Consider the following 72,089-nt stretch of genomic DNA (forward strand, 5'->3'; position numbering starts at 1 on the left):
CCGCCTTCCACGAAGGCAGAACTCCGCATCCAACGGTGGATCACATCACTATCAGGAAAGGACAGACATACTCCAGGTACTCTGAACACGAAGTACACGAGTAAACAATATCATTAAATGTATGTAGTCACTAAAGCAGTGGTAAAGGACCAAAATGTTTCTAGAGAAAACCAATGTAAGAAAACGGATTGGAGACAGTGATAAAAAGCACTTTGGGCAGTGGGTATATTTTGAAGGATGGTGGAATTCATTTTGACAGGCAGGAAACAGTAAAAAAAAAAAATGAGTCAGTATTTCTAGCTAAACTAACAATATTTGTGCCGTTAGGTTTGCATACTTCACATTAAACATCCTATTCACTAGCGCTGAATTCAGAATGTGATCTGGATAGGTTTTAAAGAGCTTATAGTTGCCATAATATGACTATAGCAACGACCCTAATGTTGAAAATCACCATACATAGAAAACCTATGAAATTGCTTTAACCTACGAGAAGCATTACTGACATACTGAAGGTACTGAATTCTATAAAACTGTTGGATTTCACTCTGAAGGACAAAATCTTGAGACATGAAGTTTAGACCAGAATGCTAATCCTCATTTGCTTTCTTGGGAGATTTGTCCACTGTGCATAGTTCTGCTATTTAAGGCAAAGCGCCCCTGTCACTTTATTAACAGCAGAAGATTCAATTTTGAGGAGGGGGTGGTGGAGGGGCAGGCGGCATAGAAAACGGGGGTATTCCAGGAACACCCATACCCATCATAGTGACAAAGTTGGAGGGATCCATGGGAGGAGGCGGAGGTGGTGGTGGAGCATAGAGAAGCCCAGAGGATCCAGGAGGAGGTGGTGGTGGTGGAGGTGGAGCACTTGGAGGTAAAGGTGGCTGGACACCAGGAGGAGGAGGAACAAGGGAGGCACTCGATTGGATGGCATTGTTAGATGAGGCGGTGGCAGCACTTTGTTGCTGCTGCCAAGGAGGAAGAGAGGAACCAGAGGTGGTGGTTTGAGAGCCTAAATAGGAAAAAAATAAATAAAATAGGAATGAATATGTTATATGGATGAATCAAGAACAATGGACCACATCATTTGGGCAATTTATATTCCAAAACAACTGAATCTTCCCTTGATACAGATCTATGCATAAAGGAAAAGTGCCATCATTTTATCCAGTGTGCAAGTTACCTCTTTACACTATTAAAATTGATAGGCAATGGTCCATAAATAATTGTAATTTATCGCATTTTTAGCTTTATAAGACGCAAAAAATATTTGGAACCAAATTGCTTTGGTAGATCTTAAAACCAATGGAGATCTGTGGGTGACACTGTTATTGGGGTGGGGGTGATGCACTTATGGGGAGGGGTTATTAGTGGACAATGTACCATTATTGGGGGTGGATGACACACTGTTAGGTGACAATGTCCATATTCAGAAAGGCATATTCAGTAAATGCTGCTGAGTTTATCTTCACGAATATAGGTTAAATAAATTGAATGGCTGACGAGACCAGCCTTTTAGCCATTACTTACTTTGCTGCCAAGGTAGGGGAGCCCCTGGTTGGGGTGGTGCACCTGTAGATTGTTGCTGCTGCCAAGGATGCAAAGATGGTGCGGATGGTGGAGGTGGTGGCGGTGCAGGACCACTAGGTGGTGGTGGGGGCGGAGGAGGCATCAAACCCATAGGGTGAGAGTGCATGAGACCTGCAGGGGAACAGAAATTAAATGAACATGGAAAGAGTTTTGGCTCAGGTCTTTTAACTACTAGCCAATTGCTTACCCATTGGATGAGGACCAGGTGGATGTGCTCCTGGATGAGGCTGCATCCAGTGATGGTGATGTCCTGCAGGATTAGGCTGTAGAGGAGGACCGTTTCCTGCATTACCCATTGGATGAGGGAAGGAATGAGGAGCACCATGCATGGATGGGAATGGTCGATCGTTTGCCATCCAAGGCGGCCGGTTCTGAAAAGCCAAAATGACAAATGACATCAATTGGGATAGGATAAGCCATAAGATAATTGGGTGGGGGTCATGTGCCATCTCCATATGAAATGAACAGTGTGCTGTTGGACCGCCCACCGGGCTAATCTGCATATGTGATACAAGTTTGTTTTTCTGGCAACTAGCTCTGTTAAAGGGAGTTTGTCACGTCATTTACGCCTAACAGCATTGCTCCACAGTAGATTGCAAACACGTTCTAAAATACCTGTGTGTACTTTGTGTCCTCATTTCATGTCCAGGAAAAGGGATTGTATTCTGCTGAAAAACGGTTACCAAGTGCCCAGACGGATGGGGTTTGCTTTGATTTGGGCACTTTGAACAGGAGGACCTGGGGAGTTGCTTTCCAGCAGAATAAAAGTGCTTTTCTTGGACATGGACTAAAGACACAACAGGTACACAGTACAGTCATGTTTGTGTGTGCAATCTTCTGTTATACAGGGGAAAATTACACCACATGACAGACTCCCTTTAATAGCCACAGTACGTTTCCAAATATCTTTAAAAGAACATTGAAGCCAAACAAGGTCTGCAGTAGAATACAAATAATGTAAAAAAAATACCTACCAATCCTTGTCAGCTGCAACAGTGCCCATGTCCCTACTTCACTCCATCTACTGCTGACATCCAAACATGGCAGGATATGGGCGCTGAGGGCTGCAGAGATGACCCACCTCAGCCAGAGCCTGCTGGAATAATCCCAACCAGTGGAAGGAGAGCAGCAGGGACCTGAGCACCGTTGGATTGGCAGCATATCAGTGATAAAGAATATAATATATTTTTTTTAACACATCCTCTGTATCCCACTGCAAGCCTTTTTCTAGGTCATAACAGATCACTGGGGGACATCTATTTTCTTCACTGTGCAGTGCCAACAATATAGGGGTTGATGTTACAGGGGAAAACTGGGCTCTACTGTGAGAATAGTCATTGACACAGCGGATCTGGTTCTGCCAAGACCAAGCACCTCTATGTCAGGACCAATGAGGTCATAGGGATTGCTCTATTCACCATCTAGCACTGGGCGCTATACAGCCTGTAAATGAAGGCTGGTATTAACAGCTTCAAGCTTCTCCTCAGGGTCTCTGGCTGTCTGACAGGGATAAAACCTGCTGTCAGCAGACAGTCAGGACCATACCTGTCCCCCAAGACACTACTTTTTTTATACTTCCATTGACAGTTGTTTGAATGATTACTTTGTGGGATGCTTTGCATTTCCTAATGACACCATTTAATGTTCAGTATGTGTGTTCTGCGATCACTCAAAAACAACCATAGATTTTAACGAAACTTGGCATACACATCCCTTGCTACCTGGAAATAAATCTTGTGGGGGTCTCGGCTCTCTAGGACGTACCGTTCTGGAGATATTCCCAAAAAATTACCTCCATTAGCCAATGCAAGTCTGGAAGTCTCTCTTCATATCCCAACAGCCATACACACGGCCACATGTCCCTTATCTGCCACATACACAGTTTTAGGGTCCATTCACATGTCAGTAGTGTATTGCGGATCTGCAATACACCAGGCCAGCACCCCTATTAGAAATGCCTATTCTTGTCCGCTAGTCCACAAGGTGTGCTGTCCGCATCATTCCCGTTGAGAAGGAATGGGTCCGGATCTGATCCTCAGAATTGCTTAACGGATGCGGACCCATTCTACAGACGTATGAATGGACCCTTACTCCAGGGATCACAACCCAGCTATTTTTCTTCACTGCTGTAGGTCAGCTTTAGGCTAGGGCTACACGACGACAATAAGTTGCATGACACACAGGGCACAACTACACTGCTACATGTGTCGCGCCACATTGATGTTGCACCAATGTCACGCAGCAATTTTTATAATGATAGTCTATGGCAGGGATCAGCAACCTTCAGCCCTCCAACTGCTGTGAAACTACCACTCCCAACATGCAAACTTCCTTGGCTGTTCTTGTAAGTGAAAGGAGGAGGGAATGGAAGTGAAGTAGGATTCTGTGAGTTGGATTGGATGGATTTTTTTGCGACTGTCGTGTCGCAGTAGGTCACATGTTGCAGTGCGACACCGTAACCCATCATTATAAAAATTGTTCAGACAAAATGTTGTGCGACAGGTCGTCGTGTAGTTCTAGCATTAAAGGGGCGGGCACTGTGGAGGTCACTGTTAAGGGGGCAGGGGCCACTATTTAAGGGGAAACTGCTGTGGAGGTCACTGTTAAGGGGGGCGAGCCCCTGAGGCGGTCACTGTCAAGGGACTAGGGTGCTGTGAAACTCAACGTTAAAGGGGCGTGTTGCTGTGAAGGTCAAAGTTAAGGGGATGGACTGCTGTGGAGGTCCCAATTTAAAGTGGCGGGGCACTGGGGGGTGGGGGCTGTGGAGTTCACTGTTAAAGGGGTGGGGTGCTGTACAGGTCACTGTTATGGGGGATACTGTCGATACACAAACATTAAATGAAATAGATTATATATACCCGTGCGATATATATATATATTCTGCTAGTAATTTTTTTTTTTTTTTAAAAACTGCAATTCCACCATTGTCCTTTAGCTTTTGTTTTTATGCCTTTCACTATGTGAACCTTTATTCTGCGGTTCACAGCAATCACAAATTTCTAGTGTGCCGTTTTAAGATTGTTAGAAAAAATTAACCCATTAGGGACAATTTGTTCATCATTCATTTTTTTTTTTCCTTCCTGTTTTTGAAGAGCCACAATTTTCACATTTTCTGTTCACAAAGGCAGATAGGAGCTCGTATTATGTGGGAGAAGTTGTATGTTTAATGGCACTCTTTCGTTTACCATAGCATGCATTGAAAAAAACTAAAAAAATTTGCCTATGCCTTTGTTTTACTACTTCAAAAAAAAAACCTTGAACAATAAAAATGTATTCTTTTCCATAATTCCAGCTACAGAGCTGTGTCAGGGCTTGCGTTTTGAAAGCTCAACTGCAGTTTTATTTCTACCATTTTGGGGTACATATGACATTTTTAATCAATATTCAATAGGCGAAGCGATTTGTCATTTAGATTTTTTCCCCCAATTAAAAATGGCGTTCACCATGTAAGATAAAAACTTAAATTTAAATAGCTCAGCGAGATCTATTATAAATATTTTTATAAGATTATGAAAGATGGGTCATTTACCTTTTTAATTTTTTAATCCTTAACCCCTTAAGGACACATGACGTACCGGTACGGCATGTTTCCCGAGTCCTTAAGGACACATGACGTACCGGTACGTCATGGCTTTAAATAGCGATGCCGGCGCCGCGGGGGTTAATCGGAACGGGATGCCGGCTGAAATCATTCAGCCGGCATCCTGTAACAATGCAGGGGGGGGGTCATTTGACCCCCCCCCCCCGCATCGATGATCGCAGAAAACCACAGGTCAATTCAGACCTGCGGTTTGCTGCGCTTTTTGCAGTTTCTGCCGCGGGGATCAGAAACTTTAGAGTGCCTAAAATCAATATAGTTGATGCGATGTCAGCCGTTTAACCCTTTCCATACAGCGGTCCGTACGGACCGCTGTATGGAAAAGGTTAACAGTAAGAGGGAGCTCCCTCCCTCTCCGATCGGGGGGCTGCTGTGCCTTTGCAGCCCCCCGATGGAGAGGGAGAGAGCCCCCCGAAGCCCCGTCCTCACCCTTCCCCGTCTGCGAAGTTCTGACCATAACTGAGCAGACGGGGAAGGTTCCCATGGCAACAGGACGCCTGCTCAGGCGTCCTGCTGTCCATGGTGCTGAACAGATCTGTGCTGAAAGCATAGATCTGTTCAGTGTAAGTAAAATACAGTACAGAAACCTATATAGGTTCTGTACTGTATTTTACAGACATCAGACCCACTGGATCTTCAAGAACCAAGTGGGTCTGGGTCAAAAAATAAAAAGAATAAGTGAAAAAAGTTAAGATAAAAAAAAAACATTTATCACTGAATAAAAATAAAAAAAATAAAATAAACTACACATATTAGGTATCGCCGCGTCCGTAACGACCTGATCTATAAAACGGCCATGTTACTTTCCCCGCACAGTGAACGCCATAAAAATAAAAAAATAAAAACTATGAGAAAATTGAAATTTTGCCCACCTTACTTCCCCAAAAAGGTAATAAAAGTGATCAAAAAAGTCGCATGTACGCCAAAATAGTACCAATCAAACCGTCATCTCATCCCGCAAAAAATGAGACCCTACTCAAGATAATCGCCCAAAAACTGAAAAAACTATGGCTCTTAGACTATGGAAACACTAAAACATCATTTTTTTTGTTTCAAAAATAAAATCATTGTGTAAAACCTACATAAATAAAAATAAAGTATACATATTAGGTATTGCCGCGTCCGTATCGACCGGCTCTATATAAATATCACATGACCTAACCCCTCAGGTGACCACCGTAAAAAAAAAAAAAACTGTAAAAAAAGCTATTTTTTGCCATCTTACGTCACAAAAAGTGTAATAGCAAGCGAACAAAAAGTCATATGCACCCCAAAATAGTGCCAAACTGTCATCTCATCCCGCAAAAAATTAGACCCTACTCAAGAAAATCGCCCAAAAACTGAAAAAACTATGGCTCTCAGACTATGGAGACACTAAACAATTTTTTGGTTTTAAAAATGAAGTTATTGTATAAAACTTACATAAATAAAAAAAAATTGTATACATATTAGGTATCGCTGCGTCCGTGACAACCTGCTCTATAAAATTACCACATGATCTAACCTGTCAGATGAATGTTGTAAATAACAAAAAAAAACGTGCCAAAAAAGCTATTTCTTGTTACCTTGCCGCACAAAAAGTGTAATATAGAGCAACCAAAAATCATATCTACCCTGAACTAGTACCAACAATACTGCCACCCTATTCCGTACTTTCTAAAATGGGGTCACTTTTTGGGAGTTTCTACTCTAGGGGTGCATCAGGGGGGCTTCAAATGGGACATGGTGTCAAAAAAACCAGTCCAGCAAAATCTGCCTTCCAAAAACCGTATGGCATTCCTTTCCTTCTGCGCCCTGCCGTGTGCCCGTACAGTGGTTTACGACCACATATGGGGTGTTTCTGTAAACTACAGAATCAGGGCCATAAATAATGAGTTTTGTTTGGCTGTTAACCCTTGCTTTGTAACTGGAAAAAAAATATTAAAATGGAAAATCTGACAAAAAAGTGAAATTTTGAAATTGTATCTCTATTTTCCATTAAATCTTGTGCAACACCTAAAGGGTTAACAAAGTTTGTAAAATCAGTTTTGAATACCTTGAGGGGTGTAGTTTCTTAGATGGGGTCACTTTTATGGAGTTTCTACTCTAGGGGTGCATTAGGGGGGCTTCAAATGGGACATGGTGTCAAAAAAACTGTCCAGCAAAATCTGGCTTCCAAAAACCATACGGCGCACCTTTCACTCTACGCCCCGCTGTGTGGCCGTACAGTAGTTTACGGCCACATATGGGGTGTTTCTGTAAACGGCAGAGTCAGGGCAATAAAGATAGTCTTGTTTGGCTGTTAACCCTTGCTTTGTTAGTGGAAAAAATGGGTTAAAATGGAAAATTAGGCAAAAAAATGAAATTCTCAAATTTCATCCCCATTTGCCAATAACTCTTGTGCAACACCTAAAGGGTTAACGGAGTTTGTAAAATCAGTTTTGAATACCTTGAGGGGTGTAGTTTATAGAATGGGGTCATTTTTGGGCGGTTTCTATTATGTAAGCCTCGCAAAGTGACTTCAGAGCTGTAGTGGTCCCTAAAAATTGGGTTTTTGTAAATTTCTGAAAAATGTCAAGATTTGCTTCTAAACTTCTAAGCCTTGTAACATCCCCAAAAAATAAAATATCATTCCCAAAATAATTCAAACATGAAGTAGACATATGGGGAATGTTAAGTCATCACAATTTTTGGGGGTATTACTATGTATTACAGAAGTAGAGAAACTGAAACTTTGAAATTTGCAAATTTTTCCAAATTCTTGGTAAATTAGGTATTTTATTATGCAAAAAAAAATTTTTGGACTTTATTTTACCAGTGTCATGAAGTACAATATGTGACGAAAAAACAATCTCAGAATGGCCTGTATAAGTAAAAGCGTTTTAAAGTTATCAGCACTTAAAGTGACACTGGTCAGATTTGCAAAAGATGGCCTGGTCCTTAAGGTGAAAATGAGCCTGGTCCTTAAGGGGTTAAAAACCTTTTTTTCCTAATATTTTTAGTAAGTGATCATTCTTACATACAATAATTTTAGATTTTTTTTAGACAACTTCGGGAAGTTTAACTGAAGCCAAATTAAGTGTGCACATGTGTGACAAGGAGCACAAATGGGCTCAATGCCCCACCTTCCACTTCATACCAATAATGTCTACATACCACAGGTGGCTGGCTTGCAGTTATGGCAGCTGGCCTTGGACTTCCTTGAATAGTAGTATGTGTCGGAGCAGTTGCTGACCCCATAGAAGAAGGGACCGGTGCTTCTCCAAGTTCTGCCATAAGGGAAAGGTATTCTTTATCCATCCTTGCCTTATCTTGTGCTGACTGGGGCTCTCCAGGTCGCACTGTCACACTAGGCAACAATGTAAATTTATTAAATAAGCGCAGAAAGGTTATATCAAATTTTCAACATTATCAATAGATAAGTGCTCATTTTATATTTAAAATTTCACCTTGTAAATTTGCAGTCGGAAGCAATATGTCCAGCCCCTCCACATTTGGTACATAGGGTGGTATTGGTAATGCTTCTAGTTTCTGTATTTTGCCAGGGTCGCAGAATCCTACAAATAGAAACACTTAGTATAGAACATAAAAATAGAGAAGTTAAGAATTAAATAGAAGAAAAACAAACCTGTTGTCATCCTCGCGCAAAGTACCATTAAGACGTGCCAGCTCTCGCAGCTGCATTTTGCGGAGATCATTCTGATCTTCTGGTGTTTCAATTCCCTGTTTGAGAATATTACGAATCTACAGAGAAAGGCAACAAACAGCAAAACTTAACCCTTAAGAACGCAAGTGCACTGAGGAGTATTTCAATGCAGTTAACTATAGATTATCACTGACTTGAGGATACCTTTCAAAGTCAACTACACGGTTTATATTGTACAATACGGGAACTACAAGTATAACAAGACCACCACCTGACGCCTCATAGGCAGCGGGCTACATTAGTGCCTGAAGTCTGGGCTATTTCCAAGTTATTTTATAAGGGTATTACCACATGCACCCACAACCAGAATAAATCTGGTTGACGTCTTTCACCTCCTTTGCTATCACAATATAGAACACATTTGGTTCATTAAAGGGGTTCTGTGCTATTTCCTACTGGAGCTAGGGCTGGGCGATATGGCCTAAAATCTATATCGAGATATAATTTGAAGCATGTGCAATATAACGTTATTTTGCAATATATTTTCTTCTCCATATATACAAATTACATGGCCATCATCATCCATGTCCCCCAGCCAGCACCATCAGCCCCATGCCATTGCCACCATCATGTCCCCCAGCCAGCGCCATAAGCCCCATGCCATAGCCATCCACCCCCCCGGTAGATTCTGGCCCCTGCTTGGCTGATTTAGTCCACAAGAGACGGGTTGTGTCTTCTTCCCAACAGACACTGGGAGGGACCTGACTTCAGACAGCACACCGACGATATGTGAACGCAAGGCCCTGCAGCGCAGTGCAGAGTCGGGAGGCCATGGAGCAGAGAGTGAGAAGCTTCTTCAATTCACTATTGCTCCATGGTCATCTATCACGATATGGTGCTATAACAAATCTATATTGTTGGCTGAATTAATGAAGTTAATATCGTTTATATCGCCTACCCCTAACTGGAGCGGCTTATTTCCTGCAATATGACATTACAGGCAAGCAATTCCATCATGATGTCACTGCTGCACGAGCATGCTCCCAAAGCTTCCAATAGAAGTTTCAATGGCAGCATCGGCTGTGTAGGACCTTTGTGTGTTCCCACAACCTCAACCACCAGAGGAAGGCTCTGAAGAGGATGCCACACAAGTGTGGTCACCACTGTAAGACTGCAGTGGTGGCAATAACCCCTGACAACAAGCTATAAACACAGGGCGAAGAGGGAGATTTAATAAGAAAAGGAGGCAATTATGAAAAATGCATTTAATGGGAAAAGCACCTTACTTGCACACAGAGGTCCCAATAACGCCTGTACAAGCGTCTGGCGCTTGTTTAGGCCATTTTACTCCCTGGAAAAAGTCTAAAGCGTACCTATAAGCCTTAGATCTTTTTTTTTGTCTGGTCTTTCAACATAATCTGCAACAGAGGCTCCAAACATCGCCTCCAACGCAGATGTGAGCAAGTGCAGGCCTATGTATTTTAACTACCACAACTTTCGGACTTAGAGTAAAAAAATAAAATTGTCAGGAGTATTTTTACTCTTCTGGAAAAAACTAGTGCGACCTCTGCTTGCACACAACCCAGTAAAACAATGACAATATAGGAAAACTCAATGCATTGAAGTGTAAATAATCCATAAGAACATAAGCATATAAGGCATGTTATAAAACGGTTTACAGTACAAATTCTGTCAGTTAGAAATGCCAGCACACTTCTGATGACAGCACACTGTATTGAACTCAAAGTCATAAGTCAAGGAATGATGTACTGACATCTAGTGGCCAAAAACAGCTAAACTACAAATTCTCCATTGAGAACATTGGTGAAGACATGTCTATGACTTCAAAAATAGGTTTTACTCTATCACTGTGTACCACAAGTTCCCCCCCCCCATTACAATCCTGTATAGGTGAGCTACAGCCATGTAAGCACTGTATATGGCCGTGTGGAGGTGACAGACTCCCTTTAAATTTGTATGAGTAATTTGTAAAGGAGGCTTGCTTCTTCATAAACGGCCATGAACGACATTCAACAATTTCACTTTGGCCAACATTTACCTGATCTACGGCTTTCTTGACATTCTCCATTGTATTGGCGGTTACCAATGCATGGAGTGGCTCATCTTCCCCTGGAAGCATCTGCCCGTCTTTGCGTCCCACTTTGCCTTCTTTCACTGAACCTTTGCCACGGATCATTATCTTGGCATTACACTCTTTTTCAATATTTTTCAGTGTATTACCCCTAAATTAAACAGAACAGGCAATGACTCCACAAATACAAACAAAAATACAGCAGTAACTCCTCTACATAGAACATTTTATACCTGGGACCAATAAGTAAACCGACAAAATTAATCTCAGGGTATTCATCCTGTGGGATCATAACTTTGTCACTCACACGAGTAGCAGGTGGTCTGGAAAAGAAAAGAAAGTAACAATTAAAACAGACCAGACAAAAGATGGACAAGATGTTACATTAAGGCTGCATGGAAGGGAAATCTTACGGATATCCCTACACTGCCAGGACTCCACTGGCACAGGTCTCATCTTGCCAATTGTCTGCCACTACTGTTTGGCTGCTGCTCCAGTCTCTGCTCCTCTGCACTTGCTGGTCTTGGGCTCAACATGCCAGAATTGGCTTATGGTGCATTTACACAGCCGAGAATCAGACAGATTATCGGAAACCTTTCCTGACAATCAGGCCATGTAAATGTGCCACCGATCACCCACTGAACAAGTGAAACGCTCATTCATCAGGTGATCCTGACAGTGAAGATCACTGAATTTACATGCAGCAGTCTCCTTGACTGAACGAGCAGCCGACATTTGGGAAGGAACACTTGCTTCGACAATCAGTCTCAGTCGACTGGTGTAAATCCAGCTTTAGACTGCTCATACACTGAGCTAGGTGGTAACCCACCTCAGTGATTTTCTTAGCGTGCAGTCCAAGCATGCGACCAGCAAGCGGACAAGAGCAGAGACCAATGCTACAGCTGAACAGCAGCGGCAGGGCATTGGTAAAACGAGTAAAGACTTTTTTTACCCACTCCAACTTAGTGATCATTAAAATTATTCCACCCTCCACATGTAATTAACCCTAATGTACATACTTATAATCAGCTGGAGGTTTGAAGTCTGGGTTCAAGCCAACCATCTCTGTGATAAGGTTATGGCGCTCCTCCTCCAGCTTTTTACGTGTCCTGAACTCTCTGGTGTTAAGACGCTTCCCTTCGCTGTTATAGATGGGTTCAGGAGATGGGGACCTGCACGGAGGGATAATAAACAGTATAAAGAACAAGTAACAAAATATAAAAAAAAAAAACTATTCTTAATGCATAGGTATATACATTTCCAGTATTACATATGGCTGCTATATTCATCATTACAATGCTACTTGAACATGAGTTGTTAGCAGTGCCATCTGTGGCACCCTAGCAGGAGACATTTATGGGCTAAGAGATTAAAAGTAAAAAAATCTTGTTAACATTAGACTACTTGATATCCCATGAATATAAACTAGTAGTAGTGAAAGAAAACACATGGCTAAGGATCCTAAAGGGAACTTGTAATCACATATGAAAGCATTAAACTTCCGCCAAAATTTCATGCACAAAATGTCACTGTAAAATGGCACTGGTTACGGCAGCAGCGTCCCAGCTGAAGTGAATGGGAGCCGCTGTACAATGGTAGCTGAGTAGTTCCGGCACCAGAGCTACTCAAACAGCTAACTGAATTACACATGCACCAATGCAGGAAATTTCAGAGTGACATCTTCATAACCCTATACAACTCCATGGCGGTAGTTTAAAGGCACCATATGAGATTGCTTCCCTTTAAAACTGATTAAGTGTATTTTACATTTTGGTGCCAATATTTGACGGCTGTAAGCATCAAACCAAAATTTCTTCCACTGCTGCACATAGTCCACTGAAAATGACAACACACTTTAATAAATCCTAGTCCGATGCTCCAACTATTACTGCAATCTCTACCTTCCAGCTTAACGTGGCATGTGCACATTGAGATCTCCAGTTTAAAAAGTGGGTAGAGACATTTGAGAAGGTAAGGAAACTGGCAGACTTCTTCATAAGGTCTTACCCATGCCTCTTCCATAATGAAGATATACCTTCATATTTATAAAGATGGAAAGTAATCGACAAAATATATTTCCATGGAAAAGGTTATAAGTAGATGATCCCATTGCCCCTGCTAGACTCACATCATGTTCAGACAGTGATACGCAGGAAAGGGATAAAAAGAATGCTTGGGCAAAAGGAGAAAAAAAATGTCATTTTGATGACTAGAGAGAAAGTCAGCAGGTTAAATCTGTAAATGTGGTTAAATATTCAGCCGAAAATGCAAATAATTTGAGGGCTGCTTTGAGGGAGAAAAACATTAGAGTCATTAATTCATATCTGCTCACAAACCTTTTTAAGTTGGGCCCAATGTTTTAAAACCTGTTTAAAAAAGGCTGTTAACCATTAAGACAACAGTTAACTTCTCTAATACCTGCTTTTTAGCCAAAACAGTGAATTAGGAATTGAGAGAACAGGGTAGGTTAAGGTGGCATGACAGAAACCGGCTATATGTGGAGTAATTGCCCTATAAATTCTCATCGTAATAACGGAAGTGACAGAAGAAAAAGCTGCTGGAGACATTTAAACTGGGATAGAGAACACAAAGAAAATGGTTACTGAAGCCAGAATATCTGGACAACTGATGTCAAGAGATCAGGTAATAAACCCTGACGTCATGGGGCCCATCACATACAGAGCAATCGGGGAAGAGCCAATCTCCAATCTTTCCAGGAGGCCCTACTCGTTATACTACATGTGTAGGTAGGGAGCACTCAGGCCGTACGGGGAAGCTGTACCTAGCTGTAGCCCTTCAATGAACATTACTCTGGAAGGTTGGTGGAGAAAAACTTTCCATGAAGACTGGGGCTTTATTTGAGAAGAAATAAAGCACAATTGCAAAGCTCTTCTGAATGCAAGCGATGAATGCTGATACTCTAGCCTACATGGAAATCGTAACATGCAGATTAAATGAGAAACTAAAGCTGTAAAACCAGTAATCTAAGCTTTATCACATACAGGAACACAACAGGCAAAACTGATCATGTTCTGGCTGGAGCAGGGGCCGGGATCCTAAAGAGGACCCCCACCAGCCCTGAACACTGCTCACGCCCGGCCTGCTGTGTTCATAGGGCAGCACTCATCTGAAGAGTTTTCTGTTAAAGTATAACAAGAGCGGCTTAAAGAGGAGCCGTCCCCTCTCCTGACATGTCAGTTTATGTAACTACTGGCATTCTCCATGGAGTGACCATTCCGGAGCATCTATACTTATGGTACTATGTTGTGCCATTCCTGTATTATTCCTACAGATACTGTCGGCAGTAAAGCTACTGTTAGGCGTTACCAGTGGCGAGTGTGACCAGCGCGACTAGTCAGACATTACTGCAAGCTGCTGACAATTCAAAAAAATCTCTTAGGAATAATAAAGAAATAGCACATCATAGAGTCATGAGAATAGATGCTCCAGAACTGAAAGTACACTAGGAATGGAAGTATTTACGACAAAAGACATGTCTGGAGCGGTGACTGGTCCTCTTTAGGCTGAAGGTCAAAAATACCAGCAAATATCGGAAAAAATAAAAAACTGTCAAACAACTTTTAGACAAAAACAATTCAGTTAGTGGAAATCTGCTTGCTCTCCAGACAAAATTAGAGACCAGGGCTCTGGGCACACCGTAGTCGCAGCCTCTGCTCTTAACAGGCCGTATCTGTTCCAATTTACTTGTACTTAGTCTTTCAAGTTTCTTAGGTAGAAAAGTACAGCAGACTATGATATTCTACTCATCAAAAATCTGAAAATCCTACAGAAAAGACTGACTGCCTCCATAAACATTTGGACGAGTTAATCGCTGTTTCCTGCCACCAAAAACATTAAAGGGGTTGTCCACTTTTTTATATTGATGACCTATCCTTGGGATAGTTCATCAATATCACGTTGGTGGGGATCTGTCTCCCGGCACCCCCACTGATCAGCTGCTGAAGAGAAAGCAGCACTGGTACAAGCGCTGCCTTCACTTTCGTTTACCTGCTCGCTAGCGCACTCAGTAATTACAGTTGCGCTGTCCCATTCACTTCAATGGGACGTCTCCCCACTTGACAGTGGAGCTGTAATTACACGGCTCACAGCTGCATCGCTTTTTCTTCGTGTAAAAGCATGGCCATCACTGCTGGATTGCAGGGTGGTCATAACTATGGACACGAGCAGTGTATAATGTGGTGGAAAAATGAATTAAGCCAAAGGAGACAATATGGACAATCACAATACATTAGTGAGTGCCTTGTATTAACTTTGTCTACATAATAAAGGCCTTTTGTTGAAGTGAAACAACTCTTAAGTACACAGCAAATTCATTTATTCTGTGAATTTCACTTATCTCAATGCAATGAAATGTTGCCATAGATTTTGATGTGGAATTTCAGCAAATCCCAGGGTGGGAAATCTGCCCTGAGTGGTTGTGTAAGCTTTGAGGGTTTGGACTTCAAACCTAAAGCAAAGTCCATAGGCACTGGAGGCAGAGATGGGGCGAGGGCACATTTCAAATGGACACTCGGGGCTTCCTACAGCTAAGTGCACCCTGAATCTCAGCTACAAAGAGTACAAACTGGACCAAAACTGAATTCTAGCACAAATAAAGGCCTAACAGCAGCTATACTCAGCTGTACTGAGATTTCTAATAGGAGAATAAAAAAAAATTGATATGCAGTATTTCCAGAAGATATTACTGCATTTTTCACTTTATAAGACGCACCCCCCCCCCCCCCCACCCACCTCAAAAGTGTGGGGGGGAAATGGCCCTGCATCTTATAAAGCAAATACTAATGAGCGCTTCCAATTCATTAGTACCGGAGGACCAGGAAGCGGTGAAGGCTCTGCATTCACTGCTTCCTGGTCCTCAGCTGTGCTGTGGCTGCACACAGCATGAGGGTGCAATGTGACCTTACGCTGTGTGTGTCGGGTCACAGCACAGACGCTGCAGGAAGAGAGCACGCTGGAGGTAAAGAGCAGCGGTGTCCAGGAGCAGGAGAGGTACCGTATTTTTCGCCCCATAAGACGCACTCCCCCCAAAGTGGAAGCGCTTCATTAGTACCGGAGGACAGGGAAGGCTCTGTACTCACCACTTCCTGGTCATCGGCTATTGGCTGCGCACAGCGTCAGGGCGCTCTGTGACCTCACACTGTGCGCAGCAATACGCAGCCGACAGCAGGATGAAGAGGATCACGATGGTGAGGAGCGGTTGCGTCCAGGAGCAGGAGAGGCAAGTGTGTTTTTTTTTTTATTTGCGCTGGGGGGCTGACATATGAGGCTGTCTAATTGCTGGTCTGACCTGAGGCGTAACAGAAAATGTTTTTTTATTATTGTTCTCCTCTAAAACCTAGGTGCGTCTTATGGGCCGGTGCAACTTATAGGGCGAAAAATACGGCAAGTGTTTTTTTTTTTTTTTATATGTGGCATGGGTGCTAATCAATGGCACTGTGGACTCAATAGGGGCTAATGACAGGGGCCCAAATGGCATGGAGGGCTAATCAGAGGCATAGAGGGCTGATCTGAGCTCTAATAAATATTTAAGTTTTATTGTCCTCTAAAACCTAGGTGAGTCTATCAGGGGTGTCTTATAAAGCGAAGAATATGGTACATTTTCTTTAGGCCGCATGCACACGACTGTGGTGTTTTGCAGTCCGCAAATCGCGGATACACAAAACACAAATGGCGTCCATGCGCGTTCCGCAATTTGCAGAACGGCGCGGATAGCCTTTACATATAACTGCCTATTCTTGTCCACAAAGCACAAAGAATATGACATGCTATATATTTTTTTGCGGGCCCATAGAACAGAGCAACGGATGCTGACAGCACACGGAGTGCTGGCCGCATCTTTTGCAGCCCCATTGAAGTAAATGGGTCCGCATCTGAGCCAGCAAAACTGCGTCTCGGATGCGGACCAAAACAACGGCCGTGTGCATGAGGCCTTAATCTGGAGTCAACTCTACCTGGCAGGCACCAAATGGATTATCAAACTTTTTGCACTTTAAGGGTACATTCAAAAGACTTAATGATAGGGTCTGCATGTGTTCCGCACTTTTGTGGAACTCGTGTGTACCCATTTATTTTAATAGGGCTGCAAAAGATGTGAACAGCACACTTTGTGCTGTCTGCATCCATTGTTCCGTTCCGCTGCAGCACAAAAATATAGAGCATGTCCTATTCTCAAACTGTGATTGTCCGCACTCAGACAAGAATGGGCATTTTCTGTATAGTGTCGTGTGAATGTAGCCTAAGGGAGCTGTCCCATTGCACTGTATTCACGGGCAACATCGGACTAAGCGCTGGTCAAGGAAAGCGTTATGGAAACTGTTGAGCAGCCGGCGCTCCTCTGTTTCCATAACTTCCATAGTGGTGCATGGGAGACTGTGTAGGACAGAAGGCACCGCTATTTATCATTCAGGATTTAACAGCCTAGTGCTCTTGCATTGTTATGGAAACGCAGAGCACCCGGATGCACTAAGGGGCAATAACCAACTCTGGAAATGTTTTGTAAGAGCAACGATTAATAGGAACATGCACGTTCCTGGAGAAATCAGCTGGACTGATGTGGGTTTAGGAAGCCAGACCCAGAGTGATCAACCAACCGCCCGGGCAGCTTATCAGACATGCAGGCTGCCGTCCTGCGTATCTTGAGTTTGTCTCAGCAGGAAATTATTTAGAACAAGTTTAGTGACGGGATAGCTGCGGAACAGCTGAAGACATGTCCTGACCAGGCAAATAATGGGATACGAATACCAGACATCGGGGAACATGTTAATTAAAAAACAAATGCAGCAAACCTAATCTAGAAATAAAAAAAGGATTTGTCTCTAGACAGAAAAAAAAATCTATGGTCCAAAACAACTACCTGACTTGAAAGTACTTGGCCAATGGAGACAATTAACACTGAGCACAAGAGTCAGCCAGGTGAATCGGGGGACACGTCCTCACTCAGCTATGTGCACACAGGTATCTCTTAGTTCTGCGTTTATTCTAAGTATCCAATAGGCTAGTAAACCTTGACGCTGGCCTCCTACTGTATTTTGGGTACTCCTACATAAACACACGTCTTGTGTTTTTAAATAAAGGGGCTCTCCAAAACCCAGTAAAATTTCTGAGCCGTTTGTTCCTGGTGTCCTGTTCCAGTCCCTGCTGGATCAGAAAGGTGACAGTCTACCTGGATGAGACCACTCCTGGCCAACCAATGACCTCAGCGGTGATGTGTGAATGAATGGCACCTGACCGCCGAGACTACGTACACACGTCTGGCAGCAGTCACACGCATGTAGACAGTGTCACACTTTCGGTCCAGCAGACCCCAGAGCTGTAGAACTGTAACCGAGACACAGTGAGAAGGTAAATGTTTTTGGCATTAACACGCCAACCCCTCAATGGATGTTTTACCGGGTCTCTAAGGGTCCTTTAAGACTAGCGAGTTCCACGCATTGGACTCACAGCTCCCGCCCTGACCTCCCAGCACTGACAGGGTCTCATAGCATATTGATTTATGCTATGCAACCCTTACAGTTCTGGAATGTATTGGGTAAGACTGACATAATGCCAAGGGTCACATAACATCATAAATCAATATAATGCTATGCGACCTCGCAGTGCTGGGAGGTCAGGACAGAAGCTGCTGCATACTCACGCTTTAAAAAAAAATAAAAAAATTCTAAAAAGCAACAAAAAACTGTACGAACCCAGCCCAACATGTCAGGAGAGCACAAGATAATTCCACTAAGTGAAACCCTGCTTACATGCCATTGCTCACAAAATATACAGGTTACTATATTAACAAGCCCAAGAGAAGATGAAACGGTTACTGTCAGGTGACAAGCGAGTGGAGGGGGTATCCCAACCTGTCTTCTGGGTTAGGGGGTATTCCCAGGTCTCCCGTGCGAAGCTTGCGAGTCAGATCCTCAATTTGTAGTTGAACTGGAAGAAAGCAGGTTAGAAAACAAAAGGAACGGGAGAAAATTGTTACAAACCCAAAAAGGAGTAAAATCAAACCCATAACATTTCGATTCAATACAAGTTATGACCGGAAGAGAATGTGTTAACAGTTGACAAATCTTGTACATGGCTGTCAATAGGTTAGGGTTATTGAACCGGTGTCACATTTGAACCTAAGCAGGAAATTCTGAACATTAACTTTTTACCCCAGTTATCTGGTCAGTTATGCCCCAGACAGCACTAGAATTACATCATACAAGTTCCAGAACAAAAAAGACTAGTAAAATAACATCAAAACATGGACATTAACCCCCAACATAAACAAGCAGTCACGATTTATTGTAAACTCTATACATTACTATCAGCACCAGAAAAATGATCATGTATCAGATCCTAATAACCAGCAGGAAATATGGACTAATGTGGATCAGCATTCGGGAAAACGCCATCTCTAGTGCAGTATCAGGCCTTATTCATTTGCAACTGCATTAACCCTTAAAACTGGTTGTGTCACTTCAGCAACACAACCTTTAATACAAGGCACTTACTAATGTATTGTGTTTCTCAATATTTCTTCCTTAGCTGGCTAGATTCATTTTTTCTTCCCATTATACACTGCTTGTATCCATGGTTACGACCACCCCACAATCCATCAGTGGTGGTCGTGCTTGCACACTATAGGAAAAAGTGCTGACCGAGACTGCAGGAGCACATAGACCGGTGCTTTTTCCTATAGTGTACAAGCTGGATGGCAGGATGGTCATAACCATTGAAACGAGCAGGGTATAATGTGAAGGAAAAATGAATCAAACAAAAGGAAGCAATATGGACAATCACAATACATTAAGTGCCTTGTATTAACTTTCTCTCCAAAAATGCTATTTGCTGAAGTGACCACTTTAAAGGAATTTTCCAGGTTAAACTATATTGATGAGCTATCTTCACGATAGGTGATCAATTTAAGACCGGAGAGGCCCAACACCCCCAGAAATAAGCTGATCCCTCTAAGCCTGCCTGACAGAACAGCTCTGTGCAAAGTGTAGTGGTCGTGCTGGGTAACTGCAGTTCAGCTCCTATTCACTTAACTGTTTGCTTAATGTCTGAACTCTGCAGCTGTAATACGGACAGAATGTGGGGACCTAAACAAGGCCTTGAAGGTTTGTCTGGCACTTTATTTCAGAAACATCCTGGAAACACCATAATGTGACAATTTTACGCAGTTAGAGTCCATTCACACTGTTTCCGCAATTTTGCTGAACAGGTGCGGACCCATTCATTTTTAATCGGGCCAAAATGTGCTGTCAGCATCCGCATTTGCAGATCTGCCAAAAAATAGAACATGTCCTATTCTTGACCGCAAAAAGGCATTTTCTGTGCCGGCGATGTGCGGAACGCACACTGCCGTTGTTGGTGTTTTGCGGATCCGCAAAACACATACGGACGTGTGAATGGACCCCTATTACAAGTATAGCAGATTACCTACCTCTGAGAAGCACCACCCCTTGTTAGAACAGACTTCTGATGACACTCGCTTATTCAACATGCAGTGGTTTTCAATGGATGCATGTGCTTCCACTGGACCTGATGGCCACGCAGTTGACTTTACTAACAGTGTAATCAGTGAATAACGTGTAATAACTATTAGTGTCACAAACTGGTGTTTGAAGGACATTTATGAAAATAAACTGGCCAGCCCCTTTAATCATTATTATTTGTAATGGAAACCACATTCTTCTGGTCTTCTAATCTTTCTTTTCTGATTGCTGCTTAACTCTGTACGCTTTACAGCAGCTACCTGCACTATAGAAAACATCCATGGCATCAGTGGGGGCGCCCTACAAGGTAATACCATAATCAGTCTATGTTAAAACTGATGAAAGGTCCTCTAAGGTGAAAAGTGGCTCAGTACTGAAGGGGTTAAATTCTTCGTTATTGTCATCTGCTCTAAAAAAAATTGTACATATTTTATATGTTGCGAGAGGTGCCTTGTATGTGCCGTTTTTATTTTTGTTAAAGATTTTGACAGGACTGTTTCAGCCAAAGTGATACCAAATATGTTTGTTAATGCTTTATTTTCATATGTAAAATTGGAAAAGCAGAGTGACTGGCGTTCATACATGTGTTTATTTCTAAAACTTTTTTTTCTACTTTAATTTTTAGTCCTCTTAGGGACTAAAGGTGCAGCCAATCACCTGATGAAACAGCGGCTCAGGTAGGTACCTAAAAACAGCACTGACGTCCAGCTAGGAGTTGAGGGGCAGGACCCAGACACTGCCACAACAGAGTGGACAAAGCCTTCTGCTTCTAGCTTCCTCCAGCAATGAGTGTCAGACTCCCACCCACAGAATTTAAAGTAAAGTAGTTGTCCCATTACAACATATTTCCTTACCCATAGGAAAGGGAATAAGTGCTGGATAGGCAGAGGTCTGACCACTGGGACCCTAACTGATCAGAAGAAAGCAGGGGGCTGCATTCCCGTTAGAATGGAGTGGCTGCAGGAGATAGCCGAGTGCTTGTCTCCCTCGTTCTGGTGATCGGCAGGTGCCTCAGCAGTTGGACAGCGGATCTGCGGATTGGGGTAACACTTAATGGAACAACAACTTTGAGAGTCTAATCCGCACAAATGGACCAGAGTATGATATGCAACGGACACATGGATATGTGAATGTCCCATTGATCTGAACTGACAGTATGTGGATGAACAATTCTTGTGGGAATAATGTTTTTTTTTAATCACAAAAAGTGAACAAAAGCACCAAAACCAATGCGGGTTTCTATGATATCTGCAAATTATGGCAATTTATGACAAGTATATTCTGGTGCTGATTCTATTTGAAATGCCAATAGCGTTCAGTGTCAACCCTGACCGACTTAACACTACTAAAAATGTAAGCTTCTGTGATGTTAAAGGCTTAACGTTTCATAAAATATTAGTTTCTTGGAAATTCTTTAACGCCTGATCTCTAAAACAAAACCTATTCTCATTAATACAATTATGTTTACGACAAGGCTTGCAAATTAAATTCTAACTAGTAACTTAAAAATAAACTTTACCATTTAACTGACAGTAAAAGAGGAAATGTGACATTACCTATATAGGCTCTCTCCTGCTCACGGCTGAGCCCTGGAGGGATGACTGTTGGCATCCCAGGAATGATGGTCTTTTGGTCCGGAGTTTCATCATTCCAGCGACTGCGTTTTCGTTTTCGGCTGAAATCTGAAGACACAGAAGTATGTTTTACCATTGAAGAATTAAGAATTTAGAAGAAAAAAAAAGTTATGACTGCTGGAACACAGAGGGAAAATAGTATTGGTCTTTAAGGCTAAAATTAATTATGTCACTACAGGGTTAAAAATGCAATACTGTTCCAAATTGAATGTGACTGTTAGGGGGTTAATCTGCTCAGCTCCTCCTGCTCCAGGACCATAAGGAGAATCTACCAGGTTGTACAAGACGACAACCTGTGACCAACACAAAAGAACTGCAGCGCCAGACATGTTAAAGGGGTTGTCTGAGGTATTTTGTTCTTTGTATGCTTGCAACTAGGCAGATGTAAGGACTTTACAATCCACTTTCTCCAGTGGCTGGTTTCTCAGATTTCACTGTCCTGTCATGTCAGCTTCTCTCCCTGCACAAGCCTGAGAAAGCAGATGTGTACACGTCACTGTACTGGCGGGTTCTGCAGAGCATTGCACAAGAACAGGTAGGGAGAAGATCCTGTGTGTATCCAGCAGTGTCATTGTACAGCTGGGACTTGTAGTTCTACACATACAACATGCTGCAGAGTCTCCCAGCAGGCAGACATGTCACTCAGGGCAGCATTTGTATTCACTCCCTTAGCAGAGCAGGAGGGGCAGAGATTGTTATTGTTGCAGGTAAGCAAAGGGCCAGAAGAGAACCAGGGAAATATATACATATTTTATCAGATTTACAGTGCTATATTGGTTTTACAAAACTTGGACAACCCCTTTAACCCGGAACGACTAGCACAGAGGTGCAGCCAGTCAGTCCTCTTTAGCAGAGGTTTCTCTCCAGTGTGACGATCAGTCACAGAGAGAAGTTGCAGCCTGATCTCGAGAGACCTTACACTTGAGTGAGACACCGCCTCTGAAGAGCAGAAGAGCCCTACAGGCCCTGCCTCAAGACAAGACGACCCAAACGCCCTAACAGCTGCTGCAGCACAAGAGAGCCCGGGAGTGCTGCTGAGGGGACGGTAATTACCTTATGTCACATATATACCCTGATAGATACAACTCCTTGGTGCCTAGGGATGTGATTTGACAGCACAATGTATATGACAGCTTGGGCTGTGATATGTACAAGGTAATTACCTTCTGGTCAGCAGCGCTGGCTGCTAAGGTTTGCTAGTCTTTGGCAGGTCAGCTCTTCCAATCCTCTACGGTGGCCAAGCCTGAAGCAATGATGCGAGGAAACCTCCCCTTGTAATGAAGAGTGACCGACCGCACCTCTGTCACTCTGGATTAACATATCTGGCGCCTTCAGGGTCCCATAATCATGACCGCAAGTTGCCATGCTCAGAGAAACAAGGCAAACAGCACTATACATGAATGTCAGTTTTTTTGGTTGGTGACAGGTCCTCTTTAAAAATTGCAAATAATTTTACCATTTCTTTTCAAAGGACAGTAAAATCTGAAAAGTCCAAGATTTTCATTATTATTGGTGACTAGTACATTAGCTGTACCCATCCAGTTGTCGAACCCCTTAGCAGTCACATTAAAGGGGTTGTCTACCTTTAGTAAGTGGCATTTATCATGTAGAGAAAGGTAATACAAGGCACTTACTAATGTATCGTGATTGTCCAAATTGCTTCCTTAGCTGGCTGGGTTCATTTTTCCACCACATTACACTGCTCGTTTCCATGGTTACAGACCAACCTGCAATCCATCAGTGGTGGTCTTGCTTGCACACGAGAAAAAAAATAAGTGTCAGCCTCTCTAGTGGCCAGGACCATGGGAGCGCATATAGACTAGTGCTCTTTCCTATAGTGTGCAAGCAGAACCACTACTGATGGATTGCGGGGTTGTGTGTAACCATGGAATCAGATTTTCCAGACTCCACGACAGGGAGAGGATATGCCTCCAGGGACAGGAAACCTGCAGAATAAAAAAGGTGAAGCCTCTCTCCCACCTCAGTGGTTTACAGAGCATGAGTGACTCCAACACAAGTTAGTTTTTCCAAACAAATTTTGGACCAGAAACGTGAACACCAGGGAGGGAATAAGGAAGGGTGCTGTTGTGGGGTCTGGAAAATCCAAATTACCAGTGAGTGTAATCATTTTTCCCTTCCCCCACGACAGCACCACAGAGATTACAGAGAACCCCCTTCCTTAAGGGTGGGAAACAACTTCCAGAACCTTCTTCCCAAACAGAAGATCATAGCATTTAGCTGAAGCAGATAGTGACAGTAGAAGGTTGAAGGAGAAGACCACAAGGCAGCCTTACATATTTGTTCAATAGAGACGCTATCCCTCTCAGCCCAAGAGGTAGAAACTGCACGAGTAGAATGTGCCTTCAGAGATAGAGGAGGAGGACTTCACAAAAAAAGTAAGCCAGAGAAATGACTGTCCTAACCCATCTGGCTATGGAACTTTAAGGCCATCTTACCCTTATTAAAATGCCAGAAAAAAGAACAAAGCAGAGGACTTCCTTCCATCCTTTGTTACCTCTAGATAACGCATAAGACTTCTCACATCTAGGCAATAAAAAACATTCTTCTTGGTTCTTGGGCTCAGCAAAAAAAGGTGTAAGGACTATTTTCTCGAGCCTGTTTACACTTGGACAGAACTTTTGGTAAAAAAATTGGGATCTGGTCCAACAATAACAGTCATCTGGAATAGACATAAAAGGATTAATAGCCTGAATCTCGCTAACCCTTCTAGCAGATGCTAGCGCTACCAACAGGACTAGTTTAAAAAGGTAAGAAATTTCACTGAACAGGATGCCAAAGGCTCCCTCGTTAAGGCATTTAACACTAGATTCAAATCCCAGGGGGGAAACCTAGGTCCTCTCACTGGAACAATTCAGTCTACGGCCTTGAAGATTCTTATTATCCAAATGTCAAAGGCAAAGTCCCCCCCAGGCAGAAATAGCCAAAAAATTTACTTTAAAAAAGGTGCTCTTAGCTAACCACATAGATCACCTCTTTTGGAGAAACTCTATGATCTGAACAATAGAAAATTCACAGGGCAAAAACCTGCCTCTATTCCTGCAAAGGCTAGGAATTTCTTCCAAACTCTAGTGTAGATAGAATTTGTCACCGTTTTCCTACTAAGTAAAGTAGATACTAGGCAGTGATGGCAAACCTTTTAAAGGCTGAGTGCCCAAACTGCAACCCAAACCCCACTTATTTATTGCAAAGTGTCAACAAAGCAATTTAACCTGAATACTATAGTCCAATATAGTATATCCTCTATGTACTTTATTAGCTATAATAACCTGCCTACATTCAGTGCGCTGCCTGTGCTGTTCATAGTGCGCCTGCGCTGATGAATGGCAGGAAAAGTCTAAGGCATATTGTACACCACTTTTTGCAGAGTGCGGGTGCCACAGAGAGGGCTCTGAGTGCTGCCTCTGGCACCCGTGCCATAGGTTCGCCATCACTGTACTAGGGCTTCCAGAAATCCCTGACCTCTTAAATTCCAGGCCGTAAGGTGCAGACTCCTGGATGACATACTGTGCCCTGAACCAAAAGGTCTGGGATGATCCAAGGATCAGAGACTGACGTTGACCTCAGGAGAGAAAACCATGCCCTCGTTGGCCAGAAGGGGCAATCATGATTATTCTCACACTCTCCTCCCTGATCTTTTTGAGGGCTCGAGGAATCCGCTGTAACAGGGGAAAGAGGTATGTAGTCCCATTTCTGAAGAAAGGCATCCCACCACATCTGGGAATTCTCCTGGGTTGAAAGAACATTTCTCTACCTTCCTGTTCTTGTGGCAAATATATTGAGTGAGGGATTTCCCCAGTGATTTTCTCTCTGCGAAGACTGAAGGCTTCATGGACCATTCCCCCTGTCTCAACCAGTGACTGCTCAAGAAATCTGCCTGGAAGTTTTCCTGGCGTTTTATGTGGCGGGCAGAGAGGTGACTGATCCTCTCCTCCATATTTTGGAATAACCACTCTGCTCCCCTCATGAGAGAGACCGATCTTGTCCCCCCCTTGATGATTTATACAAGCTACTGCAGACCGGTTGTCAGACATTATCCCGGCTTTTCTTTTTTACTGAAAAAAGGGTAACAGTCCTCAGAGCCAATCTTACTGCTAGCAGCTCTTTTCTGTTAGAGGAGAAAGTTCTTTGCATTGGTGACCATTGACCCTGAAGAAGTGGACTCCCCATCCCCAAGGGCTGGCATTTGTTACCACTACTGAGTAAGTAACGCCAAGGAATCCCCTGACTCAGATTCACATCAGTGTCTTTTTGGAAATTACTATCTCTGAATCCAAAGATCCCCCAAACTTCCTTAGTGATAGGAGAATTTCTTTCTGAAGTTGTCGCGTATTGAATTGGGCCCATTCCACCGCCTGAATACAGGTAGTTAGCAACCCCAGAACCAACATCACTTTTCAGATTGTTCATTTTGGGTTCGAGGTCCCATCTTCAACTTCGCCTGGATGCACAATCTCTTTTCTTGCGTCAGAAAGACTGTGCCCCCGAGTCTAGCAGCAGACCCAGAAATACCCAACGAGTATCTGGTATAATTCTGGATTTTTGGAGATTTATAATCCACCCCAATTTTTCTAAGATCTGTCACCTTCTGCACGGCCATTACACAATTTTGCTGTGTGCTTTCTATAATTAGAAAATCGTCCAGATAAGGCAGGAATAAGATTGCCTCCTTTCTTATAAACAAGGCTATTTCTGCTACTACCTTTACAAAAATCCTTGGGGCCATGGAAAGGCCAAATGGAAGAGCCTGAAATTGAAGGTGACAAATACTTCCCTCTATGGTCACTGCCACTCTGAGGAACCGTTGATGCGCAGAATGAATGGGGATGTGGTAATGAGTCTTAAATCTAGGATCGCCATAACACATCTTGGATACAGGAGATGAACAGCTGATTTTACAGTCTCTAGTTTGAATTTCTTGAAGAGAAGGAATTTGTTTAGTTGCTTTAAGTTTATAATTATGCAAATGGAGTTTACGGTTTCTAGTGAAGAAACCAGACGAATAAGTACCTGTTTTTCCTAACAATTTTAATACTTCCATCTCCATAATCTGAGAGCCCAGAGCCCGTGACTACAAAATTTTGGGGAGGACTAACTATAAACCTTCCCTTATCAGCCTCCTTACCTAATCTCCTGCCACAAAACTTCTGGCGTCATTGCTGTGATGTTTTTTTTTCAGCTGGGAGGAGGAACCTCCAAACAGAAGCACTTCCACCCAACTCCTTTAAACCTGGGATTTTTTTATCGCTAAATTGCCCCCTACCCTGAAATCTGGTTGATGAACAAAAGGGACGTCTGGATCTTGCAAAGGGAGTTAAGGAGGCCCCAGGGGAAAACCCTGGAAACCTCTTAATTGCTACTTTCTCTAGGAGGGAACCTAGCTCCAGGCCTAGGGTTGGGCAATATAAAAAAAATATAATTCCCACGATAACTATATTAAGAAATTCATCACAATAACTATATATCTCAATAAATACCCATTTAGAAGAAAAAACAGGGCCACAAGGAAACGTTATACTGTATGGGGGCAGCCACAAGGAGCCGTTATATACTTATGGACAGGCAGCGCGGCACAAGGAGACAAACTGTCTGGACTTCGGAACTATACTTTAAGGGGGCCACAGGGTGACACTGTATGGGACAACAATTTGTAATCCCTCTGCCATCAGTACAATAATGTCTTGTGGCCCCCATACAGTAATGTCTTCTTGCTCCTGTATGGGGCAACAGGGAGACATAATAGTTTATCAAGTGCCATCACCATGTGCAGTGCAGCATGCAGGGCCACAGAAGACAGACAGTATAACCTTTATTTCTGACACCTGGGCCGTTAGGGTCTCACTCCTCTTTCCCCAACTTGGCTTGATGATGCCAAATACCACAGTTAGGGTCCACTCACACGTCTGCAGTTTCGTTCCACATTTTGCGGAACGGAATTGCGGACCCATTCATTCCTATGGGGCAGCACGATGTGCTTCCCGGACATGGGATTGCGGACCTGCACTTCCTTTCCCGAAAAAATAAATAAAACATGTCCTATTCTTGTCCGCAATTGCGGACAAGAGTAGGCCTATTCTATAATGCTGGCAATGTGCGGTCCACAAAAAGCGGAACGCACATTGCTGCTATCCGTGTTTTGCGGATCTGCGGCTCGGTGGATCCACAAAACATGTTGCAGACGTGTGAATGGAGCCTTATTTGGAAACTGCTATATCGCTGTTTCTTAACAAAGTAGACCGTTGACACCGATTTACCACTCAACCCTATCCAGGCCAAACAAAAACTGACCTTGACAAGGAATACTACACAATCTGTTAAGAGGACAAATCCCACTCCAATTTCTCAAACAAAACAAAAACCTTCTGCAGAGTAGGCAAAGAAGCTAAAATCTGCTCTTGGACATCTCTCTAATCTGTCATTCTAACCGATCTAACCAAATTCCCATGGATCTGGCTGTAACTGTGGCAACGATATTGGGTCTAAATGCTGAGGTGACCTAAATCTTTGGAGCCCTATCCCAAGACGACTTCTTTAAAGGGATACTTTCTTTTAAACCCTTTGGTAATGAATACTTTATTATCCGGTCTCTTCCATTCTGTTAATGAGGGCTAACACTCTTATGCAACGAGAAACATCATGACTTCTCTCGAACGCCCTCAAACACCGAATCAACCACTGATTTATTTGTTTTAACAACTTCTAAGTCCAGAGTGGAGCGAATATCCTTTAACAACTTGTCAGTGTCTTCAACTGGAAACAATGGCCTACCCTCCATGTCATCTTCTGAGGAAGAGGAATTTTCTGAGACTTCTGCTTCTAAAGCTTCCTCACTATCAGCTGAGGAATCCACTTCTGACCCCCAGTCCTCTACAGACTTCTTTTGGCGCTTACAAGACCTTAGGGAGACTTCAAAAAACCAGGCGATTCTTCCGCCACCGTCTTTTCTTTACACTGCAGGCACAGCTTATCATATGAGGGCGACAGGGAACATCACACAATGTGCATGCCTTATTCTTTCTCTTAGCCAAAAGTTTATTAGGCCTTGTCTAGACAACCATATTTCAGTCTCATGTCAAATGAGCAATTACCCACTCCAAATCAGCCAAGTACCGGCGGCGGGACATCTCCTGCCAGGTCTGGTCTCTTTTCCTCTTCCGTGCCTCAGAGCTGGGTTGCTTGTCTGGCAACAGGATGGGGTACCTGCGGAACACACATCCGGTTTTACCAAACGGAAGTGTGTCATGTGGAACGCACGCCTTACCGGAAATAACGTCATTTCTCGCAATGTTTCCTCCTCTGGAACGCATGTACAGCAAAACTGGAGCTCTGAAGACCCGATCCATGCTGGGTCCCGGCTGCATGTGGCGGAATACAACACCCCACACAGGGCTGTTTCCATTACAAAGCACTCCCGAGTGGCCTCGCTCCCATTGAGGAGCGCACACGCACCTGCCGCAAAAGGCCCTGTGGCAGCCCAGGACTACCACCGGCTCCTAGGGTCCTGCCAGCCCAACATATGGGCGATAAACCCCTGCAGATATGTGCCACATAGCTCTCCAGAGCCTCTCTGGGACTTCCATGCCACGGGCCCACGGGCAAGAACCTAAAGGAAAACTGCAGGTCTCCCACTCCAGGGACAGGAAACCACTGAGGTGGGAGAGGGGCTCCACCCTTTTTTATTCTGCAGGTTTCCTGTCCCTGGACACGGAGCCTCTCTCTGTGGTGCTGTTGTGGGGGAAGGGAAAAAATGAATCCAGCCAGCAAAGGAAGCAATATGGATAAAGACAATACATTAGTAAGTGCATTGTATTAACCATCTCTACATGATAAATGCCACTTACTGCAGTGAGACAACCCCTTTGAAACCTGGGTTCACACTTGACAGATTAGCTGCCCATTTCCAGTCATGGATTTCCATGTTCAGTAATTCTCAGTCTGCAGCAGAAACTGACCTGTGGGGCGGATTTGAAATCTACAATTTATACTGCAGATTTCATCCTTTCCAATGCAAAGAATGAAACTGTTTAATCTGCAGCGTTACTGTGACAATCTTCAGTACGTTTTCTGCTGCAGATCAAAAGCAGAACTGCTGAAGAAAATATGCAGCTAATCTAGTCACTTGTGAACAGAGCCCAAAACTGACAAAACCCCCAAGCAAATGCCACTTTATTGTAGATTTTGAAGTTAATACTCCTGGCACACAACTGCATTTTAACCTCTTTGTGACAACTAATTTTCACTTTAAATTGGGTTTTCCACCTCTTCATAACTCCTCTGGGTGGGTCATGAGTATCTGATTAGTGGGGTTCTGACACCCAGGACACCCCACTGATTAGCTGAGAAATCCCCTGTGAGCATTGAGGAGTTCTCGCTGCTTACCCTAGACCAGTGACGTCACTAGGCGCAGCTCAGTGCCATAAACATGATGGTAAACCGCAGATAACATGAGAACTAGACTTTTACTGATTAGACACATCAGTTTCTTGTGGTCTCTTGTACTGCTTATTTATGCAAAGTTGTGTGAAAATTTAGTGACCATTAAAAATCCATCTGTAATTGGAACCCTATTGTTTCAGGTCCTGATGACCACACTGCAGCGATGTTAGGACTCCTACACAAATTTGTTCTGGTATCTTTTTGCCGCTAAAAACAAGTTTTTTTTCTAGCAATATGATTATGACATTTCTCTGATGTGTGAGTTTTGCAGCAGTTTACTACAAAGAATGTAAATACACCTGAAAAAATAAAAACAAATGCTACGCCACATTGCAGTTTAAAAAAAAATGCCATGCTTGTAAAAAAACAATTGAATAAATGTGGCAATCAAAACTGCATGTGTGCACTATGTATGAAGATCCATAGACTTTCAGCTAACATTTAGAACTGGCATTTTTCAGAAAAAGAAATGCAGCAAAAACTGCACATGAAGCCAGTCTAAGAGAGCTGACTGAATGAACCCAGAACAGGCTATTCATTACAACTATAGACACCCCAAGAATCAGAAACACCACGCTAGCTGGAGGAAGGGAGATCCTAATTACAATGAAACACCAGGCACCAAGGAGTTGTTGGAACTGAATGAAACAGTGTGTGAAAGTAATGACTTATGTAAGTGATTCTAATATTAGAAAGGATAAGTTCATTGGAGAAAACTGCAGATAGGAGGCTCTAGTACTCTGCTGGGCCACCTCTAGCCTGGATACAACAGGAGATATGGTTGGACATGGAGGCATGCAGATCCTGCACACTCATAGGCTACTGAAGCTGGTCCCATAAATGACTGACAATCTGGTGACCAGGCAGACCAAGGACGTGTTCCAATCTAGTGGAGAAATTCCTGGGAAACCTGTTCACTAGTAGGCGATAGTTATCCTGCTGAAAAATTCCAGCTGGAAGCCTTGCCACCAGAAGACAAGATGTGGCCGCAGGATGTCCTGCTCACATCGCTGAGTGTCCCGCGTATCACTACTAGAGGGGACTGAACATCAAATACAATCGCTCCTCAGATGGGTGTTGGTCCACAGCAAAAACAGGAACAAAGCACTCACCATGAGGCCTCCATAATCAAAACCAGGGTGGATTTGAGTCAAATCACTAGTCAGTAAGGCTTGATTTAAATCTTAGTTTTCTACATAAAGACTAATTTTTGCTGGTATATACAGGTCCTTCTAAAAAAATTTGCATATTGTGATAGTTCATTATTTTCTGTAATGTACTGATAAACATTAGACTTTCATATATTTTAGATTCATTACACACCAACTGAAGTAGTTCAAGCCTTTTATTGTTTTAATATTGATGATTTTGGCATACAGCTCATGAAAACCCAAATTTCCTATCTCCAAAAATTAGCATATCATGAAAAGGTTCTCTAAACGAGCTATTAACCTAATCATCTGAATCAACTAATTAACTCTAAACACCTGCAAAAGATTCCTGAAGCTTTTAAAAACTCCCAGCCTGGTTCATTATTCAAAACCGCAATCATGGGTAAGACTGCCGACCTGACTGCTGTCCAGGCCATCATTGACACCCTCAAGCAAGAGGGTAAGACACAGAAAGAAATTTCTGAACGAATAGGCTGTTCCCAGAGTGCTGTATCAAGGCACCTCAGTGGGAAGTCTGTGGGAAGGAAAAAGTGTGGCAGAAAACGCTGCACAATGAGAAGAGGTGACCTGACCCTGAGGAAGATTGTAGAGAAGGACCGATTCCAGACCTTGGGGGACCTGTGGAAGCAGTGGACTGAGTCTGGAGTAGAAACATCCAGAGCCACCGTGTACAGGCGTGTGCAGGAAATGGGCTACAGGTGCCGCATTCCCCAGGTCAAGCCACTTTTGAACCAGAAACAGCGGCAGAAGCGCCTGACCTGGGCTACAGAGAAGCAGCACTGGACTGTTGCTCAGTGGTCCAAAGTACTTTTTTCGGATGAAAGCAAATTTTGCATGTCATTCGGAAATCAAGGTGCCAGAGGTCTGGAAGAAGACTGGGGAGAGGGAAATGCCAAAATGCCTGAAGTCCAGTGTCAAGTCCCCACAGTCAGTGATGGTCTGGGGTGCCATGTCAGCTGCTGGTGTTGGTCCACTGTGTTTTATCAAGGGCAGGGTCAATGCAGCTAGCTGTCAAGAGATTTTGGAGCACTTCATGCTTCCATCTGCTGAAAAGCTTTATGGAGATGAAGATGTCATTTTTCAGCACGACCTGGCACCTGCTCACAGTGCCAAAACCACTGGTAAATGGTTTACTGACCATGGTTTTTACTGTGCTCAATTGGCCTGCCAACTCTCCTGACCTGAACCCCATAGAGAATCTGTGGGATATTGGGAAGAGAAAGTTGAGAGACGCAAGACCCAACATTCTGGATGAGCTTAAGGCCGCTATCGAAGCATCCTGGGCCTCCATAACACCTCAGCAGTGCCACAGGCTGATTGCCTCCATGCCACGCCGCATTGAAGCAGTCATTTCTGCAAAAGGATTCCCGACCAAGTATTGAGTGCATAACTGAACATAATTATTTGAAGGTTGACTTTTTGTATTAAAAACACCTTTTATTGGTCAGATGAAATATGCTAATTTTTTTAGATAGGAAAATTGGGTTTTCATGAGCTGTATGCCAAAGTCATCAATATTAAAACAATAAAAGGCTTGAACTACTTCAGTTGGTGTGTAATGAATCTAAAATATATGAAAGTCTAATGTTTATCAGTACATTACAGAAAATAATGAACTTTATCACAATATGCTAATTTTTTTAGAAGGACCTGTATAATATGCAAGTAGATGAAGATTTTTAAAATAACTTCATATTAGTTTGATTAGGTTGATTCTGTATTCATAGGTTTGTAGAAGTTAGGATTAAGGTCTCAACTCTGTTCATGTTAAAACATTTTTGCTATGAAGAGGCATGTGATCTCTGCTGAGTCAAATTCAGTTTTGAGAACTGCAAAAGTAAACCAAGCATCTGTGATAATATCTTGTAGACAGAGAAACTGCCCAATAATGTTACAAAAACCTCTGGAAGAGCATGACATTGTGAATGGATTAATGGAATTTATTTACCCAAAAAATTACACATAGAATGTGTCGGCAGATAAGAACCATTTGGCCCATCTAGTCTGCCCAATATACTGAATACTATGAATAGCCGCCGGCCCCCATGAAGGATGGCCTTATGCCTATCCCATGCATGCTTAAACTCCTTCACTGTATTTGCAGCTACCACTTCTGCAGGAAGGCTATTCCATGCATCCACTACTCTCAGTAAAGTAATACTTCCTGATATTACTTTTAAACCTTTGCCCCTCTAATTTAAAACTATGTCCTCTTGCAGCAGTATTTCTTTTAAATATTCTCTCCTCTTACCTTGTTGATTCCCTTTATGTATTTAAAAGTTTCTATCATATCCCCTTTGTCTCGTCTTTCTTCCAAGCTATACATGTTAAGGTCCTTTAATCTTTCCTGGTAAGTTTTGTCCTGCAATTCATGTACCAGTTTAGTAGCTCTTCTCTGAACTCTCTCCAAAGTATCAATATCCTTCTGGAGATATGGTCTCCAGTACTGCGCACAATACTCCAAATGAGGTCTCATTAGTGCTCTGTAGAGCGGCATGAGCACCTCCCTCTGTCTACTGGTAATGCCTCTCCCTATACACCCAAGCATTCTGCTAGCATTTCCTGCTGCTCTATGACATTGTCTGCCTACCTTTAAGTCTTCTGAAATAATAACCCCTAAATCCCTTTCCTCAGATACTGAGGTTAGGACTGTATCACTGATTTTATATTCTGCTCTTGAGTTTTTACACCCCAGGTGCATTATCCTGCACTTAACATTACATTTTAGTTGCCATATTTTTGACCATTCCTCTAATTTTCCTAAATCATTTTCCATTTGTTGTATCCCTCCAGGAACACCAACCCGGTTACAAATCTTTGTGTCATCAGCAAAAAGACACCTTACCATCGAGGCCTTCTGCAATTTTGCTGATAAAGATTAAACAATATGGGTCCCAGAACAGATCCCTGAGGTACCCCACTGGTAACAAGACCATGGTCTGAATATACTCCATTGACTACAACCCTCTGTTGTCTGTCCCTCAGCCACTGCCTAATCAACATTCAATATGGGAGTCCACGTACAGCCTTATTCTACATAATTTTAAAAAAAAATCTTTATTTCACGATTGAATAACCTTTGGATGGTAATATATTTTCCTCAAAAAGCATTTTATATATATCAGATTTGAATAAAATCATTGATTTTTATCCACCCTGCTCAAAACTACCCCCCCCCCCCCATTGTTGGATCCCAAATAGAACCTGGATTCATTGTTAACCCCTTCCCGACATGTGACGTACTATTATGTCATGGAAGTCAGTGACTTCCTGCATTTTGACGTAATAGCAAGTCACGGTGATTGGCCGGGCACCAGGGCGATGCGTGCCCAATCACTGCAGGGGGCCAGCAGTCCCTGATAGCTGGGCCCCTGCTGTATCCGCCGGTATCGCTGTTTACAGCGATGCTGGCGGATTAACCACTTCTATGCAGTGGTCAGCGCAGACAGCAACATAGGTGTTTGCTGAAGGTGCCCATCGAGTCCCTGCGCTGCTGTGGCAGGGACCCGATGGGTGACAAGGCTGCCCAATGCCTTGCACGGCATTGGGACCTGTTGTCTACAGGTACCCAAGAGATCCAGCCTCAGGCTGCGTCTCCTAGGCAACCTGTTACTGTATGACTCAGTCTAATACACTAACAGGCAATGAATTACAATACAGATGTAATGCGTTGCAGAAGGGATCAGCCCCCCAAAATTAAAGTCCCGCAGTGAGACAGAAATAAAGCTTAAAAAATGTTTAAAAAAATGTGTTTTCAATACATTTAAGTTTCAAGTAAAAAAAAATTGAAAAAACACCCCTTTCCACTGATTTTATAATATAACAAAGCACACATTAGAAATCTCTGCGTCTGTAACCAGCTCTAAAAAACGGTTAAAAAAAACTCTCCAAAAATGTGTCATCTTACATCACAAAAAGTGAAACACCAAGCAATCAAAGTTGTGTCCCCCAAAATGGTACCAATAAAACCTCACCCGCAAAAATGAGACCCTATGACAATCTGTCAAAAAATAAAAAAGCTATGGCTCTCAGACTATGGAGACAAAAGTGCTATTGTGTGAAAAATTACATATTAAGTATTCTCACGTCCCTAACAATCTGCTCTATAAAAATATCACATTAACCCCTCAGGTGAATGCAGTAAAAATAAAAACTGAAAAAATTTAATTTTTGGGTAACCTTGCCCAAAAGTGTAATAAATCATCCAAAAAATCATATGGACCAAAAAATGGTACCAATAAAACTGGCACCTTATCCCCTTAGTTTCCAAAATGGTTGTCACCTTTTGGAAGTTTCTACTGTAAGTGTGCATCTGGGGGGCTTCAAATGGGACATGGCATCTAAAAACCAGTCCAGCAAAACCTGCCTTCCAAAAACCAGATGGCGCTCCTTTTCTTCTGCACCCTGCCGTATGCCCTTACATCAGTTAACCACATGTGGGGTGTTTCTGTAAACTGCAGAATCAGGGTAATATAGGGTTTCATTTGGCTGTTAGTTAACCCTTGATGTGTTGAAGAAAAAAATGGATTAAAATGGAAAATCTGCAAAAAATGTCATCTCCATTTTCCTTTAATTCTTGTGGAACACCTAAAGGTTTAACAAAGTTTGTAAAATCAGTTTTGAGTAACTTGAGGGGTGTAGTTTCTACAATGGGGTCATTTATGGGGGATTTCTACTATGTAAAGCCTCAAAGTGACTTCAGACCTGAACTGTCCTTAAAAAGTGGGGTTTGGAAATTCTTAGCTTCTAAACTTCTAACATCCTAAAAAAATAAAATGATGCTAACAAAGTAGACATATGGGCAATGTAAGTAATATATATTTTTGGAGGTATCACTTTCTGTATTAAAAGCAGATAAATTGAAATTTTTAAAATTGCTAATTTTTCTGTAAATTTGGGATTTTTCTCATAAACAAACATGAAATAGATTGACTCAAATTTACGAAGTACAATGTGTCACGAGAAAACAATCTCAGAATGGCGTGGATAAGTAAAAGTGTTCCAAAGCTATTACCACATAAAGTGACATGTCAGATTTGCAAAAAATGGCCTGGGCAGGAAGGTGAAAACTGGCCCAGGGAAGAAGGGGTTAAAAATGATACAGCTCCAGTCCGGGTTTCTCATTAACGACAACACTGCAAACAAAGGCCATGGAGGATGTCCGTCAATGGCAGGACATGTAATGGGTGGATTTGCTTCTGCTGGAAAATGCTTGGGAATGGCCGGGGAAGAGACAGGGGTGAAGACGCCACCTTTGTTGCATGGCAGAAACTGAATATGTGGGAGCTGCTTGTTTACTGGCAGTCTTTCCAGTCCACCCAGAGCCTGTTTGCAGTATGTTCCCTCACAACTACCACTCCCAACAGCTAGGTCAGATCGGACTAAATGGCAGACAATTCATCAAAACGACGACCCTGCTTCTCAGTCAAATGATTTACCCCCTCAAAGTATGTCAACTGGGCAAAATGTCTTCAAGTGTCGGTGAGGACGTCTAGTTGTCAAAAATCTCTCACCAAGAGGTACACTTCCCAAAACTAGCCCCTGAAAGCCCTTTTTAAAGGGCAGCAGGGGAAGGACTTTAACAGCAGTGTCTAATCAGACCACCGCTGTAATAATTTACGTGTCTGCTCAGACATGGCTGCATGTCGGTTTGGGTGCATTACTATTTTGAATGAAGCGGCAGCACACGCTCGTGCTGAACCACTAATTTTGGGGCAGGGTGGATAAAAATCAATGATAAAAAAACGAAAAAATTAAATTTTTTATTTAAATCAGATTTTTTAATATAAAATGCTTTTTGAGGAAAATATATTACCATCCAAAGGTTATTTCATTATGAAATAAAGATTACTTTTTTAATTACGTAGAATAAGGCTGTACATGTTTAATTTTTTGTTAAATTCCATTAATCCATTCACAACGTCATGCTCTTCCAGAGGTTTTTGTAAGATTACTGGGTAGTTTCTCTGCCTACAAGATATTATCACAGATGCTTGGTTTAATTTTGGAGTTCTCAAAACTGAATTTATAACATGAAAAGAGTTGAGAAAAAGATCTTAATCCTAACTTCTACAAACCTATAAATACAGAATCAACCCCTTCAGTGCCAAGTTTAAAGTTCAGTGAATAGAATATAAACAATATTTCTTCACTTTCACTTCAAAATATCACTTTCTTGTGTAGGCTGAGCTGACAGTCTAAGTTTCTTAAAATACATATTTTTTCTTTAACCAAATTAGTTAAACATGGATGTTTAAGCAAATAACATGCTGTAATGTTATTGTTTCAGTTGAATAAATCCTATTTAAATTGTTATTATTAAGGTAATGATTATTTTTCTCCTTCCTAAGTACAACAGAAAAAATGTCCAAATATGAATCTATGTAAAAAACGGATTTAAATCAAGCCTTACTGACTAGTGATTTAAATGTTTGATTTAAATCAAATCCACCCTGTTTTGGGGTGAGGATGGCATATACGTTTTTAGGGGTGAGGGTGGCATGAAATTTCAGTATATGTCCTCATGTTCTTCTGGGATAATTTTACACGGATTTCCTTGGGCTTCTCAATCCTAGATGTCTGCAACGTCAGGGAACTAATCACATGGCTTTTTTTGGAACCCACAGATGCTGTGACATCTGCATTTTACTGGAATGAGGATGTCCAGAAGATGACCAGTGAGGGAGTTACACAGCGCTCCTTTACTTCAAGTCGAGGGCAGCATGTTGGGCACACTCGCATACATTACTGTCCGCTGGAAACAGCACCACTCAACATCGATGGGGCTCACTTATTTTCTAAATTGCGCTGGTAAAATATGAAAATATTTCATTATCCTGTACAAACCTCTCGGACACCGGGATGATTTTGTGGCCTATGCAGCACATTTAGGACAAGGAGACAGGGCTGTTCTTGTGGCCTATGCAGCACATTTAGGACAAGGAGACTGGTCTGTTCTCGTGGCCTATGCTGCACATTTAGGACAAGGAGACGGGGCTGTTCTCGTGGCCTATGCTGCACATTTAGGACAAGGAGACAGGGCTGTTCTCGTGGCCTATGCAGCACATTTAGGACAAGGAGACAGGGCTGTTCTTGTGGCCTATGCAGCACATTTAGGACAAGGAGACGGGGCTGTTCTCGTGGCCTATGCAGCACATTTAGGACAAGGAGACGGGGCTGTTCTCGTGGCCTATGCAGCACATTTAGGACAAGGAGACTGGTCTGTTCTCGTGGCCTATGCTGCACATTTAGGACAAGGAGACGGGGCTGTTCTCGTGGCCTATGCTGCACATTTAGGACAAGGAGACAGGGCTGTTCTCGTGGCCTATGCTGCACATTTAGGACAAGGAGACAGGGCTGTTCTTGTGGCCTATGCAGCACATTTAGGACAAGGAGACAGGGCTGTTCTTGTGGCCTATGCAGCACATTTAGGACAAGGAGACAGGGCTGTTCTCGTGGCCTATGCTGCACATTTAGGACAAGGAGACAGGGCTGTTCTCGTGGCCTATGCTGCACATTTAGGACAAGGAGACGGGGCTGTTCTCGTGGCCTATGCTGCACATTTAGGACAAGGAGACAGGGCTGTTCTTGTGGCCTATGCAGCACATTTAGGACAAGGAGACAGGGCTGTTCTTGTGGCCTATGCAGCACATTTAGGACAAGGAGACAGGGCTGTTCTCGTGGCCTATGCTGCACATTTAGGACAAGGAGACAGGGCTGTTCTCGTGGCCTATGCTGCACATTTAGGACAAGGAGACTGGTCTGTTTTTGTGGCCTATGCTGCACATTTAGGACAAGGAGACGGGGCTGTTTTCGTGGCCTATGTAGAACATTTAGGACAAGGAGACGGGGCTGTTTTCGTGGCCTATGTAGAACATTTAGGACAAGGAGACTGGGCTGTTTTTGAAGCCTATGCTGCACATTTAGGACAAGGAGACTGGTCTGTTCTCGTGGCCTATGCAGCACATTTAGGACAAGGAGACGGGGCTGTTTTCGTGGCCTATGTAGAACATTTAGGACAAGGAGACTGGGCTGTTTTTGAAGCCTATGCTGCACATTTATGCTTTAAACCTCCTCAGCAGTTTTCAAAACGACTAAAATGCCTGGACAAACCTTTAGGGTACTTTCACACTAGCAGCAGGATGGATACGACAGGCTGTTCACCCTGTCGGATCCGTCCTGCCGCTCTGTCCCCATTGACCATAATTGGGATGGGGGCAGAGCTCAGGCGCAGCACAGCAAAAGGCCGCCGGACTAAAAGTACCGCATGTCCGACTTTAGTCTGGCGGCCTCTCGCCGTGCCCTGCTGTGCCGGAGCTCTGCCACCATTATAGTCAATGGGGACGGAGCGGCAGTCCATCGGCATGGCAAAACAGCAGCAGGATGGATCCGACAGGGTGAACAGCCTGTCGAATCCGTCCTGTGGTAGTGTGGAAGTAGCCTTAAAGAGAACCTGTCACAATCTACAGGCAGCTTGTTCTATAACAGGTGGAGCTGAGCACATTGATATGTAGTTTTAAAGGAGTTGTCCGGGTTCAGAGTTGAACCCGGACATCCCTCCATTTTCACCCCGGCAGCCCCCCCCCCCGACAGGAGCATTGGAGCAGTTCATGGTCCGATGCTCTCCTTTGCCCTGCGCTAAATGGTGCAGGGCAAAGGCATTTTTTGGGAGATTCGGTGACGTACCAGACCTCTCCAAGGGGCTGCCAGGAAGCCCGGTGATATCACCGGCACTGATGGGCGGGCTTTAGTAAAACACCTAGGGAAGCGCTAAAGCCCACCCATCGGAGCTGTGACGTCACTGAACACACTGCCAGGAGGACGTTTCCACCCGGCAGTGTGTTATTGAAAACAAAAAAGCCCATGCCCTGCGTGATCTAGTGCATCGGAGCATGAGATGCTCTGATGCTAGCCTCAGGGGGGGCCGCCTGGGTGAAAATATGGGTATGTCTGGGTTCAGGGCTGAACCCGGACAACCCCTTTAAGGGGAAATATTCTGTAAAACTTGTAATTTATACATTAACATCTCTGCTCTGAGTTAAAGGGGTTGTCTCACTTCAGTAAATGACATTTATCATCTAGAGATAAGCCACTTACTAATGTATTGCAATTGTCCATATTGCTTCCTTTGCTGGATTAATTTTACATCCCATTACACACTACTTGTTTCTATGGTTACAACCACCCTGCAATCCAGCAGCAGTGGCCATGCTTGCACACTATCGGAGAAGGCACTGGCCCAGGACTGTGGGAGTACACATAAGCTGGCGTTATTTTCTATAGCAGGCAGCCATGACCACTTCGGCTGGATTGCAGGGTGGTCATAACAATAGAAACAAGCAGTGTATAATGTGCTAGAAAAATGAATCCAATCAGTAAAGTAAGAAATATGAAGGATAATACATTTACTGAGCCCCTTCAAGCCTCCATTAAAGCGATTTCCAGGCCATTTGTCAGGGACAGGACTCATCTCAGGGTAATTCACATATGTATCAAATCGGTTTTTATACACAAAAGCACACAGAGCTATGGGGACTGGGTATTGCAGATGTGCTATCGCCTAGCAGCTCATGTCCTCAGCTCTGTACACAAAATCCCGGTATAAGTTACAAGTTTACATGAACCTTCCCTGCTCTATAACATGGCGCCTGCACTTTGGGGTGACAGGTCCTGTTTGATGGTCCATTCCCAGGACGGCGGCAGTTACATTTTCTTTTTTTGCAGACTTGTAAAGAAAAAAAAAGAAAAAAAAAACAACAGAACACGACATTTTTGTGGCACTGCAGCGTGGACATACGGATGCGGACAGAACACGGTATGCTGCCGTTTTTACAGAACAATTGAAGTGAATGGGGCCTATGTAGACCACACTACATGCATGGCAGTTGTATAACAGACGGCGCACACAGAACCTCTTGTGGCCCCTCAGCTCCTGAGCTGTGAGAAGCAGGAGGCGGCTGCAGGTCACCAGCCCACAACCTGCACATGGCTACCCACGCCTGCCGGCCTACAGCACACGTGCACGGCGGGAGCCCTCACACTCGGCTCTGTTACGTATCAGCCTACAGCAGCTGCATCACGCGTTCAGCACTAAAAGCGCGGACCACAAGGGGCCTCTTTCTTACCCATTTCGCGGCCACGTTCTGTTACTACCCTTTCAACCAAGATGACTGCGCGCTTACGTTAACATCTGACCAATTTATTAGCTTGGTTGCTCCTCCCACTTAAGAAAAGCAACGGCGTTTATTGGTTCATAATGAGGTTCAGCGATTGGAAGGAACGAAAGCGCAGCGTCTGAAGGGAACGTCGTGACGTACGGAGCGCGAGCGTCGCCGGATGAGCTTTCTTATCATTGGACGGTGAATGTGCCAATCAAATGCCGCTGTGTCTGTAACTAGCTTGCGAAGCGCTAGAGCAAAATGCTCGACCGAGTTGATGATGAAAGGGGGCGTGTCCGCACGGGCGTCCTAACCTATCACTGAGGGCGACTCATTTCCCTCATGAAACGCACGCTTACGTCCTATTAGCGCCTCACGCCGAGTGGTTTCCTCTCGGCGTGCACGTTGTTTCCTGCTTAGCCTACCGCCGCCATTTTGCAGTGTGATTTTTTTTTTTAACTCTTTGACGTCACGACGTGGGAAAATGGCGGCAAACAATATTATTGTTAGTGGTATAGCAGTGGGCGTTGCAGCGCGTACATGCCCGTGGTGTGCTGGAGGGGAGGGGAAGGAAAAGTGGTGCGAACTGTGAAGGAAATCTGACTCAGGTGCCCATAGTAACTAATCAGATTCCACCTTTCATTTTTTTCAGAGCTCCTTTGGATAATGAAAGGGGAAATTTGGTTGCTAACAACAACTAATCCATTTTTCCTTCACATTGCTAACTCTCCCTGAGAGCAGGGTGACACAGGTGTCTGGCATTAGAGCCTGAGCTGCTGACAGGATGTTGTGATGTGAAAAAGGGTGATTCATGGGAGAAGACTGTCCCTGCTGTTCTCCCATATCATAGTATATGTCCCAGGCTGTAATAAGGACACGCCAGGCAGAGCGCTGTGCATGCCGCTATTAGATTATTATTTTATTTTTTTGTTAAAGGGGTTCTCCGGGCTCTCCTATATTGATGACCTATAATCAGGATAGGTCATCAATATCAGATAGGCAGGGGTGCGGCATCCCCGCCCATCAGCTGTATGAGGAGACGGTGCGGGTAGTGTGCACGTGCCATCTCTTCCAGCTCTGCTGCTTCTTTGCAGACATGGCAGCAGGAAGAGAGATGGCACTGCACGCGCCTTCTCCCCATACAGCTGATCAGCACAGGTGCTGGACGTCGGAACTCCGCTGATGATATTGGAGACCTATCGGTGGTGAGCTGTGAGGAGGCTGCAGGCTCACCATAACTCCAGTAAGTGCCATGGCTTCCTCAAACAGCTGATTCTGGGACCCCTGCCAATCTATTGATGTCCTATCCTGAGTCAAGGACATCAATATGAAAATCCTGGATAACCTTTTAATAGGGTTGTGCCCAGTCTGACCACTGGGATCCCCACAACAATGGGGGTCCTGTTCCCCTGTTCTGATGAAGTGGCAGGTCATGCATGCGCACTGCCGCTCTGCTCACTCTGAAAGAGCGCTGGAGATAGCTGAGTGCTGTACTCTATCTCCAGCGCTTCACTTAGGGCTGTTTCACACGAGCGAGTCCATTGCGGGAATCACGCAGTGTGAATGTGGTCTTCCGCTCTGGACTTGCAGGAGCACACGGTATTATCACGATTTATAATCCTATGTGTCTCTGCTTGACCTTATTTCTACAGAATCATACTGACAGCTTTATGTCACTATGATTCTGTGGAAAAAAAGCCATGCAGAGACACATAGCATTATAAATCATGATGATGCCGTGCGCTCCTGCAAGTCCAGAGCAGAGGATCACACTCACACACGGAGCGTGATTCCCGCAATAGACTCGCTCGTGTGAAACAGCCCTTAGAGAAGTGTTCCTCAGCTCCAGTCCTCAGGGCATACCCGACGGTCATACTTTCAGGATTTCCTTAGTATTGAGCAAGTGATCTAATTAGTGTCAGCGCATCAGAGGAACACTGCCCCAGGGCTTGGTTTGGGCCTTACTGACCAAGTTTACACAAATGGGATTGATTCAACAAAAATCCCAAAAAGTCTCAAACAGCAATCTTGCTTGGAACTCAGCAGGTCTAAGGTGAGGTAGGTTCAAGTTCACACTTAGTCCTGAATTTTGTAAAAAAGGCCGCGCAGCTCAAAACCATCCATAGAAATGTCAGTAGTAGAAGGTATGCAGAAAGTGTCCTTGCAATACGATCGATCAGTGGATTTGAAATTCGGGCTCCCACCGCAGTCAATGCGTCTATCTCCTAGATATTATGCAAGAGAGCTTGACAACGTTAAATACCAGAAGTACTCTATGTGGATTTATATGCATAAAATAATCAGAAGTACTCTACGTGCTTTTATATGCATTGATTTGTTTTAATTTTGGAAGTATAATAAATAAGCGTGACCATTATAAGACTTGCAGTATTTCACTTTGTCAAGCTCTCTTGCATAATATCTAGAAGATAGAGGCATTGACTATGGTGGGAGCCCGAATTTCAAATCCACTGATCGATCGTATTGCAAGGACACTTTCTGCATACCTTCTTCTACTGACATTTCCATGGATGGTTTTGAACTGCGCGTCTTTTTTATGAAATTCTTGTTGACCAAGTGTTTTCTTCCATTTTTCATCATCTCCTTCTAAGAGCTATAACTTTTTAATTTTTCCATCTATATAGCTGTATGAGGTCTTGTTTTTTACGAGACAAGTTGTAGTTTTTATTGGTGTCATTTTGGGGTAAATTGAAATTCTTAAATTTCATCTCCATTTGCCAATAACTCTTGTGGAACACCTAAAGGGTTAACAAAGTTAGTAAAATCAGTTTTGAATACCTTGAGGGGTGTAGTTTCTTAGATGGGGTCACTTTTATGGAGTTTCTACTCTAGGGGTGCATCAGGGGGGCTTCAAATGGGACATGGTGTAAATAAACCAGTCCAGCAAAATCTGCCTTCCAAAAACCACATAGCGCTCCTTTCCCTCTATGCCCTACCGTGTGCCCGTACAGTAGTTTACGACCACATATGGGGTGTTTCTGCAAACTACGGAGTCAGGGCAATAAATATTGAGTTTTGTTTGGCTGTTAGCCCTTGCTTTGTTACTGGAAACAATGGATTAAAATGGAAAATTTGCCCCAAAATTGAAATTTTTTAATTTTATCTCCATTTGACAATAACTCTCGTGGAACACCTAAAGGGTTAACAAAGTTTGTAAAATTAGTTTTGAATTCCTTGAGGGGTGTTGTTTCTAGAATGGGGTCATTTTTGGGTGGTTTCTATTATGTAAGCCTCACAAAGTGACTTCAGACCTGAACTGGTCCTTAAAAACTGGGTTTTAGAAAATTTCTAAAAAATTTCAAGACTTGCTTCTAAACTTCTAAGCATTGTAACGTCTCCAAAAAAAATTCAGAATGGCCTGGATAAGTAAAAGCGTTTTAAAGTTATTCACACATAAAGTGACACAGGTCAGATTTCCAAAAAATGGCCTGGTCCTTAAGGTGAAATATGGGCGTGTCCTTAAGGGGTTAAAATACAATTTTGGCTCGCAGGCCAGAGGATAGGAAGGGAAAGGGGCCGGCCATAGGCGTGTTTCTACGTAAAGATTATGTTAAGTGTTAAATGTGGGGCATCAGGCTATCGTAACAGATATCCACAAATATACGATCTTGTTAAATTTTTTATATATTAGTTTTTATTTTCTTTGCTTAACCCCTTCAGGACCCTGCCATTTATTGCAAATCTGACATGTCTTTATTTTATGTGGTGATAACTTTAAAACGCTTTTAATTATCCAGGCCATTCTGAGATTGTTTTCTCGTCACGTATATTGTACTTCATGACAGTGGTAACATTTTGTCCAAATTTTTTTTTTTTTTTATTTATAAAAAAAATTCCAACTTCTCTAATTTCTCTACTTTTATAATAGATAGTAATACCTCAAAAAATAGTTATTATTTTACTTTTACTATATGTCTACTTCATGTTTGGATCATTTTGTGAATGCCATTTTATTTTTTGGTGACATTACAAGGCTTAGAAGCAAATCTTGAAAAAAAATGCAGAAAATTTCTAAAACCCAATTTTTCAGGACCAGTTCAGGTCTGAAGTCACTTTGTGAGGCTTACATAATAGAAACCACCCAAATATTACCACATTCTAGAAAAAACGCCCCTCAAGGTATTCAAAACTGATTTTACTAACTTTGTTAACCCTTTAGGTGTTCCACAAGAGTTATTGGCAAATGCAGATGAAATTTAAGAATTTAAATTTTTGGGCTAATTTTCCATTTGAATCCATTTTTTCCAGTTACAAAGCAAGGGTTAACAGCAAAACAAAACTCAATATTTATGGCCCTGATTCATTAGTTTACAGAAACCCCCCATATGTGGTCTTAAACTGCTGTACAGGCACAGGGCATTGCACAGAAGGAAAAGAACACCATATGGTTTTTGGAAAGCAGATTTCACTGGGATAATTTTAAGCTGCCATGTCACATTTGAAGACCCCCTGATGCACCCCTAGAGTAGAAACTCACAAAAAGTAACCCTATTTTAGAAACTACACCCCTCAAGGTATACAAAACAGATTTCACAAACTTTGTTAACCCTATAGGTGTTCCACAAGAATTCATGGAAAATAAAGATGACATTTCAGAATTTAAATTTTTTGGCAGATTTTCCTTTTTAATCCATTTTTTCCAGTTACTAAGCAAGAGTTAACAGCCAAACAAAACTCAATATTTATGGCCATGATTCTGTTGTTTACAGAAACACCCCATATGTGGTTGTAAACTGCTGTACGGGCACACAGCATTGCGCAGAAGGAAAGGAATGCCATACAGTTTTTGAAAGGCAGATTTTGCTGGACTGGTTTTTGGACACCATGTCCCATTTGAAGTCCCCCTGGTGCACCTCTAGAGTAGAAACTCCAAAAAAGTGACCCCATTTTGAAAACTACGGGATAAGATGGCAGTTTTGTTGGTACTATTTTAGGGTATATATGATTTTTGGTTGCTCTATATTACACTTTTTGTGAGGCAAGGTAACAAGAAATAGCTGTTTTGGCACCGTTTTTATTTTTTCTATTTACAACATTCATCTGTCAGGTTAGATCATGTGGTATTTTTATAGAGTAGACAATACCAAATATGACTTTTTTTGGTTGTTTGTTTCAGTTTCACATAACAAAGCATTTCTGAAAAAAAAAGATTTTTTTTGTGTCTTCACATTCTGCCGTAGTTTATTTTTTGGGGGGCGACTGTCTTGTGTAGGGTCTAATTTTTTTCCGGGATGAGATGACGGTTTTATTGGTACTATTATAGGGTGCATATGCTTTTTGATTGCTTGCTATTACACTTTTTGTGATGTAAGTTGACAAAAAATGGCTTTTTCACACCGTTTTTATTTTATTTTTTAGTATTCACCTGAGGGGTTAGGTCATATGATATTTTTATATTTATTATATAAGGGTATTATGGATGCGGAGATACCTAATAAGTAAACTTTTTTTAATGTAAGTTTTACACAATGATTTCATTTTTGAAACAAAAAAAATCATGTTTTAGTGTCTTCATAGTCTGAGAGCCATTTTTTCAGTTTGTGGGCGATTATCTTAGGTACGGTACTATTTTTGCAGGGTGAGATGACAGTTTGATTGGCACTATTTTGGGGTGCGTATGACTTTTTGATCGCTTGCTATTACACTTTTTGTGATGTAAGGTGACAAAAAATAGCTTTTTTTACACAGTTTTTAGTTTAATTTTTTTACGGTGTTTACCTGAGGGATTAGGTCATGTGGTATTTTTATAGAGTCAGTCGTTATAGATGTGGCAATACCTAATATGTATACTTTTTCATTTATTTATGTTTTACACAATAATATCATTTTTGAAACAAAAAAAATCATGTTTTAGTGTCTCCATATTCTGAGAGCCATAGTTTTTTCTGTTTTTGGGCGATTATCTTAGGTAAGGTCCGATTTTTGCGGGATGAGATGACGGTTTGAATGGCACTATTTTGGGGTGCATATGACTTTTTGATCGCTTGCTGCTGTTTTTACACAGTTTTTATTAATTTTTTTTAATGGTGTTCATCTGAGGGATTAGGCCATGTGATAATTTTAACCTCTTGGGGACACATGACGTACCAGTACGTCATGTGTAGGTCCGATCACCGCCGCGCGGCGGGTGGTGATCTGAACTGGGTGCCTGCTCAAATCATTGAGCAGGCACCTGGACAATGAGCGGGGGGTCCTGTGACACCCCCGTGTTGGAGATCCCAGCAAACCACAGGCCAATTCAGACCTGCGGTTTGCTGCGTTTCCGGGTTATTCAGGTCTCTGGGGACCCGATAACCCGAAACAGGATGGTCATCGGTGGTGTGATAATACACCACCAATCACTATCCTGCGATCCTGAGAGGTGATGGTGACATCACCTCTCAGGATCGGCTCTGATTGGCTGCAGGGGCGGGCGGTTCAAATTATTGCAGTGCATCCAGCACCCCCTTCTGACCCTCCACAGTGCCATCTGGTACTAAAAGGTATTTAGGGAAAGGTTAGGGACAGGTTAGGTTAGGCAGGGATATTCAGGGAAAGTTTAGTGGGGAAAAAAAAAAGGTTTGTTGGGTGTCTAGGGTCTACAGCACAGCTTACAGACACTCAGCGTCCAGCCACTGTTAGCGCATCGCACACCCCACCCGAGTTTGAACAATTTTTTTCACATTTTTGGGCTTTTTTTTATTTTTTATTTTTATTTTATTTTTTTCTGTTAGGTTTAGGGTAAGTACATGAACACCCGTGCCCCCCCCCCCCCCCCCACACACGCACACCAAATAAAGATTTCCATGCACACACACACACTTCCCTATGGCCCACTGAATATTCTTGGTTGAGGAGGCATACGCCCAGCTTGCCTCCGAATTCGAGAGCCCCAGTGAGGACGAGGATGAACTCACTTTCCTTTTGTCATCCGCATCCTCCTCATCATCTAGCGATGATGATGATCCCCCAAGCCGCCAGGCGAAGCTAGGGGACCTCCATGCTAGGGACCCTGTGGCCCACACTAATACAAGCAGCTCTAGGGCTCGTACTAGTTTTCCAGTCCACCAGTTAGGTACACCGGAGCCCACTACCGATGAACTTGCATGGTGTACCCCAGAGCATTTTGAGCCTGCGATTCCTGATTTTGTTGGCCAACCAGGGATCCAGATTCCCACAGTGGGCTTCACTGAATGACTATTTTAGTATTTTTTTCAGTGACCACTTTGTGAACCTGATGGTGGAGCAAACGAACCTGTACGCCCAACAGTTCATTGCTCAACACCCGGGCTCCTTTTTGGCTAGGTCTAGTGGCTGGACTCTGGTCTGTGCAGCCAAGATGAGGATGTTTTAGGGCCTCGTGCTGCACATGGGCCTAGTCAAAAAACCCAGTGTCAGGCATTACTAGAGTGGGGACATCCTCTTTACAGTACGGCCATGACACGCTCCCGGTTTGAGGCCATCCGTAAATGCCTGCATTATGCAGATAATTCAGCATGACCCCCCCAAGGTCGATCCTGCCGATGACCGCCTGTACAAAATCAGGCCGGTCATCAATAACTTTGGGGCCAAATTTTTGAAAGCCTATGTACCTGGAAGGGAGGTCGCGGTTGATGAGTCTCTTATTGCTTTCAAGGGGAGACTCATTTTCTGCCAGTATGTTCCCTCTAAGCAGGCGAGGTATGGTGTGAAGCTGTACAAACTTTGTGAGAGTACCTCAGGGTACACTTACAAGTTTTGTGTGTACGAGGGGCGAGATTCCCATATTGAACCCCCAGAATGTCCCCCCACTCTGGGTGTTAGCGGGAAACTTGTGTGGGACCTTATGCACCCACTGTTAGATAAGGGTTACCACCTGTACGTGGATAACTTTTATACTAGCATCCCCTTGTTCCAGTCCCTCGCCGCCAGATCCACGTTCGCTTGTGGGACCGTGCAGAAAAATTTACGCAGCCTCCCTACCCTCCCCTTCCAGGTTCCTATCACCAAGGGTGAGACCCATGCCCTTACCAGTCGAAACCTGTTGCTGGTCAGATATAAGGACAAGGGGGATGTCCTTGTACTGTCCACAATTCACGGTAACTGCATCACCCCTGTCCCTGTGCGAGGTACCGTGGCAACGGTCCTCAAGCCTGATTGTAGCGTCGACTACAATCGGTATATGGGAGGAGTTGATCTCTCTGATCAAGTCTTCAAGCCATATAATGCCATGCACAAAACCCGGGCATGGTACAAAAAAGTTGCGGTCTACTTGGTACAGGTTGCCTTGTACAACTCTTTTGTGCTGTCCCAGAGTGCTAACAACACAGGGAAATTCCTGCAGTTCTATGAGGCAGTCCTCAAGGCCCTGATATTTTTTGACCGGGAAAGAGCAGGCCGGAGCACCTTGGGAACTGGAGGCGCCCGGATCGTCCCTAGCCAACACTTTCCAGGTGTGGTCCCCCATACTGGAAAGAAGGGACGGACCCAAAAAAGGTGCAGAGTGTGTCACAGGAGGGGGATACAGAAGGACACCACCACTTATTTTAAATAGTTTTTTTCCAGTAACATAGCAAGGGTTAACAGCCCCCCAAAAAACTGATTCTGCAGTTTACAGAAACACCCCATATGTAGTCGTAAACTGCTGTATAACCGAACGGCAGGGCGCAGAAGGAAAGGAACGCCTTATGGTTTCTGGAAGGCAGATTTTGATGGCCTTTTTTTTGGGCACCATATCCCATTTGAAGCCCCCCTGATGCACCCCTAGAGTAGAAACTCCATAAAAGTGACTCCCATCTAAGAAACTACACCCCTCAAGGTATTCAAAACTGATTTTACAAACTTTATTAACCCTTTAGGTGTTCCTCAGCAATTTATGGCAAATGGAGATGAAATGTCAGAATTTCTATTTTTGGTAACCTTGCCTCACAAAAATGTAATATAGAGCAACCAAAAATCATATGTACCCTAAAAATAGTACCAACAAAACTGCCACCTTATCCCGTAGTTTCCAAAATGGGGTCACTTTTATGGAGTTTCTACTCTAGGGGTGCATCAGGGGGGCTTCAAATAGGACATGGTGTCAATAAACCAGTCCAGCAAAATCTGCCTTCCAAAAATCACATGGCGCACCTTTCCCTCTACGCCCTACCGTGTGCCCTTACAGTAGTTTACGGCCACATATGGGGTGTTGCTGTAAACTACAGTATCGAGGCAATAAATATTGAGTTTTGTTTGGCTGTTAACCCTTGCTTTGTTACTGGAAAAATTGATTACAATGGAAAATTAGCCAAAAAATAGAAATTCTTAAATTTCATCTCCATTTGCCAATAACTCTTGTGAAACACCTAAAAGATTAACGACATTTGTAAAATCAGTTTTGAATACCTTTAGGGGAGTAGTCTCTTAGATGGGGTCACTTTTATGGACTTTCTACTCTAGGGGTGTATCAGGGGGTCTTGAAATGGGACATGGTGTAAATAAACCAGTCCAGCAAAATCTGCCTTCCAAAAATCACACGACGCACCTTTCCCTCTACGCCCTACCATGTGCCCGTACAGTAGTTTACGGCCACATATGGGGTGTTTCTGCAAACTACAGAATCGGGGCAATAAATATAGCGTTTTGTTTCGCTGTTAATTCTTGCTTTGTTACTGGAAAAAAAAAAAGGATTAAAATGGAAAATTAGCCAAAAAATTTAAAATCTTAAATTTCATCTCCATTTGCCAATAACTCTTGTGGAACACCTAAAGGGTTAACAACATTTGTTAACGTAGTTTCTAGAATGGGGTATTTTTTGGGTGGTTTCTATTATGTAAGCCTCATAAAGTGACTTCAGACCTGAACTGGTCCTTAAAAAGTGTTTTTTTTTAAATTTCAGAAAAATTTAAAGATTTGCTTCTAAACTTCTAAGCCTTGTAACGTCTCCAAAATATGAAATGTCATTCCCAAAATTATCCAAACATGAAGTAGACATATGGGGAATGTAAAATAATAACTATTTTTTGAGGTATTACTATCTATTATAAAAGTAGAGAAATTGACATTTAGAAATTTGCAAATTTTTCCCAATTTTTGGTAAATTTGGTATTTTTTTTAATAAATGAAAAATTTATTTCTTTTTTTTACTCCATTTTAACAGTGTCATGAAGTACAATATGTGACGAAAAAAACTTTCTCAGAACGGCCTGGATAAGTCAAAGCGTTTTAAAGTTATCACCACATAAAGTGACACTGGTCAGATTTGCAAAAAATGGGCTGGTCCTTAAGGTGAAAATGAGCCCGGTCTCTAAGGGGTTAAATACCCAGGTTTTTTCCTTACCAGAAGCTGTATCAATGTGTCCAACCACTCCCCCATTCTTTCCAACACTGATCCAATACCGACACAATTGGTCTGAGTGGGGGATGGATAGTTGAAGGGTATATCGTAGCTTGTGTGTATATGTTTATCTGTGTGTACACTTATAGGCCACAGCTGTTGGGTTGTTATTATCATTCTACTTTATTACATAAAGTCTATTCTACAATCAGTGTGATTATTATTACATGTGTTGGCATGCGCAATGTGAATAGGCCACTATGGTTCAAGTGGACTAGTAGTTTTTTAGTGCATATTTATCATTTTGTGAGTTCTAAATTTTTTAAAAGTTTTTTTTAGCAAGGGTATGGTAAAAACTAGGTAAGTAATATGGAGGTAACGCACGTCTTTTCTTTGTTTCTATTTTGGGGTATGGAAGAATTGTGCGGGTAGGGTACAATGTGGTTCACATATTTGGTAGTTTACAATACATGTGTTTTATCACATTGGGTAAAAATGGAATAAAAAAAACAAAGTAAAAAATGCACATCCACAATTATTATAATCTATGTATAAAAATATATAAAAATCACAAATAGACAAGACAAAAGTCGCTTCAATCCGATGGACCAAGCCAGCAAGATCGAAAAATAATTGTTAAGGTACATCTGGTGGATAGAGCGTCATCGGTATACTGCAAGATTTTGTGGGATGATTTTTTGGGGAGATAAAGTATATCAAATTGTAGTTTCACCAATTTTGTTTAGTCTGTGGGGTACTAGGGTATCAAGTTGGTAAATCCAAAACACTTCTCTTTTTTGTAGGTTACTGAATCTATTTAATGGGTTATCAGGAATGTGATCGATGGGAGTGATTTTTTATTGGATGCCCTTCTTTATCAGGTGTGGATGCACAGTGTCTGGAGAGGCAGTGCTTCAAGTATTGTTTCCTAATGTTTAATCTGTGTTGGTTCAGTCTGCAGTGCAATCCCTGTGTGGTGCGTCCCCAGTACTGGAGCCCACAGCTGTATTTGATCAGATATATTACAAACGTGGATTGGCACGTCGTGATGTTTTATTTCAAATGTTGACCCATTGTTATTTTTACAACAAAAATGGCCACAGCACTCTGTTCATAGAATGGCAGGGGTGGGTGCACGTCCAGGTAGCGTTCTAAGGCTCCACCTCCAGAACTTGTAAGTGTCACAAATATTTAGACAGCACTCCTTGGTTTAGTGATAATTAAATAATTTTATTTCATGTTATTTCAGCCGGAATAGGTGGTTTTTTGTCAGTTGCAACGTTTCAGGCGTAATAATCGCCCTTCATCAGGCACTCTGAGGACCACACTAAGTATACAGCCGGCGCTTGACCCATTGTTATTTGACATGAATCTTGTACGGTTGTGTGTAATGACTTTGCAACATAGACAGCCTTTCTTTTCGCATTTAAACCCCCCCTTTTTTGGGGGTATGTATTCTTATTGTAAGTCTTCATATGTTGTTTTAGTTTACTGGGGGCTAGGATGGTTGGGGCTCTTCTGTAGATCATCCTGGTTTTATTGGTAGGTATTTTGTTAAATACGCGTCCTGTTGTAGAATATGCCAGTGTTTGGCTAGTATTAACCATATAGCTTGGTTTGACATATTGTACTGGGTGATGAGGTTTATGCACACTTCTGGTTGTGTTGAAGTCTTTTTTTCTTTTTTTAGACAATCCTCTTGTGTGCTTCTAATATAGGCATTCTTTATGAGTCCCTTGGGGCATCCCTTTGAAGTATGTTTTTGTTGAGAGGTGGTTGTCGATGTCCAGGAATTCTATTTTACTTTTACTGTAATTTGGGTTGAAGGTTATCCCCCCAATCTGTGTTGTTCAGGTAGTGACAAAAACCTAGTGCAGATTGTTCATCCCCGTCCCAGATGATAATTATATCATCGATATATCTCTTATAATATATGAGCTGTTTTATTGGCGGTACTAGCTTTTGAATGTATTTCTTTTCGAACTCCCCCATGAATAGATTAGTGAAAGTCGGTGCCACTTTCATCCCCATCGCTGCATTGGTGGTATGGTTGTATATAAAAAAGTTTTTTTCCAGACTGAAACGCAGCCTATCTAGGAGGAAATCAACTTGGGTGGTTTTACCCGGAGGTCATTTCTCAGGACAGTCCCGACACATTGTATGCTTAGATCATGTTGGATGTTTGAGTAAAGTGCCGTTACATCCATTGTGAGTACGGTTGTAGAAAGAGGTCTAAGTAGTGTGATAAATGCCTGGTTGCAGATTTTGTGTTCGATGCTATGGGTCTTCCCGGTGGGTTTTCTGTGTTTTTGTGAATTTTAGGAAGATGGTAAAAAATATGAGATGCAGGGGGATTTTGATAGTAAGAAATTTCTTTCTTTTTCATTTATATATTGCTTTTCGTAGGGATTTTTTAATCAGATTAGTCAGTCCTTTTATTTAGGTCAGGGAACAGGTTATCTGTCACTTTTTGATAATACATTTAATCATTTAGGATATTTTCGGCCTCCTTCTCATAGTCAATGGGAGGCAGATCCGTTTTCTATTGTGCCAGATTGTGTCAGTGAAAACGGATCCGTCCTGGCACACAATGTAAGTCAGTGTGGACGGATCCGTTTTCACAATAGAAAACAGATCCGTCTCCCATTGACTTTCAATGGTGTTCAAGACGGATCCGTCTTGGCTATGTTGAAGATAATACAAACGGATCCGTTCTGACGGATCCGCACAAAACACGAGTGTGAAAGTAGCCTTATCTGTCACTTTTTGATAATAAATTTCATCATTTAGGATATTTTCAGCCTCCATTTGGCTCAGTTTCAAGCAGCGTTTTGGTGTCCATCTCCAAAGCGGAATAAAGACTGAACTGATGCAAACTGATGCATTCGGAGCGGATCCTTTTCCATTCAGAATGCATTCGAATGCAAACTGATCCGTTTTGGACCACTTGTGAGAGCACTGAACGGATCTCACAAATGGAAAGCCAAAACGCCAGTGTGACAGTAGACTAACCCATTCCCTGACCTAAATAAAAGGACTGACTAATCTGATAAAAATGCCTACGAAAAGCAATATATAAGTGAAAAAGAAAGACATTTCTTACTACCAAAATCCCCCTGCATCCCATATTTTTACAATCTTCCAAATATTCACAAAAACACAGAAAACCCACCAGGAAGACCCATAGTATCGACAAAAAATCTGCAACCAGCAATATATCACACTACTTAGACCTCTTTCTACAACCATATGTGCGTGAACTACCCAGCTACCTACACGACTTGAGTCAATTAATCCGGGAGCTCAGAGACAGCCCACGGTTAGACACAAATGCTCTACTCACAATGAATGTAACGACACTTTACTCAAACATCCAACATGATCTAGGCATACAATGTGTCAAGACCGTCCTGAGAAATGACCTTCGGGTAAAACCACCCCAAGTTGATTTCCTCCTAGATAGGCTGCGTTTCATTCTGGGAAAAAACTTTTTATATACAACCATACTACCCACCACCAATGCAGGGGGACAGCGATGGGGACGAAAGTGGCTCCGGCTTTTTCGAATCTATTCATGGGGGAGTTTGAAAAGAAATTCATTCAAAACCTGGTACCGCCAATAAAACAGATCATATATTATAAGAGATATATTGATGATATAATTATCATGTCTAAAATTAATACAAATAAGTTACAGGGGCCTGATGGTATACACCCAAAGCTATAAAAAGAGCTTAGCGGTGAACTAGCAAAACCATTAACAGATTTAGTTAACCAATCACTGGTAACAGGAGTCGGAAAGTGGAAATTAGCAAATGTTGTGCCCATTCACAAGAAAGGTAGTAGGGAGGAATCGGGCAACTATAGGCCAGTAAGCCTGACATCAATAGTGGGGAAATTAATGGAAACCATACTTAAGGAGAGGATTGTGGAACATCTAAAATCCCACGGATTGAAAGATGAAAAACAGCATGAGTTTACTTCAGGGAAATCATGTCAAACTAATCTTTTAATTTTTTTTTGATTGGGTGACTAAAATAATAGATGGAGGAGGTGCAGTAGACATCGCTTATCTAGATTTTAGTAAGGCTTTTGAAACTGTCCCACATAGAAGGCTTATCAATAAATTGCAGTCTTTGTGCTTGGACTCCCATATTGTTGAAAGGATTAGGCAGTGTCTGAGGGACAGACAACAGAGGGTTGTAGTCAATGGTGTATATTCAGACCATGGTCTTGTTACCAGTGGGGTACCTCAGAGATCTGTTCTGGGACCCATATAGTTTAATATCTTTATCAGCGAAATTGCAGAAGGCCTTGATGGTAAGGTGTGTCTTTTTGCTGATGACACAAAGATTTATAACAGGGTTGGAAAAGGATTTAGGAAAACTAGAGGAATGGTCAAAAATTTGGCACCTAAAATGTCATGTTGATAAGTGCAGGATAATGCACCTGGGGCATAAAAACCCAAGAGCAGAATATAAAATCAGTGATACAGTCCTAACCTCAGTATCCGAGGAAAGGGATTTAGGGGTCATTATTTCAGAAGACTTAAAGGTAGGCAGACAATGTAATAGAGCAGCAGGAAATGCTAGCAGAATGCTTGGGTGTATAGGGAGAGGCATTACCAGTAGAAAGAGGGAGGTGCTCATGCCGCTCTACAGAGCACTAGTGAGACCTCATTTGGAGTATTGTGCGCAGTACTGGAGACCATAACTCGAGAAGGATATTGATACTTTGGAGAGAGTTCAGAGAAGAGCTACTAAACTAGTACATGAATTGTAGGACAAAACTTAACAGGAAAGATTAAAGGACCTTAACATGTATAGCTTGGAAGAAAGACGAGACAGAGGGGATATGATAGAAACTTTTAAATACATAAAGAGAATCAACAAGGTAAAAGAGGAGAGAATATTTAAAAGAAGAAAAACAGCTACAAGAGGACATAGTTTTAAATTAGAGGGGCAAAGGAAGGAAGTATTACTTTACTGAGAGAGTAGTGGATGCATGGAATAGCCTTCCTGCAGAAGTGATAGCTGCAAATACAGTGAAGGAGTTTAAGCATGCATGGGATAGGCATAAGGCCATCCTTCATATAAGATAGGACCAGGGCCCAGGGCCAAATGGTTCTTATCTGCCGACACATTCTATGTTTCTGTCATCTGGGACGGGGATGAACAATCTGAACTAGGTTTTTATCACTACCTGAACAACACAGATTGGGGGATAACCTTCACCCCAAATTACAGTAAAAGTAAAATAGAATTCCTGGACATCGTTATGACTAAAACCAACAACCACCTCTCAACAAAAACATACTTCAAATTTGTTGACACTAACAGCTATATACTCTACTTAAGTTTCCACAATAAAAAATGGCTACAGAATATACCTTATAGTGAGTATAAACGGGTCAGGAAAAACTGTACGTATATAGATCATTTAAAAAAAACGAAACAAGCAGAAGTCCTAAAAAAGAGGTTCCGAGAAAAGGGATACCCCAAGGAACTCGTGAAGAATGCCTATATTAGGAGCACACAAGAAGATTGTCTAAAAATAGCAAAAAAGACTTCAACACAATCAGAAGTGTGCATAAACCTCATCACCCAGTACAATATGTCAAACCAAGCTATATGGTTAAGAAGCCAAACACTGGCATATTCTAGAACAGGACCCGTATTTAATGAAATACCTACCAATAAAACCAGGATGATCTACAAAAGAGCCCCAACCATCCTAGTCCCCAGAAAGCTAAAACAACATATCGTATTTTTCGCCCCATAAGACGCCCCCCCCCCAAATGGGGGGAAAATGCCCCTGCATCTTACGGGGCAAATGCTGACAGTTTTACATTGCAGGCTGCGATGTACGAGCGAGCGTGGAGGAATTGGGAGGAGGAGCTGGGGGCCGGCAATAGCGGCGGGGCGGTGCAGTCACTGTACTATAGCCCCGCCGCTCCAGTGTTGCACAATACAAATATAAAATGTCTTATTCAATTAAAAGTGATTAAACATGCCCCCCCACTCCTAATATTACTGTATATCCTAAACGCTTCTGTAGAATGCAGGCAGGCTGGGTGGGCGGCAGCGTAACTCCCTCATGTCACGTGCCTGCACCACCTACTTTATGAATGAAGCAGGCAAGTGACGTCAGTTTGCCTGCCTGCATTGTACAGAAGCTGTTAGGATGTACAGTAATATTAGGAGTGGGGGGGGCATGTTTAATCACTTTTAATTGAATAAGACATTTTATATTTGTATACTGGAGCGGCGGGGGGGATCTGTGGATGACAGTTTTATGGGGAACATCCGTGGATGGCACTGTTATGGGCTGGAGGGTCTGTGGATGGCACTGTTATGGGGTGGGGGGGGGGGTCTGTGGATGGCACATATAAAACAGTGCCACCCACAGATCCCCCATAACAGTGCCATCCACAGATCCCCCCTGTAACAGTGCCAGCCACAGATCCCCCCTATAACAGCGCCATCCACAGATTCCCCTGTAACAGTGCCAGCCACAGATCCCCCCTGTAACAGTGCCAGCCACAGATCCCCCCTATAACAGTGCCAGCCACAGATCCCCCCTATAACAGTGCCAGCCACAGATCCCCCCTGTAACAGTGCCAGCCACAGATCCCCCCTATAGCAGTGCCAGCCACAGATCCCCCCTGTAACAGTGCAAGCCACAGATCCCCCCATAACAGTGTCCGTCATCCACAGATCCCCCATAACATTGTCCGTCATCCACAGATCCCCATAACAGTGTCCGTCATCCACAGATCCGCCCTGTAACAGTGCAAGCCACAGATCCCCCCATAACAGTGTCCGTCATCCACAGATCCCCCATAACAGTGGGTCATCCACAGATCCCCCCATAACAGTGCCATCCACAGACCACCATTAGTTCCAAAAAGCACACCTTTTGGTAAAAAATATATTTTTTCTTATTTTCCTCCCCAAAAACCTAGGTGCGTCTTATGGGCCGGTGCGTCTTATAGGGCGAAAAATACGGTATGAAGACCTACAATAACAAGCTTCACGTCAAATAACAATGGGTCAACATTTGAAATAAAACATCACATGACGTGCCAATACACATTTGTAATATATCTGATCAAATACAGCTGTGGGCTCCAGTACTGGGGACGCACCACACAGGGATTGCACTGCAGACTGAACCAACACAGATATAACATTAGGGCATCCAATAAAAAATCACTCCCATCGATCACATTCCTGATAACCCATTAAATAGATTCAGTAACCTACAAAAAAGAGAAGTGTTTTGGATTTACCAACTTGATACCCTAGTACCCCACGGACTAAACGAAATTGGTGAAACTACAATATGATATACTTTATCTCCCCAAAAAATCATCCCACAAAATCTTGCAGTATAAATAAAGTAGAATGATAACAACCCAACAGCTGTGGCCTATAAGCGTACACACAGATATACATCTACACACAAGCTACGATACACCCTTCAACTATCGTAAAAATGATTGTGATTCCCCCACAACATCATCTACTAGTGAGAATATGCCTACCCATCTAACTTAAGGAACACCTAAGTTTCTCTATGGGTGTTGAACGTGTATACGTGTATGTGCGTGTATGGAGGCAGGCGTGTGCATGTATACACACATATACATAGATATAATCAGTAATGTAGTCTGCAGATGTACGGAACACCCATTATGTATAAAAACAGATATAATACCAACTAGCCTCTGATATACTACCCACGTTGGTGGTAAACACTACACCTGTTTCACCTTTAGGACCTCGGTTTCTGTTATAGACAGAGCATTGCCCCTAATGCCATCTAGGTAGGCCGGCTCTTTGCGGGCTTCACCAATAGCACCCCGGTACCTGTAATACATATGGCCCAGTTCTTATGTCATCTCTTTTCAGGGGACCTTAATGAACCCCTTCACCTCGGTCCATAACTGGACAGCGCTCATACAGCACTTTAAAATACAGATATTCTGCTGCCCCATGGTCGGAGACAGTATCTGATATCCCCTGTAATTTTCCTATACAGATGCGGCGTGCAGAGCTCACAGTCAGAGAGTGGCATGTGCACGCAGGGGATCGGCACCTCCGAGTGCTCCCCTTCATCTAATAAATACAAATGGCTGAGTACCGTAGATTTCCCTCCCCCCTTCTGTTTCACTGGCCTCGTACGAAAAACCCTCATTATAAAGTGTCACTGCGGACCCTTGATACATATTTCAACATTGTCTAAACCACACAGACAGCGCAGCATCCCACGCCACACAGCAAGCGCGATCGCAACAAATGTTATATGTATAAGCACACTGCCAGCCCCAGTAGCCTATAAGAGAAAACCTAAGCGAAGAAAACAAAAACAAATATAATAAATGTAACAAGATCTTATAGTAGTGAACATCTGTTACTATAGTCTGATGCCCCACACAGACCGCGCAGCATCCCGCTCCACATTGTAAGCACGATCGCAACAAATGTCATAGGTATTAGGACACCACCAGCTCCAGTGGCTTATAAGTGAAGAATGAAGCAAAGAAAATAAAAACAAATATATAAAAAATGTAACAAGATGGTATATTTGTGGATATCTGTTACGATAGCCTGATGCCCCACATTTAACACTTAACATAATCATTACGTAGAAACACGCCTATGGCCGGCCCCTTTCCCCTCCTATCCTCTGGTCTGCGCGCCAAAATTGTCTTTTAAAAAAACACTGTTTGTGAATGTCTTCTGTAATACAGTCCTGACGAAGGGGGCACTCCGCCCATGAAACACGTAGACCTGTATTAATAAAGAAATACTGTCCACCTATACCTACCTGGTACCACGTTCCTGCGACAGCGCCGACATAGAGGTTCTGATTTTCTCCTTCTGCTTCTCTATGATAATAAGGACCTGGACATTCTGGGAGTTGTAGTTCTCTTTCTCTACTCTTATACCTCCTCCCTGAAATGTCCTCTGATATCCCATAATAATGACCTGAGCGTGGAGAGAGTTGTAGTCCTCATCTCCTTGTATGCCCTCCCTGTAAAGTCCTCTGATATCATATAATAGCCTGGACATGCTGGGAGTTGTAGTTCCCACCTCTTATACCCCCCACCATTTCTCTGATATCACATATCAGCTTGGGCATGCTAGGAGTTGTAGTTCTCTCCTCTTAGACAGTACCTCCACCCTGTAATGTCCTCTTACTCTGGTATATAGGTTACAGTTTCCATCCTGTGTACTGTATCATCATCACTGACTCTCCTGGGTACGATATCATTCTTTTGGGGGATATGAAAGTGGTCACCTTGACTGTGGCGCTAAGTGTGAAGCTGATCCGCTCAGTCACACACACTCCAGTAGGGCTAAAGAGGAAGCAAGAACACCGTGACTACTATCCTGCCGCCGCCACCTCCTGCCCCTAGGCCCGGGCTAGTGTAGACCTGAAGCCTAAACACTCCAGCAGCCACACCAGCCTCAAAGGCAGAACAAGAGAACTGAACAGGGGACTCCCCCAAGTCTGACTCAGGCCTGTGGTAAGTCTTCCTGGGGGAGACCTACTGTGCCATGTGTGCCAATAGCAGTGCACTACTTTTTAAAGGGGTTCTCTGAGATTTTGATATTGAGCTATCCTCAGGATAGGTCATCAGTATCAGATCACTGGGGTTCTGATCCGACCTCTTCCTAGGCCAGTCACGTGACTTAGAAGCAGCTCGGGCACATTCATGGTGAGATGTGATGAGACCGTGGCACTCAGTGGAGTGCTGCAGCCTCCTCAGACAGCTGATTGCCAGGGGTCCCAGGTGTCAGACCCCCACCAGTCTGATAATGATGTCCTATCCTGAGGATAGATCATCAACTTCAGAATCTCAAAAAGCCCATTTAGGGTGTGTTCCATAGAAATGAATGGGTTGGTGTTAAATCTGCAAGAAATGTGGAACTGACATGGACCGAAAATATGGTCATATGAATGCCCCCTTAATGTGTTCTTCAGGCTTCTTGGGTGTGTAACATTCACGTTATTACTCACTGGTGGTCTGCTGGCTTGGATACTTCCATAAGTGGCTGATATTACTGCCTGACTAATTTCATACGAGCGAGTTTTCCCGTTCGGATGCGATTCATGTACGGAACATGTAGCATCGAGACTGAATTCTGACCCATTCATTTCTATGGGTTTGTTCACACATCATCTTTGCGTTCAGGAGAACTTGCAGCACGTTCTATATTGTGAGTTTTTCACTCAGCTCTGGTTCCATAAAAGTGAATGGGGCTTGTGTGAAAAAGGCACCCGGATGCAATGTGTCTTTCACTGATGGTCACTAGGAAATGTAGATTGTTTTTCTTTGTGAATAACACATCCAATCCGGATGGAAAAAACTCACAAACTGAACCAATAGCAGACAACACTGATTGAACCTATGTGCAAAATTACGAGTTTTTCCCTGAATAGATCCTGACAGAATCTGGATCTCGTGTGAAAAACGCATAAACCCGCACTGAATCCTGACCCATTCATTTCAATGGGTCTGTGTACATGAGCGTTTTTTCATGCATCAGTTCTGCGTTGTGTGGAAACCGCAGCATGTTCTATATTCTGTGTCTTTCACGCAGCCCTGGCCCGATAGAGGTGAATGGGGCTTCCATAAAGCAAGTGCGGATGCGATTTTTCACTGATGGTTGCTAGTAGGCAGTGGCAACTCTAGGAACAATTTAAAGGTACCACATAAGATACCACAGTCAAAAATTTTCACTACTCAATCATACTACTGAAAAAATGAAATAAGTATATATAAATAAGATTACAAAATACGAGAGTATTGCAGTATGCAGGGATACCTGATGTCTCCTGATAAATTCTGCTTCTGAAATACACAGGCAGCCACTGGCAGTGCTGCCCTCTCCCTCCCAGCCAATAGCAGCTGAGGTGGGCGGGGGAAGATTCACTAGGCTACTGACTGCCTAGGAGCCTGTAGTGAAGCGGGTGGGCAGCATGGGCAGTACTTCCAGTTTGGCAAAACTGACAGATTGCCGCTGTACTAGCGTCAGACAGCGTTTTAAAGGGGAATCATCGGGCAGTGGTGTAGCATGGCTTGCCAGCACCCGGGGAAAGCCAGGTATTGCACCCCCCCCCCCCACATGTGGCCACCCCCCTTTTACAGATGATGTTGTAGATGTCACTTGCAGTCCTATGTAACACCACAGATAACACAGTGATAACTCTCTGAGTACAGATAATGTAGTAGATGAGTGTGAGGCCCCAGAATTCAGAACACACACAGTGTGACCTGAAGTCTGGGGTCGGGCTGAGGCAGTATGGGCCGAATGCTATATACCCCCTCCCCCCCTACCCTACTGTGAAACAGATATTTGGATGGAAATAACATACATTGCTATGAAATATACAGCAGCACATACCTCTTACATCCAGTGACATCTCCTGTCATGTAGACTTTCCTCAATGTCTTCATTCAGAGATTAGACCGCCATGACACCTTCTTTCAGCCGTGTCTCGTCTCTGCAGAGTTTCACTGAATTGTTTTTTAGATTCCTCGCTTTACTATCATCCTCCCCTTCTGGTGCCTGAACACTGGTATCCTGCTGCTACCTCCAATACTGATCTAGTACCATTCAAATAGTGCCCCATAATAATATGCTCCCAAGCTGTCCTTAATGGTAATAGTGTTCCCTACAGCAGGGTTCCTCAACTCCAGTCTTCAGGGACCACCTACCGCTCATGTGCTCAGGATTTCCTTAGTATTGAGCAGATGATACAATTAGTGTCAGTGCATCAGGACTTACCACAGGTATTCATTCTGTGGGATACTCTCAAATCATGACCGGCAGGTGGGCCCTGAGGACTGGAGTTGAGGAACACTGCCCCACAGTACCTCCAATAGTATCCCCATTAATATGTGCTCAATAACAATGCCCCCAGCAGTAACACGACCCCTCTATAAGATACCCCTGTAAGAGCATGCAGTAGTAATAAAGTCCCCTATACTGTCTGCAGTATTTATAATACCTCCTATAGTGGTTAAAGTATTTATAAAGACCCACTGCAGTGCCCCATGTACTTAGAATTACCCTCTGTAGTGCCACTAGATAAAAGACCTAATCTCCCCGTGTAGTGCCCATATGTATAATGCCCTCTGTTTTATTGTAATAATTATGGCCCCCTCTGTATTATTATTGTAATAATGGCCCCCATCCTTTCCCTATATGATTGCCTCCTTTGTATAATGTCCCCCACCCCCATAGTACCCCCAGTACATGGCCCCCATCCTTTCCATATGGGATTGCCTCCTTTTATAATGTCCCCCACCCCCATATTACCCCCAGTCCATGGCCCCCATCTTTTCCATATATGATTGCCTCCTTTTATAATGTCCCCACCCCCATAGTGCCCCCAGTCCATGGCCCCCATCCTTTCCATATTTGATTGCCTCCGTTTATAATGCCCCCCACCCCCATAGGGCCCAAGTCCATGGCCCCCATCCTTTCCATATATGATTGTCTTCTTTTATAATGTCCCCCAGCCCCATAGTACCCCCAGTCCATGGCCCTCATCCTTTCCATAAATGATTGCCTCCTTTTATAATGTCCCCCACCCCCATAGTGCCCCCAGTCCATGGCCCCCATCCATTCTATATATAATTGCCTCCTTTTATAATGTCCCCACACCCATATCCGCTCCGTGAATTACAGCCAAGACCCGATGCGGCCAGCAGAAGCACGGAGCAACCAGGAGCAGTAACATGATTGATAATGCCCCGTGCCTCTCTGTGATCTCTTTACTGCGAAATCACAGTGATGTTAATGCTCCGTGCTTCTGCTGTCCGCATCGGGTCTTGGCTGTCATTCACGGAGCGGATGTCACGCACGGCATCTGCTCATGTGAAATAGCCCTTAGGGTAACAGCACACGTTGCATATTACATGCAGTTGTTCCATGTGGATTCTCATTTGGAAAAATCACAGCTTAAAGAGGCTCTGTCACCAGGTATATAGCCGGATAGGATTGATGAAGCTGAGTAAATCAACACCTTTCTTTTGATCGTCAGTATCGGCATTCAGGAGAAATTAACACTTATTTTTATGCAAATGAGCCATTGGAGCACCAGAAGGCCGGCTTAGGCTACTTTCACACTAGCGTTCGAGGCTCCGCTTGTGAGTTCCGCTCAAAGGCTCTCACAAGCGGCCCCGAACGCTTCCGTCCAGCCCTAATGCATTCTGAGTGGATGCGGATCCGCTCAGAATGCATCAGTCTGGCAGCGTTTGGGCTCCGCTCAGCTCAGCAGGCGGACACCTGAACGCTGCTTGCAGCGTTCGGGTGTCCGCCTGGCCGTGCGGAGGCAAGCGGATCCGTCCAGACTTACAATGTAAGTCAATGGGAACGGATCCGTTTGAATATGACACTATATGGCTCAATTTTCAAACGGATCCGTCCCCCATTGACTTTCAATGTAAAGTCAAAACGGATCCGTCTGAGGCTACTTTGACACTTGGAATTTTTTTTACAATATAATGCAGACGGATCCGTTATGAACGGATCCCACGTCTGCATTATATGAGCGGATCTGTCTCAGACGGATCCGCTCTGAACGCAAGTGTGAAAGTAGCCTTATGCGGTTTGAGCACCTCTCCAGCGACACCTCTGGTGCTCTACACCGACCCCTCTATCTTTATAAACACGCCCCCCCCCCCCCCCCATTAGCACTGATCTCTCATTCCTGCGCACAACGTCTTCTGCTGCTTGTCGATCAGCGAAGATTATTAGTGCTCATGCGCCGATGACGTCAGTGAGCCTGGAAATGGAGGTGACTGTAGATGAAGCTGATTCAGTGACATCACTGGAGCGTGCTCACTAATTATCTTCGCTGCTCTGCAAGCAGCAGTGGACATGGTGCGCACATGCCATGCTAGGGGACCAGTGTCCAGGCGCAAGAGAATGTGAGTCTAGCGCTATCAATCTAAGGGGAGGGGGGGCGGTTTGAGTACTGTTCCATTGACGCCCCTGCTGCTCCACATTGACGCCTCGTCAATGTGGAGCAGCAGGGGAGTCAATGGAACAGTACTCAAACCGCATAAGCCTGTCTCCTGGTGCTCCAAGGGCTCATTTGCATAAGCATAAAAGTGTTCATTGCTTCTGAACCCCAACACTGGCAATCAAAAGAAAGGTATCGATTTACTAAGCTTCATCAACCCTACCAGGCTATATGCCTGGTTTTATAGGGTCAATCCTGGGGACAGAGTACCAACAAAGTGAATGAGATTTGACAATTTTCATGTACGCTTTGGAGGTCATAAAAAAAAAAAAGTCATAAACCCCCCCAGTGATGACTATTTTAATTCCCGTGTGACAATATTTTCTCGCACAGACGTTTTAACAGCATCCTTGTGGCAAGGGAGTGTTGGGGCCCGGCCTGAGACTGAACTGTGCCTCCCAAGACTCCACTGGGAAATACAGGGAACACTATGCAGTACCGCAGCCTGCATACATACAGCTCTACTGCCCAAAAACCTTATGCCTACATCGCTACCTAAGTGCAATTTTGTCATCGTTTTCTGAAATTGTGGTAAAACATTTAGATTTTGTTGCAATTGCAGAAAACCACAGCAAAAAATGCACTGTGGCCAACAACAAAAAACATAATGGGCCTGTAATGTGCACAGCCTGCCATACACTAACCAATTACCATTGCTTAGAAATGAGAAAATCATATTGATTATATGTGAATGTAAGTTTTCAGGGGGGGGGGGGGGGGGGGCATTCAGTCCAAGTTGCTAGGGAAGCATGAGCTGTGAGTACAGTGGACATAATCGAGAGACAGTGTGGAAAAGGGCAGTGAGAGATGAGAATAGGATCTTCAAAAGGGCAGGTATGCCAAAGGACGGGAGTTTGAATCTGATGGAAAGAGTTCTAAAAGAATGACAGCCCTTTGATTGAAAGAAAAAACGTGAATTAATGGTCAGAGACTAGAGTACATGAGAAGGTGAGAGGCTGGGAAGCAGAGGCAGTGTGGAAAGCAGAGGTTGCATGGAGAGAATCATAGAGAAAGGATAGGATAGTGCATATTATTACAAGATGGAAGAAGAGGAGGAACATTTTGAATATAATAAACCGGCACTCTTCACCTGGTCAACACACAGAGGGCAATATAAGTAAAATGTACATAAAAATGGTACATAAAATAGATACATAAAATGAATACATAATAATAATATTATTAAAATGCATACACTAAATTCACCCTTTCAGTAGGGGGAGGGGCTCCCCGTTATTATGGTACCACGTCGGTGGAGATGAGCACTCAGTGATCACTGGTTGGCAAGCATATATAGTTTTTGTAAATGGTCAAAGGTATATAAATATATGGGTTTGCGGAGAATATAATCATTCGGCAGTCATCTCCACCATATATAGCTATTTATTAGTGAAGATTTTCTCCAATAGGTGGGTCGATTGTATATATTTAGTTGCTGTATAGACAGCTGTACTGTGGTGGTCTTTGTTTCAACCATTTGAAACCTTTGACGATTTACAAAAACCATATATGCTTGCCAACCAGTGATTACTGAGTGCTCATCTCCACCGACGTGGTACCATAATAATAGGGAGCCCCTCCCCCTACGGAAAGGGTGAATTTAGTGTATGCATTTTAATAATATTATTATTATGTATTCATTTTATGTATCTATTTTATGTACGATTTTTATGCAAGATTCTTACCCTTTTTCCTTTTCAATATTTTTTTTCCACAGTTTTATATGAAATAAATATACATTTTACTTATATTGCTCTCTGCGTGTTGACCAGGTGAAGAGTGCCGGTTTATTATATTCAAATTGTATATTTAACCTCTTCTGATTGGGTGAATCGGCCAAACCTAGAGCACCTGCACATTGTATTGGCCAGGTGAGCCACCAGTAATGTACTTTGTTTACACTCAAGAGGAGGAACATGCTGTGGCTGCAATGCAGTATTCACAGGGGTTGGCCACATTATTGTTACTGTTGAGCAGTGTGTTTGTAAGATGACTATATGGCACTTACTAACAAAGTCTTTGTTGAAATTCTGTGCTATTTTCTATATTTCATAAGGTATGCCCCCTTGTTTGCCAAGTCTTTTGTGCTGTCCACACAGAAGTATTTTCAATAAAATGGCTGCTGATGGAGGGTCATGTGACCAGGCAAATCACCTCCATGTGATATGTCCTCCATTCAAATACAGTACACCTGCCATCTGTTGAGAGTTTAGCGCAGGTGCAGTGTGTTTGAATGGAGGAGCCTGAGAGATGTGTCCAGTTACATGACCCTCCATCAGCAGCCATCTTATGGACCTCTATGTGGACAGCACATAACATATGCCCAACTAGGGGACATGGCTTATGAAATATAGCAAATCACACAGAATATCACCAAAGGCTATATTGTAAGTGCCTTGTCATCTTACAGACACACTGGTCAACAGTAACAAGAAAGTGGCCAACCCCCTTACCTCTTTACAATTATAGACAGTATAAGGTGAAGGTTATAGACTTTTGAATACCTCCCAACTGTCCCAGACCTAGCGGGACAGTCACGGATTTGAGTGGCTGTCCTGGTACGGGGGAGGTATATCCCGCTTTCTGGCAGCTGTCCCTGCCTCCATAGGAAGCAGAGACAGTTGCCATAATGAAGCAGAGAGTCGGCATCGGCTCCCTGCATCATCATTCCTGCAGGCTTTCCACACCTCTGGTCTGTGCGGGGGGCGGGGCCTGCAGGCAGTTAGCCTCGGCTCCGCCTCCTTCACAGACTTTTTTACTTTCTGTGAGGGACACAATGTTGGCTTATTACTGGGGGGCACAATGTGGGCATATTACTGGGCGGCATAATGTGGGCATATTACTGGGGGGCACAGCTGGGCATATTTTACTTGGGGCACAGCTGGGCATATTACTGGGGGCACAATGTGGGCATATTACTGGGCGTGCAGCTGGGCATATTACTGGGGGCACATAACTGGGCATATTATTAGGGTAACAGTTGGGCATAATTCTGTGAAGGATGCACAATGTGGGTATAAATACTATCCGGTGGTATGAAGGGGGAATAATTACTATGTGGGGCGTTAAGGGGACCAGGTGGCATTAGACGTATAGTTATGTTTTGGGTGGAGTTAAAGGCATGGCCTAGTGCAGAAATAAATTTTGCTGCGGCGCGCTTTGCTTTCCGCACAATGTATCCCTCTTTGTTCGTTTACAAAGTTGGGAGGTATGTAAATTAATGTTTGTTTTCCCTTCCAGGATCCCAGAGGTTGGTGCTCTGTGGTTGTAGATGTGTATTGCTAGGGATGTATTAGACAGCCCCATTTTGCAGGCAATTGCCCACTTGCTAGGGGGGAACCTCTGCTATTACATTTTAAAGGATATCATTTACCCCTGATGGGGGTGGTGCCACTGTACTGGTCACAATCGACCATGGCATCTGAGGGGTTAAATGTCAGCGATTGGCATTATCTCTGATAGCAGACTTTAGCCCAGGGTGTCTCCTGTGAGAAACAGCAAAAACCCAGCAGTTATGATATCCACTCAGGAGCAGGCACCATCTATACAGACTGGACCTCTGGCATACATGTATGTCGAAGGTTAGGAAATGGTTAAATATTCACAAAGTCCCAGGCCCACATGGCATTCATCCACGGGCAGGGGCACATCAACCATGAGGCAAACTGAACTGCTGCCACAGACAGTGCTCTGCTAGGACTGCAGGGTGCGGCAATTTAGCCTCCAGCCCTGCACTCCTGCACACATGTATATCTATGGAGATGATTGATAAATATATTTTTTTAACTACTGGACAAACTGTTTAATGTTGGGACCTTTGTGATTCAAGGACATTATCATGAGGATATGATGTGGGGCCGAGGTGTTTAAAAAGGGTCAGAGTGTATGTCTGTAAAAAGTTTGGATCATCCACGATTTTGGGTCAAGTTGAAAAAATTAAGTAGGTTATCAACAACTACGGTCTGTATTTATTTTGTTGATTGTACAGATTTTGTGGTCTGTATTTAATCTGGGATTTGTGTCTGAATATACTTTAAGGTCTATATTAATTTTCAGGTGTGACAAAAGGAGTCATAATCACCTCTTGTGATAAAGTTAGCAAAGTTTGAGAGTCATATGTAAATGGATGTGTAGAAAGGAAAAGAAAAAAGTTTTGTACTGTGTTAGCCAATAGAAAACTAGTTTAGTGCTTAATTAGTACCGGAGGACCGGGAAGCGGTGAAGGCTCTGTACTCACCTCTTCCTGGTTCTCGGCTGTCGGCTGTGAAGGCTGCGCATAGTGTGAGGGCGCGCTGTGACCTCACGCTGTGTGCGCCAGTTCAAAGCACAGCAGACGGAGGAGGAGGAACATCGAACGCGTACGGTGAGGAGCGGCAGCATCTGGAGCAGGAAAGGTAAGTGTTTTTTTTATTTTATTAAACATGAGGCGCTGGGGGCAATATGGACATGCTGGAGGCTGATATGGGGGCAATATAGAGATGCTGGAGGCTGATATGGGGGCAATATGAAGATGCTGGGGCCTGATCTGGGGCAATATGGAGATGCTGATGGGGACTGATGAGAGGCATGAGGCTCTTATCTGAGCTCTGATTGGGTGTCTGATCTGAGGTCTTGTTGGGGCCTGAATAACATTGGGGGTCTGACCTGAGTTCTAAGGAAAAATATTTTTTTCTTATTGTCCTCCTCTAAAACCTAGGTGCGTCTTATATGCATAATTAGTGAAAATAGTGAATTATGGTGTATGTGTATGCTGTGTAAAGTAAAACTTATATTATATAGATTCACTGTGTGATCTATTTCAAGCATTGGTTTATTTTAATGTTGATGATTATGGCTTACAGTTAAAGGGGTTATCCAAAGTGTGACTCCCAATGCCCGGGCCCCTCATATAGATTATACTTACCTAGCTCCCTGGCACCTGTGTCATTGCTGATCCCCGCATGGCCACCTCTGCTTCTCCTCAGCATCACCCACAATGGTAGGGAGATGCAGTGGCGGCCGTGCGGGACCCAGAGTGACATGGGTGCTGGGTGCGGGACCTTGCATTGGGGGGCATGTTTTACACTTTGGATAACACCTTTAATGAAAACCCAAATGTTATCTAAAAAAAAGGGAATATAATATAAAACAGGTTAAAAAAAATATACTGTATTTTTAATACAGAAATGTTGGTCTACTGAAAAATATATGCACTAAATACTTGGTTAGGGCTCCTTTTGCATGAACTACTGCATCAATACGGTGTGACATGGAGGCCCATGGCACTGCTGAAACGTTATGGAAGCATAGGTTGCTATCATAGGGGCATTCAGCTTGTCTGCATTGTTGGGTCTGTTGTCTCTCATCTGCCGCTTGACAATACTCCATAGATTCTCAATGGGGTTTTGGTCAGGCAAGTTTGCTGGCCAATCAAGAACAGAGATATTGTGGTTATTAAACCAGGTATTGGTACTTTTGGCAGTGTGGGCAGGTGCAAAGACCTGCTGGAAAATAAAATTAGCATCTCCATAAAGCTTGTTGGCAGAGGAAAGCATGAAGTGCTCTAAAAATTTCCTGGTAGATGGCTGCTCTCACTTTGGACTTGAGATAACACAGTAGACCAATGCCAGTAGATGACATGGCTACTCAAACCATCACTGACTGTGGAAATGTAACACTGGACCTCAAGTAATTGGATTGTGTGCCTCTCCACTCTTCCTCCAGACTCTTGGACCTTGATTTCCAAATGAAATGCAAACTTTACTTTCACTTGAAAACAGGACTTTGGACCACTACTTTTTCTTCTTAGCCCAGGTAAGGTGCTTCGGACGTTATCTCTGGGTCATGAGTGGTTTGACAAGGAATGCACCCATGCCCTGGATATGTCTGTGTGTGTTTCACTCTTGAAGCACTGACTCCTCCCGCATTCTACTCCTTGTGAATCTTCCCAA

The 72,089-nt window shown here is 43.2% G+C and overlaps 1 protein-coding gene across 3 annotated transcripts; it reads right to left on the minus strand.

Moving 5' to 3' along the window:
- Window positions 1–201: 201 nt before the first annotated feature.
- Window positions 202–41,875, minus strand: SF1 (splicing factor 1). Of its 3 annotated transcripts, none has more exons than XM_044271128.1 (12): window positions 41,784–41,875; window positions 21,956–22,081; window positions 18,771–18,846; window positions 11,925–12,077; window positions 11,139–11,228; window positions 10,873–11,056; window positions 8,796–8,911; window positions 8,617–8,724; window positions 8,324–8,516; window positions 1,778–1,961; window positions 1,531–1,701; window positions 202–1,012 (listed from the first exon to the last, which is right to left on the minus strand). In XM_044271128.1, exons 1-12 carry the CDS (start codon window positions 41,785–41,787, stop codon window positions 687–689), a joined length of 1,731 nt encoding a protein of 576 aa, XP_044127063.1. In that variant the 5' UTR covers window positions 41,788–41,875; the 3' UTR covers window positions 202–686. The 3 variants fall into 3 exon arrangements, with proteins under 3 accessions (XP_044127063.1, XP_044127062.1, XP_044127064.1); XM_044271127.1 differs by lacking the exon at window positions 41,784–41,875 and adding an exon at window positions 24,490–24,509; XM_044271129.1 differs by lacking the exons at window positions 18,771–18,846; window positions 41,784–41,875 and having other exon boundaries at window positions 21,956–22,082.
- Between the last annotated feature and the right edge of the window lie 30,214 nt (window positions 41,876–72,089).

Source organism: Bufo gargarizans, chromosome 10 (genome assembly GCF_014858855.1).
Source record: "Bufo gargarizans isolate SCDJY-AF-19 chromosome 10, ASM1485885v1, whole genome shotgun sequence".
Lineage (NCBI taxonomy): Eukaryota > Metazoa > Chordata > Amphibia > Anura > Bufonidae > Bufo > Bufo gargarizans.

Bases quoted from the DNA above. Each gene is read 5' to 3' on its own strand.
- SF1 (XM_044271128.1), bottom strand. The intron at 11,057-11,138 runs GTATAAAATGTT...TGTTTAATTTAG, and splicing joins GGTTTACTTATTGGTCCCAG to GGGTAATACACTGAAAAATA. The intron at 8,517-8,616 runs GTGAAATTTTAA...ATTGTTGCCTAG, and splicing joins TCCGACTGCAAATTTACAAG to TGTGACAGTGCGACCTGGAG.